The 72,089-nt window shown below is 30.1% G+C and overlaps 3 protein-coding genes and 1 non-coding gene across 6 annotated transcripts; 1 reads left to right on the top strand and 3 right to left on the bottom strand.

The window, feature by feature from the left end:
* Positions 1-20,594: 20,594 nt before the first annotated feature.
* On the top strand, positions 20,595-28,253 carry LOC137809572 (protein REDUCED WALL ACETYLATION 3). 2 transcript variants are annotated; one of them, XM_068610682.1, is made up of 17 exons: positions 20,595-21,085; positions 21,158-21,215; positions 21,812-21,903; positions 22,683-22,820; positions 22,912-22,968; positions 23,052-23,124; positions 23,857-24,015; positions 24,571-24,720; positions 24,840-25,095; positions 25,690-25,805; positions 25,909-25,995; positions 26,128-26,216; positions 26,387-26,449; positions 26,570-26,626; positions 27,030-27,126; positions 27,242-27,400; positions 27,649-28,253. In XM_068610682.1, the coding sequence occupies exons 2-17, from the start codon at positions 21,183-21,185 to the stop codon at positions 27,652-27,654; spliced, it is 1,632 nt and encodes a 543-aa protein (XP_068466783.1). In that variant the 5' UTR covers positions 20,595-21,085; positions 21,158-21,182; the 3' UTR covers positions 27,655-28,253. The 2 variants fall into 2 exon arrangements, with proteins under 2 accessions (XP_068466783.1, XP_068466784.1); XM_068610683.1 differs by having other exon boundaries at positions 20,598-21,056.
* Positions 28,254-30,905: 2,652 nt separating this feature from the next.
* On the bottom strand, positions 30,906-30,977 carry TRNAK-UUU (transfer RNA lysine (anticodon UUU)). The gene has a single exon. It is a non-coding gene; the product is annotated as a tRNA-Lys (tRNA).
* A 415-nt stretch (positions 30,978-31,392) lies between these two features.
* Positions 31,393-33,510, bottom strand: LOC137809571 (Pentatricopeptide repeat (PPR) superfamily protein). The gene has a single exon (XM_068610681.2). It carries the CDS (start codon positions 33,369-33,371, stop codon positions 31,467-31,469), a length of 1,905 nt encoding a protein of 634 aa, XP_068466782.1. The 5' UTR covers positions 33,372-33,510; the 3' UTR covers positions 31,393-31,466.
* An 8,916-nt stretch (positions 33,511-42,426) lies between these two features.
* Positions 42,427-45,105, bottom strand: LOC137809573 (WRKY transcription factor 28). 2 transcript variants are annotated; one of them, XR_011080782.2, is made up of 4 exons: positions 44,153-44,721; positions 43,891-44,034; positions 42,804-43,554; positions 42,427-42,582 (listed from the first exon to the last, which is right to left on the bottom strand). XR_011080782.2 is itself a non-coding variant. In XM_068610685.2 (3 exons), exons 1-3 carry the CDS (start codon positions 44,620-44,622, stop codon positions 43,092-43,094), a joined length of 1,077 nt encoding a protein of 358 aa, XP_068466786.1. In that variant the 5' UTR covers positions 44,623-45,105; the 3' UTR covers positions 42,624-43,091. The 2 variants fall into 2 exon arrangements, 1 of the variants encoding a protein (XP_068466786.1); XM_068610685.2 differs by lacking the exon at positions 42,427-42,582 and having other exon boundaries at positions 42,624-43,554; positions 44,153-45,105.
* Between the last annotated feature and the right edge of the window lie 26,984 nt (positions 45,106-72,089).

Genomic DNA, 72,089 nt, shown 5'->3' on the forward strand with positions numbered 1-72,089 from the left:
TCTTTTTATTTAAAATTACGATTATATGCGTGACTCTACAGAGAAAAAGTTATCATGCATAATTTTTTTATTTGATTTTAAGTTTGAAAACTCATAAGTATAACAGGAAAATACGTCACACTATCTTAATTTTAGTTATTCTTAATTACCTTTACTTCTATTGTTTTTTTTATTATATTCAATTTGATTTAACTATTAATAAAATGTTGAACTAACTCTCATATTTTATAAATTCAGTAATTTGATCATTTTTCATCCAATTAGCAATAAAATCGTTAAAAATGAACATAAATGAATTTTATTTTTTGTAATTTATGATCAACACACGATGGTAATTCATAAAACAAAAAATGTCAATTTTAACAAATCAAAGGATTAAATTATTATATTTAGAGACTTAATTCAATACCAGAAAAATCGTATCATTACATTTTTAAAATTAAGCCTACATATTAAACTAACCGTGATTTATAAAATAATTCCTTCCTTAAACAAAATACCATAGAGATATAAAATATATTCTACAACTTAACTTTCAAACTAATTGATTAAATTTTTTTTGAACCGACATTATTTAATAATGACAAAAAAAAAGTTTAAAATAAGGCACAGTTTAAATTTCTTTCCTGTTTCTAACGTTTAAAAACTTTGAAGATGATTAGTTGAGAATCAAAGACGAAAAAGGAAAAAAAAATCTCAGTTGCAAGGAAGAAGAAATGGCCCACAGGGTCCTCTCTATTATTAAATCAAATGTGAGATCATAATTAAACCCAATATGAATCAAAGTGGGTTCCATGCTAATGTAAAACAGAATTCATCATTGTCTACTCAATATTGTTTAAATTCAAATAGTAGTTACTCAAGACACAATTAATGTTTTGTACTATTTACTCTCTATGAAATTGGGTTTATTATATATGTGATTTTTTTATGTGCCAACTCTTTTATAAATGTATGATGTCTATCATATATTTATGATTACAATCATTATATCATGTATAAGTGACTATATTAGGCTTGAACTATTAGTATAAATAAGAGCTTTTAAAGTTTACTAATTTAGTCATGTAAATTAAGAAAGTAAGTGATAAGAAATATAATTAGATTTATTTATTAAATTTATAATGATGCATAAACCGTTAAATAAGATATATTAAACTTTATTATGACATACTTAATACAAATGTCTTGTTTTTTTTTAAAAAAATTATGTTTGATTGAGATGTGACTAAACATTCTTAAATTTTGTTGATAATATGCTTAGTTTAAATTATATTAATTTACCCTAATGTGGTTGTATATATGATGACTATAATAACTATAGTTAATGTATAGTTGGTGATACTATAAATAATATAGTTAATGCAATAGTAGGTGATACTATGAGTAATGAGTAGAGGTAATAAAACATGGAAAATTTATATATACACTTAATTTTATGTATGTATTCTTTTGAAAAAATTAATATCTCATATATACGTAATACATAACCCATCATTAGAGTACCCATATAGAATTTAATTAATCTAAAGTAAAGAAACCAAGCAAATTATTATAATTATTTGATAAATTGAAATTTTGCTAATTAAATAGTGCTTTAAGACACGCATGATACTTTCTTCTTCTATTTTCCATGAAATAGCTTTATTCCAATTGGTGTAAAATAAAAAAGCTTTATTCCAATTAACAAGTAAACTAACTAACAATTAATATTTATAGCATGATGAGAGGTTAGTATGGAGACATAAATAATTTATGGGATATAAAAATAAATAAAAAAATTAATTCATTAGATATATTAATTTTTAAAAAAAATGGTTGGAATTATTTTTTTTTAATTTTTTATTGTTTTTGTTCTGACCTTAAGTCCGAGAGATAGTATAGTTAGAGTCAATTATCGCATCTGATGTTCCGGTATGCCAATATAGTCTCACATCGTTCAGGAGCTGAGACGAATGACAGTTTAAATACACCTTCCTCCCTCAATCGTCTGAGACGCCTTTTAAGGAAAAAAACTATGACGGAACACCGACCTTCAAAGCGGACAATACCTCGGATGCAATGATTGATCCTAACGATGATACCTCTCGGACTTGAGGTCCAAACATTGGTCTTGCCTGTGAGAACGAAAATGTATCCCAAGCTCTTCAGTTAGGGGGAAACCACTCCCCTTAGACCTTGACTGAAAGACTTATTCTGGTATTGCTAATATAGTCTCACATTACTCAGGAGTCGAGACCAATGACAGTTTAAATACACCTTCCTCCTTCAATCCTTTGAGATGTCTTTTAAAGACAAAACCGTAATGGAATACTAACATTAAAAAAGAACTATACCTTAAATGCAGTGATTGACCCTAACAATATTATATCTTGAAGTTGAGCTTAAAATAATTTTAAACTTTTTTTTTTTTCTGCCCACACCTTTTATTATTTAAACTTATGATAAGTTTCAATCACCATATTTTTTTCTGGACTCTCTCCCTTTACTCTATGTTTATTTGCCTCCACATTTATTTTTAAATTCTCCCCTTTTTTAAACATCTTAAAACATTATATTTTGTATTATCAAAACTTGATATGTAATTATTAATATGACCCAATTGAAGAACATATGTCACAAAAAAATAAAATTACTACAAGAGTTAAAAAGAAAAGCTTACAAGACATTAGAAAACATATGTCACAAAAAGATAGAATTACTACAAGAATTAAAAAAAAAAGGAGTTTACAAGACATTAAAAGAAGATATTACAAACATTTACCTTAATATCTATTATAATTTCAAATAAATAAAAATATAGAAAAATATTTTCTTTCTTATTGTCTTTAATAACACGTTTTTTATTGTCTTTAATTACTTCAAATCACAAATTTTTTATTATCTAAACTTAACGATCAATTTCAATCACAATCATTTTTGTCTCAACCCTCTTCCTTTTCTTTTCATCTTATGTTGCCCCCACATTTAATCTTAAATTCCTTCTTTTTTTTTAAACATCTTAAAATATAATTTGTATTATCAAAGCTTGTCATATAGTTATCGATGTGATACCAGAAGAACATTTCATAAAAAGGTAGAGGTTGTACAAAAGATAAAAATAAATAAATAAATAAAGATAATTTAAAAAAAATTAAAAAAATATATTAAAAACATTTAACTTAACTTAATATCTCTTTTAATTTCTTTATAAAACACAAAAATCTTAATTGGATAAATATGTGTGTTAACCAAACAAGGACTGGTATCTTTATATTCCATACAAGAGCCTTTAAAAAGTTATAGAAAGTATTAATCCAATAAGCCTTAACTTTTTTATCTTTTTGTTTTCTTTACTTGATTTTATAATCAACTCTTCACACTTGAATATTCATTTAATTAATCTCATGTTCATTTAAAAGGTTGAATTATACTTGATTTTCTCCAACCTTAAAATGCATATTAATCATGAATGTCCTTCACTTTTCTTCCATGATTTTATTTGAGTTCTTCTTAGGTTTTTGGGTTATCCTTCATATTTTTTTTATTTCAAAATTGATTAAATTCATATAAACATCATAAATATGAATCTGTTCAAAATTGTTTCAAAAGAATATGAATTCTATCTTTCTTAATTCATATTCCATAGATCTAAGTCTTAATTCACATTATTGAATCTTATCCGTAATTATTGGGTCACATTACAATAAAAAAAAAATAGAGATGTGCTCAGAAAAAATAACTTAAACCCAAGAATTTAATATGCTAAATTAATTAAGCATTACAAAAAAATAAAATTAAAGTAACACGTTCTTCTAAATAAATATGTAAATAGATAGACTCCAACTCTCGTAATAATTATAATAATTAATAAAGTCATTAAGTTCTCTACGAATTCATTATTGATAGAAGGATTAAACATACTTTGAGATTGGTTTCACATCAAGATTTTTTGTAGACTTAATTTATATTTCTATTCTCTTTTTTTTTTGTCCATTCTATCTTTGAAAATGAATAAATATAAAGTAATGTATGTTCTCTCCCACCAATATGCATCCATCTGAATTGACTCTTATGTGATAGTTACATTCAATTAAAATCATTAAATAGTTCTTGGCCAAATGATTATTCCACAGATTAAATCTACTCCTCATTTAAAAGATAAGTTCAAGTGGTGTTCAAAACTTAACCAAATAATCCAAAATTGTAATAGAAAACCAATATAAAAATCGAAAATCGACCATGAATTTTCTTCATGTTTTTTTTTTTAATCTAGATTTTTCTCAACCGAGCATTTTTCTCTGAATTTCGCATTGAAAATAAGACTAAAACCAAACCGTTTATTGTATTTAAATATAATATTAAACATTTAAAATTAATTAACAATTATTACACATAATATGTGTATGAATAATCTTATTTAATCCGAAAATGTCTGTATACATATATGAAGGGCTAAAAAACACGTAATTTTAAATCATTGTTTTTGACAATAAAAAATCTGTATCAATATTTGATTTGATTAAAAATACTAAAAATATTAAACTAAAACCATTATTTGTTGGAGATTCCCCATCGACTAGATATTAGAGCTTTTCATTGTATATAAGTGGGTGCAAACCTCAACCCTATGAGTCGGTTTTATGAGGTTGAATTAGGCTTAAAGTCCACTTTGTAATCATAAAGTTGTATATAATATTTTCCTAAAATCTTTTACACTATTTCATGAGTTCCAATTTTTTAGCTTAATAAAATACTAAGCTAAACACTTTTGCTTAGTGATATTTTTTTTTATATTACAATGTGATTCTAATTCAAATTTCAATTGTAGGAATAATATCTCCAAATATTAAACATAAAAAAAAACTAAATGTAATAATTTAGTTTCTGTACTATCTCGAATCGGGTAGGTATTTGACCAAGCTTACAAAGAGTCTATCTGGAGAAGGTGATAGCGTGAGAATTTAGCATAGACCACGAATCAACCTAACATGTCCAAAAACACGACCTGTTTTGGCTTTGGCCCAATATCGTGCAATGCCAGCAATGGACGAATTTCACTAAAGTAAAGTATAATGTTTTTCCTGCACACATATATTCTCGATAGCGTAATAAATATAAATGTCATATTCCCGATAACATAATAAATATAAATGTTATATCCCCGATAACGCAATAAATATTATCCCCAGTATCCTTATTACACTGTTTAACTATTTCGATTTATATACTTTATATCCAAATTTAATAGAGAGTTACTGTGAAATGACACATTAATGCCTGGAAAGACCTGAGTTAGAAATCCAAGCCCATGAACTTTTATAAATAGACAACCACCCACAGTAAGTATTTCAACTTGCATCTTTGCAGTATATTTTACCATACACATTATATTTTGTGCTCTCACTGACTTGAGCATCAGTCGCAGGTGGAGCCTCTCTCATCCCCAGAAGATCGATTTGTTGAAGCCTGAAAACCAATCACCAAACACCTCATCCATTAGTTGACAGACCAATAGAAGGAAATTCAAGGAGAGCTCATCCTTACTCCGATCGACATTGAGCCGGCGAGAACAATTTTTTTATTTATTATTAATGTGAGTTTACTAATCACATGCTTTAGGTATAAGTGAAATTTTAAAACAATTATAAATTTATGATACTTGGAAGACAAAAATATAATCAAGTCAAATATTATTGCCCTTTAAAAGTTCTTTTAGATATTTTATACATTTTTGTCCAGTGTACTGTGCTGTCTTATGTACTTTATTTAAATTAAATGGGCAGCAACTACATATAATATGTATATATTAATAAAAGAAACTGTTCCAAAAATAATATATATGTAATTTATATTGGCATTTTTCACAGATCCTAGTAAGTGGAGGAAGATTCGTAAGAAGGTGTGAAATTATTTAATAGCAAGTGATGCATGTGACTAAATAAAAACTATAGAAAGATATATTATTTTGAAGGGTGAGCTTCTGTAAATCTTTGCTTCATTAAAATATGTCTTAAAATTTGATACTTTCCGTCCTATATAATGGGATGGTCACTGTGCAAATACAAAGCACGACCCTTTATTTTAGGGTAGGCTTCTAATCTATATAGTGTGCATGTCTTAATCTAGAACTTGAACTTTTCTATCACTAGAAGATAGCATTGTAATTTGTTAATCATAACCATAATAATAATAATAATAATAAGATTTGAATAATTTGATAAATAATTATGTTGTATAATTAGTATTGGAGGCAAATACATGAGTAGTATTACCGGACAAAATCATTATACGTCTAAAACAATTGTAACTCCTTCACCAAATTCAAGTGTCTAAAACAATATTTCATTCAACAAGGTATCCTTCACCAAACTTCCTGTGTCGGGACCCCGCAACAAAATGGACGCGTCGAACGCAAGCATCGACATATTCTGAATGTTGCTCGGTCATTACGGTTTCAAGGCAATCTTCCCATTAAATTTTGGGGGGAATGCGTTTTGACTGCAGGCTACTTAATCAATCTCACACCATCCTCCATTCTAAAAGGAAAAACCCCTTATGAAGTGATCCATGGATGTGTACCCAGTTATGCGCACTTACGAGTATTTGGTTCATTATGTTATGCTCATAATCAAAATAGACAGCGGGATAAATTTGATAGTCGTAGCCGAAAATGTGTGTTTGTCGGGTATCCATATGGCCAAAAAGGATGGAAATTATTTGATTTGGAAACAGAAACTTTCTTTGTCTCTCGTGATGTACATTTTTTCGAAAATAAATTTCCATATTTTGAAGCCAAAAAGATGGACACTGCACCACCATTGCAAAACCCAATTATTGCCAACTCTTTAGAAACTGGAACGGACCCACATTTTCTTCATGAAGTTGCCTCCTCAAACCTAGATGAATGCATCGTCAACCAACCCATTGCATCTCCCATCCCAGCCAAGGAGGATGCTACCCTCACAGATGACTTCGACCACACTATCAACGACTCTGATCCGTGCATAGAAGCCTCGACGCTACCCGCGGATCCACCGCCGCGTCCGACGGAGATGGCGCCGTCGGTTTCTTCACCACCGCTGACGGCCGCGGTTCCCCTTGGGCGAGGGCATCGCGCGAAGCTGCCTTCTGTACGGTTACGCGATTTTGTCGCAGCCACCACGATACCGTCAAGCCCCTCTGTTCCGTCACCTCCTTCAACAGAATTCTCAGGTGTTTCGTATCCTATACATGATTTTGTGAATTGTGATTCCTTTTCTAAACATCATCAAAGTTTTCTTGCCTCTTTACACACCGAGCAGGAACCCCTGTTCTTTTCTCAAGCGGTCCGAGAACCCCGGTGGCGTGATGCTATGGCACAGGAGATTCATGCTCTCGAACTCAATGACACCTGGAAACTCACCGCTCTCCCTCCTGGAAAGAAGGCACTTGGGTGTAAATGGATCTACAAAATCAAATACAACTCGGATGGAACAATTGAAAGATTCAAGGCTCGATTGGTAATTCTTGGCAATCATCAAGTGGAGGGTTTGGATTACAATGAGACGTTTTCTTCTGTCGTAAAGACGGTAACCATTCGCACAACTCTAGCAGTAGCAGCCGCAAAAGATTGGGAGCTTCATCAGATGGACGTTCACAATGCGTTTCTCCATGGTGATCTTGATGATGAGGTTTATATGAAACTCCCTCCTGGCTTCCAAGAATCTCAACCAGGGGCAGTGTGCAAGCTTCAAAAGTCTCTATATGGCCTCCGACAGGCCCCTAGGTGTTGGTTTGCTAAACTATCTTCTTCTCTCACTCGTTACGGCTTCCAACAATCCCTGAAGGATCATTCCCTGTTTACTCTCAATAATAATGACATACAGTTGGTTGTGCTAGTCTACGTTGATGATCTTGTGATTGCAGGGAATAATGGTACTGCCATCCAATGTTTTAAAGGCTACTTAAATCAATGCTTTCATATGAAAGATTTAGGCCGCCTCAAGTACTTCCTGGGGGTTGAAGTTGCTCGCTCCCCAACGGAATCTTCCTTTGTCAGAGGAAATATGCCTTAGATATCATTACGGAAGTCGGATTGTTGGGTGCGAAGCCCGCCACTACACCATGTGAAGAAAATCACAAATTGAGCTCCGCTACTGGTTCTTTTCTTTCTGACCCGGCTACTTATCGTAGACTTGTTGGGAGGTTAATTTATCTGTGTTTCACTCGACCTGACCTTGCCTACAGTGTCCAAGCTTTATCTCAATTTATGCAAAATTCACGCTCCGAGCATTGGCAAGCTGCTCTTCGTGTTGTTCGATATTTAAAGGGGCATCCTGGACAAGGAATACTCCTACCTCGAGAGAACAACTTACAACTCTTTGGGTGGTGTGATTCTGATTGGGCAAGTTGTCCACTGACACGGAAATCTCTCACCGGATGGTTTATTCAACTCGGCACTTCCCCAATCTCTTGGAAAACCCAGAAACAACAAACGGTTTCTGCCTCCTCTGCTGAGGCTGAATATCGATCAATGGCTAAGACCACCCGAGAATTAAAGTGGATTAAAGACATTCTCGCTTCTCTACATGTTCCTCATCCTGACCCAATTCGTCTTTATTGTGATAGTCAAGCAGCACTTCACATTGCTAAAATCCCGGTCTTCCACGAACGCACCAAACACATTGAAGTTGACTGCCACCTTGTTCGAGATGAAATCATTCACAAGCGCCTTCTTCCATCCTATGTGCCCACACATACACAACTAGCTGACCTTTTCACCAAAGCTCTCGGTGCTAAAAAGTTTGGAGCCATCTTGGTCAAGTTGGGCATTCAAGACTTACATGCTCCAACTTGAGGGGATATTACCGGACAAAATCATTATTAGACTTAATTAGACTTAATTACATCACTATTAATGAGTCTATAATTAGACTTAATTATAGGAATATAATCACTATTAATGGGTCTATAATTAGTCTTAATTATAGATGTTATGTTAGAAAAAGAATCTGTACGGTTTTGTTTTGTATGGTTCTAATGCTATGGTTATATATATGTATCATTGCTATAGATGAAAGACAGATTGAATAAAACATAAAATATTCTTTCAAGTAGTTTTTCAAAAGTAGGAGATTGGAAATTAGTTGGATTGGATGAGTACAATCTCATCTTTTGTGTCATCATTTGGTACAAGTCTGGGATATGTGGTGTTAATTGTTGGTGCATCATTCTCATAAAGGTTTATTTTCCATAGTTCTGCAATCTCTTTTCCTGTTACAATCATGCTGCTGCTGCATCACATGTCTGGCTGCACAATTCTGTAACAAGGGTTGTTTGAACTGCTCTTGGATACACCAAAAATTAAGCACATTCTCTAATTCTATCTATTTTTACTTCTTTATTTTAATTTAACTACTAGAAAATTATTAAATAAAAATTAATTTTAAAGATAAAAAATAATTAATTACTATATTAACTAAATTAAATATTATTTTAGAGACTAAAAAAATTATTGATTTCTAAATTAGTTTCTATTATTGATAAGTAGTTTATAAATTGGTATCTAATTAAATACCAAGGATTTTACTATCAAATTTAGAATCTAAATAATTGATAGTTATAACATAGGTAGCTAATTAGATACTAATTTAAAAACTATTTTATCAATAATAAAAATAGTATTTGTTTATCAGTAAAGAATAAATAAAATAAATAAGGCATTTCAGGAATGTCTCCACTTATACAAATAATTTCAACACAAGTTTCTTATCTCCCAATTAGTTGGGAATCCCACAGACATTACAACACAACAACCACATTAACATACCATAACAAGAGTACATCAATATACAATTACACAACCCTTCCAAAGAACACATTCTTAAGACAAGACACAAAAATCCAACAATTAAACTCAGTCTTTGCTGGCAAACAAAAGTAAATTAAACACCCAAGTGTCAAATCCATCAAACCGACCTTGTGATGAGGATATAGAAGTCAAAAAAATCTGCACAAAACACAGCACGTCTTCCAAATCTGGACAAATCATTAAACAAGAATCACCAAACATCAGTCTCTCAAATATTTCATATAACATTCTTAAAGGTTTTAAATACCAATCTCCGAGTATGATAAATCAACAAATCTTTCTTACCATAACCCAAGACCAAAATCTTCAAACCGAAGAAACAAAAACCAAGAAATCCTGCACACAACACACTACAACAGTAAAATAATATCTAATTTAGTCAATATAACAACTAATTATTTTTAGTCTCTAAAATTAGTTTCTATTTAATAATTTTCTAATAATTAGTAGTAATGATAATAAACTTGCGTTCCTGAATTATAATCTTTCATTTCATTTCTTCTCTAACTAACAAAACGTAAGTATTTTTTTTTATCAGCAATAAAATAAATAAATAAATAGGAACCACTTCAGGGATGGTCCAACCCTTATACATAAATACCTGACAATAACTCTTATTAGAACGTCTGTCTACCAGTTTGTCAAAAGGGCTACCAGACCAACACTACCCAACATTACATAATCAACCTCATACAATTCAAAGAATTTAAAATCCAACTAGAATACGGGAGATAAGAAAAACGTAAGTATTGAATCAATTACCATGCAAGTATTTCAATCTTTGATATTTTGTTACTTTGCTTATATATTGCGTAATCAAAGAGTATCTTAAGCTTGTATTTACTTCTAATCACAAACTCTATGTTAAACTTATTACATATACTCAATTCCATTTTCAAAATTCATTTCCATCTTAGACACGTGATTTTTTCTTTTAAATTTCAGTTATTTTTTTAACGATGATGGTAAACTGTTCGTAACAGCTGTAGTTATTATTATTATTATTATTATTATTATTATTATTATTATTATTATTATTATTATTATTATTATTGATATAATTAAAAAAATCAATAGCGACAAATGCTAGTGGCCAAATCTTTGTTCTTTTTATTGAATAGGTGTAATAGTAATAATACCAATAATACAATAGTGTGATTCAACTCTTCTTTTTACCAAGGTACAATTTTCTTTTAAGATACAATTTTTTTTTCTCATGGAACTATAATAACGACATGATAGTGATGACTTAAACTTTCTTCTTCTTCTTTTTCTTTTTTCTTTTCTTCTGAAGGAGGTACAATAGTAACGGCTCAACGAAGAGAGTAAGTGGTGGTAACACATTGGATTCTAGAGAGTTTCAAAACGTGCAAGCAGAAGAATCCAGAAAAAGAAGTGAAAAAAAATATTATGTAGGAGATTTATATAAATATTATACGTTTTTTTATATTATAATTTTATTTTATTATTTTCATTATTTATATTATATATTGTTATTAATAGTATAATTAAATATTTTTAAAATTGTTAAATAAAAATTTATGTAATATTTAATTTTGTATATTGTATACCCTAATAAAATATCACATAAGAGTATTTGAGTAAAATACCAGAATCTCTCGCTCTCAAAATCACTGAAACACAAGAAATACCCCCTCCCCATTACACATATCTAAAAACAAACACAATATTAATTTTATTATTGACTATAATTATCTATATAATTATCGTTGAGAGTGGAAAAACAATCTAGAATCATCGTAAAATAAGTACCACTATCATTTTTTATACAACAATTATAAAAGTATCTATAACTATTTTTTCTCACTTTTAATAATGATTGACCTAAAACCATCATAAAAAATTGATATTTTAAAATTAAATTAATTATAAAATTATCAACGTCACTTTTTATGACAATTCTTCTTATAATTGTCGTCTTTTATTTTGACAAATGATGACAAAAATATTAACTTCAAAATTTCAAAATTGCTATCCAATTTTTTTTAGATAATAAGAAATCATCATTGAAAATATGTTATAAATAACTATATTTATACTAATATAATTTTAACAAAATTTAAAATTTATTGGATAAATTAAAGTTCAAACCACTTGGTCATAAGATTCCATAAGGATATAAAATTTTAACAAAAACATAATTGAAATATTAATTTATAATTTTTTATTTTGTACTTAATTAGGTGCAAATTATATATCATTAAAAAGATTTTTTGACCATGATGGGGTTATTTTATTTTTTTTGTTTTTACCAAAATGGAGTCCGTTTAAAAAAAATTACAAATTTAGGCAAGTCGTGCCAATTCGGCACGACTTCATATACAGAAGTCGTCCCAATTAGGCACGATTTCTGTCATGTCATACTAAAGTCGTGCCAACTTGGCACGACTTCTGCCTTGTCATACTGCCCTGTCATATTGAAGTCGTGCCAACTTGGCACGACTTCTGCCTTGTCATACTCAAGTCGTGTCAACTTGGCACGACTTCTGCCACGTCATAATTTTTTAATTTTTTTTAATTTTATTGTTTATATATTGGGTAGTAAGTTATGTAATGTTAAAAATTAATTTGATACATAATTTTCTAAGAGTGTTAGTTTTAAGGAACAAAAAATTGGATAATTGTGTATGGATCATGTTTGAATTGAATGAATAAATAAATAATTTACTTCTAGTTCAACTTTATAGTTTTATTTTATATATTGTAATGAATCTTACTAATTTGTTTAGTTCTAATTAATCTCTTCTCATCATTACGTGTTCTATAAAATCATTACTTCTCAAGCTATTTATTTTGCAAATTCACAACAATAATTTTCTATTTATTTTCCAAATACAATAAATTTTCATTTATGTATTTATTTCCAAATTCAATAACAATTTTATTCATTTTTTAATTAATCAAATAATCAAGTTATTGTATTACATTACCGTCAAACATGATCCATACACAATTATCCAATTTTTTATTCCTTAAAACTAACACTCTTTTAGAAAATTATGTATCAAATTAATTTTTAACATTACATAACTTACTAAAAAAATAAAAAAAATTATGACGTGGCAGAAGTCGTGCCAAGTTGGCACGACTTGAGTATGACAGGGCAGAAGTCGTGCCAAGTTGGCACGACTTCAATATGACAGGACAGAAGTCGTGCTAAGTTGACACGACTTCAGTATGACAAGGCAGAAGTCGTGCCAAGTTGGCACAACTTTAGTATGACATGACAGAAGTCGTGCCAAGTTGGCACGACTTTAGTATGACATGACAGAAGTCGTGCCTAATTGGCACGACTTGCCTAAATTTGTAATTTTTTTTAAACGGACTCCATTTCGGTAAAAACAAAAAAAAATAACCCCATCATGCTCAAAAAAACCCATTAAAAAACGTTTAAGGAAAGATACAACAAGTTTTGTTTATTTAAATAATGTGGTAAAATAGAACCAATAACACGAAGACAATATCTTCTTAAGATATGTTTAACCGTATATTTAAGAATTTAACTACAATATATATTGTAAGCTATGTAGCACAGACACTGACACGAACACCGATACGACACAAACATGGATATGAAGATACGTAAAATCTCTAAAATGTAGGACACGAGGACACGAATTTATATATTATATAAATATAAATTATATAAATTGACAATAAAGATTTATGTGCACAAGTATGTTCCAGATTATTTTTTGGAGTAGAAAGATGTTTTTTCATGACTGGTTCACAAAGATTTGTTTCTTATTTTTATAATCATAATAATAATTTTTGAACTTTGAGAAAATTAATATATTTTTCTTTTTTAAAATTGTGTTAGAACTGTCCTAGAATTGTCAGAAATCTAACAAATACTTTTTGAATTGGACACTTCACGGATACGTGTCCTACAGGTGTCATACGAGTATCGACACTAACATGTCATTTAAGATAAATGTCCGAACTTCATAGAATGTAAGTCTTCTAAAATACGATAGAAATTTCTTATAATATCATGAAATACAAAAAGTTAAGATATAACAAAAATTAGATGAAAAAGAAAATATTAATAAAACTTATGATACAAGAAAGTTTGAATTAAGACATTCTTAAAAGTAAAAGAAATACAATCTCAACTTTATACTTTTTAAGTTCCATTATTCTCCAAACTCAACTTAAGTTATACAAAAACATCAAATATTTGAAATGTAAGTGAATTAGACAACACAAGACTTTTTTTCATTTTGGATATAACATATAAAATACGACAAACATATCTTAAGGAGAATGTAATTGTGAATCACTCAAAAAGTTAGATAAGGATTTTCATGGCTTTTTAATACTAGTTTGCTTTGTTTGTTTTGGTTTCTTACTAATAAAAAGAACAAAGACTAGATAACATTCACCATAAATAATTTGGCATAATCAAATGGTTCTGAATCGTTTGAAAGCAAGGAACTATATCCCAAAACTTAACATGCAAATCAAAGTTTCAAAACTTAATATAAGTTGCTAAATGCTAAAGGCTAAATGAAGAAAGTGTGGGAGAAGAATCTCAGTTTTGGAAAGAATGGGAAACACATGGGAACTGAAAAATGAGTGAGATTACATTTTGAAAAGAGTAAAAAAAAATGCTTTACCTCATCAACATAACACACTACAAGACAACAACACTTTATTGCATTGTCTTTGTCAAATGCCAACAAAATCCAGGACATGGATCACCTTTTCCTTTCTTGTTTATTTGCTTCGACGAAATGGTTGAAACAAGAAAACTTTAAAAAAAGAACTATATGCATCCAAAGTAATTATCACTTAAAGGTTTTGCACAATAATTTAAAACAAATTATTAAATTGTTTTACTTTATATATATATATATATATATATATATATGTGATTATGATTATAGTCAAATTAAATTGTTTTTTACTCAATTAAAATTTTCTCTAATTTAAAGAGAAACCAAGAAATATTTTTTTATCCACTTCAGTTCACAAAGTGGTAAGAGTGTGGATAGAATATATAGGAGGTCATAAATTTTAAATAAGTTTTTTTTTTCTTATTTGAGTGTAAGTCATTTCTATAATCACTTTATTTTTAATATATTACTATTATTATTATTATTATTATCAATATATTTTATACAAAAAAAAGTTATTTAGATATAATTTTAAAGTAGTTATTACAAAACTCACAAATTTTTTAATACATGGTACTTATATATAGCTAGATGCCATTGTAAAAATATATAATACTTATTACTTTAATAAATTTTACGTAGACTTGTCAAATAATAAATGACACTTAAATAATAATAAAAAAAACAAGAGTGTACCTTCTACAAACATTCTTGCTTTGAGAGAAGCTAATACACATTAGAAACATTAATAATTTGCCTAGCTTAAAGCATTGTCTGACATTATTTTTAATTATATATATATATATATATATTATAATTACATAAAATTAAATTTTTAAATATATATAAAAATTGTCAATTTACATGTAAAATTTTGAATATATGCAAAAAATTGTCAATTGTTATATAGAAATAAATAATTTAAATATTTATAAATTTAAAAACTGTAATTAGAAAATTGTTTAATATTGAATGTAAATAGTATTATTATAATTATAATAATTATTATTATATCATTTTTTACTATAAATAAGTATATATTTTTGTATTAAATTTTTATTTTTGTATTAATTATTATTATTTTATTAAAATATTTGTGTTAGTTAAATTTATTTAATAAGGGTAAATTTGGAAATAACCTCATATATTGACGTATTTTCTCCTTGTTTTTCTTTGTTTTAAGGGAGATAATATTTACTGTTCATACTTATATCATCTGTTTCTCTTCTTCACGAAGAGGTCCTAATACACAAATATCAAAATATCTTCTCTTTTTTTATCGTATCACATCACTATTGTTTTAATTATTGTTGTCATCCTCGTTTCACCTTGCTTCTTTACTACAGTAATGCTTTGTGTTGGATTAGATGATGAATTTGGATTTGAGGGAGTGAAAAAAGATAGATTTGAAAGAAAAGTGAGGTTGTTTGGATTAAGGGAAAAAAAGTGGAAAGTGAAGAGAAAATTTATGAAAATTTGTTAATGATGTGATAGATGTAATTGAATTGTAAATTTTGAATATTTAAATTAATATTAAAAAATTAAATTAAATTAAAAAATATTATAAAACCTTAATGAATAAGTAAAATAATATTTCAAATAAGGTATAGTAAATAAATTATCAAAATTTAATTTAATTTAATTTACTTTTTATTTTCAATTTTTTATTTTAACATTAAATATATCAATAAAATATTAAATGTATTTTATTATGAATTTAATATTTATTATTTTAAAATAAAAGAATAAATATTATTCTATTTATTCAATGTAAGTGTTACGTTATGATTTAACCGTGTTAAAAATCAAGTTTTTTCGCACAAAATCAAGTTTCTTCACATTTTTCAAATTTTTTCCAACTTTTTTCACTCTCTAACTTTTCGTCATCGGAAACAAATAGATCCTGAGAAAGAAGAACGGAAAGTTCGTAAAAAAAAAAAACTCATTCAAGAACTTATTATTTATGTTGTGAAAAGTTCGTTCGAAATTTATTTGAGGATGTATTTGGTATCTTGTGAAAAACTTGTTTTGAAAATTCTATATTCTATTCTCAAAATCCTGTTTCAAAAATCATATTTTAAAAAATTGTTTAAAAATTTATAGAAAAAATTAAGAAAGATAAAATGATCATTTTAAAATTGATGGGAATGGAGAAAGTAAAAGACAAAAGATGTTCTCTACACTTAACTCCTAATTGTTAATACATTGAAGATAATGCATTATTTAAGTATGGGATAAAATCTCATATTTTTGTTTTGTGGAAGATATTTAAGTAGAGAGATTTTACAATATTAGTAGATTTCTTTTATTTATTTAATTGTAGTTTTATTTTCCCAATATTTGGAATTATTTTTTTATTCAAATAATATGTTACCTGTGTGTTAACACTAGTGAGTGGAGAAAATGAATGAATTGATGAAGTAGTTAGATGGTCCCATTAGTTGTGAATAATTGGGTGAGGAAATAAAGATTTTGGTTTGAAAGAGAAAAGACAGAGAGACAGAGAAATAGAATTAACTAATTATGGATGGTGTATTATTATCCACTAATGGTAAACGTCTTCATAAAAAGTACGAAATATATTGAATTGAACTCAATAGTTCCTCCCTGTTATTCTGGTCATATACGCAACAAAAATTCAGCTGCTACATCACTTTCACCTAAACTCAATCATTAATACTTTCAGTTATCCTCTCTAATTAGAATTCTGTGATATATAATGATCGAAAAATCTATCAAATAAAATAAAGATATTTTATAATATATATAAATTATTATAAATCTTATTTAATCAAATAGTTTTATAAATTTAAGTTAAATTTAAAGTTAAAAAATTATGTTAGTAATTTTATTTTTCATTAATTTTCTTTTTGTTTAAAATTTTGGCCTTCTATAATTACCATGTCAATTTTTATTTAATTATGCATTGCTAATAACTATTAGGAATAGTGTAATTTACAATAAATGTTTTACTATTGTAACAAATTCAAAATTAAAATGTATAAAAAAATGTCACCTAATTTATAAATACTCACACAACTTTGATTAGTGAGAGATAAACAAACTTTTTCCATTTCATTTTAAAATATAATTAATATCTAAAACTTAAATAACTTTTCATCTTTCATAAATTTCTGAATTTTTTTATCTGATATTTTTTATTTATTTATTAATATTCATTGAATACATGTCAATACTTGAAAATGATCAACATACGTATTTTTTTTTATATATTAGCTAATGGTCTTAATAGTTTAGATAAAATTATATATATATATATATTAAATTAATTTGTTTGAAGGAAAAATATAATTGATATGATTCAAAGTTTATGGTTTCTTTCAATCAAAGATTATAATTTCTTCTTTCCTTCAACATTCTTTGTATCTAATAAAATTAGAAGAAGATCAATCATTGAAAAATAAATTCTATATTTATTGATTTTCATTTAGGGATGTAGGTTATCTCCTTGCATTTGGTTTGCAATATATAGATCATGTTGAGATTTTTTGACCATGATGGGTTAATTTTTTTGGTTTTTACCAAAATGAGGTCCGTTTAAAAAAATTACAAATTTCGGCAAGTCGTGCCAATTCGGCACGACTTCATATGCAGAAGTCGTCCCAATTAGGCACGACTTTTGCCATATCATACTAAAGTCGTGCCAACTTGGCACGACTTCTGCCCTGTCACTTCATTCTCCACACCATCAGATTCCTTACACATATAACTTTTTACCTTCTCCTTCAGGTACTTTTTCCACTCCACCAAATATATTTGGAATTTCGGCATTCACCCCTCTTTCTGCATATAATCCAACATCATCCATGCACTATCGACCCACAATGCCCTCACCAGCATCTCATAATGAAGTCAATAACAACGATGGTGAACATGTCGTTGATGATCCTCTTCCACGAAGACCTCGACGACAAATACGAAGACCACATTGTGTCACGTCTTCCCATAAATAATTTACTTCTAGTTTTATTTTATATCTTGTAATGAATCTTACTAATTTGTTTAGTTCTAATTAATCTCTTCTCATTATTACGTGTTATGTAAAATCATTACTTCTCAAGCTATTTATTTTGCAAATTCACAACAATAATTCTCTATTTATTTTCCAAATACAATAAATTTTCATTTATGTATTTATTTCCAAATTCAATAACAATTTTATTTATTTTTTAATTAATCAAATAATCAAGTTATTGTATTACATTACCGTCAAACATGATTCATACACGATTATCCAAGTTTTTGTTCCTTAAAACTAACACTCTTAGAAAATTATCTGTCAATTTAATTTTTAACATTACATAACTTACTATCCAATATATAAACAATAAAATTAAAAAAAAGTTTATGATGTGGCAGAAGTCGTGCCAAGTTGGCACGACTTTAGTATGACATGGCAGAAGTCGTGCCTAATTGGGACGACTTCTGCATATGAAGTTGTACCGAATTGACACAACTTGTCTAAATTTGTAATTTTTTTAAACGGACCCCATTTTGGTAAAAACAAATAAAAAAACCCCATCATGGTAAAAAAAACCTCATGTTGATCTATTGTGTACAAGAAATGTGAATTGATTTTGTTGATCAACTCCGTACACATGTTAGCTAGTCTGCATATGAAAAACTTTTTTGGAAAAATTACGAATAAAGGTGTATCTTAATGAAATTTTATTAATCATAACAAAAAACTTGCTCTGAACATTGAATTATTTTTACTAGTTTTTTGAAGAATCCATGTAGCAACTATTATAGTTGTGGAGGTATGAGTTAAACATAGGAGGTAGAATGACATTTAGGATGCACTGACTTTACTCTGTATTATTTTTAGGAAAAGAAATTAAATCTTAAAGTATAAGGGTTATGCGACTGACCTGTCCTATCTCATACCTAGCCCGTATAGACCACAAATGATGTGAAGCGAGTCTAAGCGGACTAATATGTTAAAATAATCAATCTACTTCACATTTTTTTTGTTAGATTGATCCATACGATCTGCTCTGCATTACCGTCCTTATCTTTATTTATTTTTGCTTGATCATTAAATATAAATCATTTTATAAAAAATACAAATTTTATTTTAATTAGCATCTTCAACTGTGATTTAATAGATTTATGGGAAGAAGGTCAATAGACTAAAACAAAAATAAATAAATTATGGGGACTAAACTAAATAAAAATATCAAAAATAGGAATAAAATGTAAGAATATAGTAGAGACTAAAAGTTAAAGAAAAATAATAATACATAAGTCTAACTTACTTAAATACTAATGTGCCAGTTAATGTACAAATCAAGAATTAATGTAAATGTTTCAATGTACAAAAAATAATTTGTTTGCAAAAATATTTTATGATGTAATTTTATTTAAATTACATTTTAATAAAAAATTATTTAATTTTATAATTTTAAAAACAATTTTAATATTCTTTTTTAAAAATAAAATTAGAGATTGTGGATGACATTTGGTGTTCTCCTGTTGCATCCTCTCCTTTGCTACGACGCGACATTGTATTCAATTCAACCCTTTTATCTTAAAAATCAGTATAATTTTAAGATTAATACTAGCCGTTCATTTTCCAAGATGCATTATCAACGGCTACGCTCAATGCACCACCGACAGAGAATTCCTATTGTATGCCAGAGTGTAAGTCATTTCTATAATCACTTTATTTTTAATATATTATTATTATTAATATATTTTATAAAAAAAAGGTTTTTTAGATATAATTGTAAAGTAGGTATTACAAAACTCACAAAATTTTTAATACATGGTACTTATATATAGCTAAATGCCATTGTAAAAATATATAATACGTATTACTATTAATAAATTTTACGTAAACTTATCAAATAATAAATGACACTTAAATAAATAAAAAAAACCAAGAGTGTTCCTTCTACAAACATTCTTGCTTTGAGAGAAGCTAATACACATTAGAAACATTAATAATTTGCTTAGCTTAAAGATTTGTCTGACATTATTTTTAATTATATATATATATATATATTATAATTACATAAAATTAAACTTTTTTACTCTTTAAGTTAAAGAGTGGAAATAAGGTATGGTATTAATAGCATTGATTTAGCCCTTATTTGGTTAATAAGTAATATGGTAATAGTTGTGTGTTAGAGTGAAATTTGAGAGCATTTAATTTGATGAGAAAAAGAAAGAAAGAAAGAAAGAAAGAAAGAAAGAAACAGAAGTAAAGAGTAAGGAGAAGGAAATGAAAGATTAGTAGTTGGTTGGGTTGGAAAAATGTATAGTGTGCATTTTATTTGAAGCAAGAGAAAGAAAAGGAAGTGGCAACGAACATAAATCACAAAAGAAATTTCTGATTCATTCTAATTTGTTTCTTCATCTGTCTCATTTGAAAGGGAAAATAAAAAAGGTGTTCTTCTTAGTTCCAAATCTTCAACCACTGAGAGAGGGACACCCCCTCCGACATTTTCTCTATTCTTCAAGCAAACTCCTCGTCTCAGATCTCTTGCTCTCTCTAGGGTTTCCCTTTCTCTCTCTGCTATTTATGATCACTCTCTGACGCGCTTCTCTTATCAAATCAGGTGCTTCTGTCTCTTCTCCTTCGTCTCTGGTACGCTTCCGCGATTTCGAATCTTCGATTCCAATGCGCCTGCACCCTCGCTGATTCAGATCTTTTTTGCAGATTGGAAGGATTCCTGTGATTGGAGATGGTGGTTTCGGGGACAATCACGCCGGGGCAGGTGCGTTTCTGCCTCGTTACTACTCTCATTCTTTGATTCGCTTCTTCAAATCTCCAAACTGCCACTGCTCAATGCCTTTCACTTCTGTCTCGTAGTTCTGAGTTGCCATTTCTGTGATCTGCTTGCGTGTTGTGTTGTTTGCAATTTGCATCTGATCGTTAACAAGTAGCGGGTTGTTCAATTTGATGGAGTGAAAAGTTGAGGGAATTCGTTTTTTGAGTTGGAATGAGCGCAATTGTGAGAGTTTGGTTGCTGAACCCGTTTTTTGTGATCTGAAGCAGTGTGTGATAAAATAAGGGTGCACATGTTTTGGGGAAAACCTTTGATCACTTTAACTTGAATGACAGTTTGTTTACGTGCAAGCCAACTGTCATGCTGCTCTCTCAAGTTTGAGAATGTTGACGTGGAGTTTAAAGAAAATATAAATATAGTTTTTTGTTTGATGAAGAATACGTTTGTGATTAGTGACTCAATTTTGCTATATTGTACTGGGACGGACCTCTTTTCCAGCTTCTGATCAATGTCGAGAATTAAAATATTTATGCTAATATTTTGGGATGTCACTTTTTTAATCGAGCTTGGCTTTATGTCCTCAGGTGTCTTTCTTGCTGGGGGTTATTCCAGTTTTTGTTTCATGGATGTACTCAGAATACTTGGACTACAAGAAACCCTCTTCTCCTCCCAAAGTGTAAGTTCCTTCGCTGTCACAATAAAGCAAATTATGTTGACTTTACTAGTTTGGGGTGTTAAAGTTCATTGCTGGAATATATACATATACAACTTCCCCTCTTCTATTTGACCATTTCTTTCCGCAACTGGATGGACGTTGTTGTGGAGGGAGATCACGATGAAGAAGATAAAAGTAGATAACTATGATCTCATATGTAGTGATGTAATCTGCATTGGTAAAGGGAAAATATTTTGAAGTAGGTAGTATAGGTTTTGGGGATAGATGATGGTTCAGAAATCAATTAGCAGCATTAATCATCAAATTTTCAAATTTACAACACCCCTCTTTACTTGCAGATCAGAAACTACACGGGATCTTTATTGTAAATATGTGATTATACAAAATCAGTGAACAGATACTTCATAGTTATATATTTAATAAATAGATAGATGATGGTACCTACACGAATTAATGTCTCCTGTGGACATTGATTAAAGTTTTTGTGTCATTCAAACCAAACTGCTATTGAGAATTTGACATTAGAAAGTTGCTTTTTGAACATATACTCCAACTAAGGTGGATGATGGTATCTTTCCATCTGATTTTGATATATTCTAAATTTTTATTTAAACAAATAAACTTTATATATCACTTTTTTTTGGTCAAAGACGTACTTATTTTATTGTGCTACTTTAAAAACTGAACTTCCTACACTAAAGTTTTTTACTCATGGAAAATGTAGTGTTATTTATCCGCAAACATTTTCTGATTCTTAATTTATTTTTTGTGGAGTCCAGTCATTCAGATACTAGTCTTGAAGAGTTGGGGAAGGATGCAATTAAGGAAGATGATCGAGCAATTTTGCTGGAATCAGGGCTTACAAGATCAGCATCAGCAAAATTCCATCCGTCATCTGTCAAATTGAATTTGATTCGGTCATTTTCTATGATAAGAAATTTCATGTGGTTCTTTCTGTTTTCTACCTTTATCTTTAAAGATCCTTACCATTTTACTTGTCATGTGTAGGTTTTTGACCATGGATGATTCTTTCTTGTTAGATAATCGAGCAACTTTGAGGGCAATGTATGTCATGTTTTTGTAAATGACCAAATATAATCTGTTCCACACTTTCTGAATTCTGAAAACGTATTTACAACATTTTTTAGGTCCGAATTTGGGCTGATTCTGTTTTATTTCTACATATGTGATCGGACCAACATACTTGGAGATTCCAACAAGGTACTTTTATACCAGTTATTATGTTTCCACTAGGTTTTCTGTGAGCTACAACTTGAAATATTGTTTTGAAGAGTATGCATAAAGGAACCTTTTCTTCTTCCAAGACATATTCAGTTTTTGTATGCCTTATAATTATTTGCTTTTTAGTTTTCACACTTTTTTGTTATTAATTTTTCTTTTTAATATTTATAATTAATTCATATCCCTTTTGACATGTGGCCATGATTGCTCGCAAACTAAATTGAAAACCATGTTATCTTTAAAAAGTTTCACCTTCAGTGTAATTTTTTTCTTTGGTAGTTTTTACACTATTCTTATTTCATGATTTATGATTTCATAGCTCAATACACTTTTATTTGTCAATGTTTTTTGCTTTATCATTGCTTTTCACCTGGTTTGTTATGATTTATTCCATGATCGAGGGAGGCTTGACTTGGGAAAACATATCTTGTAACATGTTTTACTTGTACTGTTTTACACTTAGCTTAATTCACAATTCATAACTTCATAGCCCAACGAACTTTTATGCAATATTTTTTGTTCAACCATCGCAATCTTCCTTGGTTAGATATATACTGTGCACTGTCATGATTTGGGAATGCTTAATATGTTATCTAAAGATACATGTTTAAATCTGCACTAGTGATCTATATATTAAATCATTATATATTTATATGATTTAAAACTAATAATTTTCTTTACTTGCTTGACAATTTTTTTTTCTCTGGACAGAACTATAGTCGGGATCTTTTCATCTTCCTCTACCTTCTTCTGATTATAGTTTCAGCTTTGAGTTCATTGAAGAAACATAATGACACAACATCGTTTTCTGGAAAAAACATACTTTACCTTAATCGGCATCAAACAGAGGAGTGGAAAGGATGGATGCAGGTAAGCTCACCTTTTTGTTTGAAGTCAAAAACTTGTAAACAAAGATGCTATATTTTATTCTTACCTCTAAAAAATATTATTTAAAGTATTTGCTTAATCCTTTCTTTTGTTTGATGTGTTATACTGGAATAATCATTGTTATACCTTGTGCAATTTCCTACTTCTAGAAAAAAATGTTGCAACAAAGTTATTATCCCAGTAGGTGAGATTGACTGACTGATTGACTAGATGAATTTGTAGATCTTTTTGGCATAAAACCAAACTGACTTTCCACAATGCTAGTATCTTATATTAATCTTGCTCATTCACCTTTTCCAGTTAATTCATAGTGCGAATTTATGGCCAATGCCGAGAAGCCACTGTGAAAATTGGAGCTATTTGATTATGTGTGATTTTGATGGAAATTAAGGCTTTTGTAGTTATTGAAATGAAATTAAAGTTGATGTATATTGTATATTGCTTTCAAAAATGCCATAATTCATTAGAAACTACTTTTTAAATTGTCTGTCAGTTCTATGTACTGATTCTGTTCAAGCTTTTGTTCCATTTGTTCAGGTCCTCTTTTTAATGTATCATTATTTTGCTGCAACGGAGATATACAATGCAATACGTGTTTTCATTGCTGCATATGTTTGGATGACTGGATTTGGCAACTTCTCCTATTATTATGTCAGAAAAGATTTTAGTCTTGCACGTTTTGCTCAGGTAAATGAGTTCTTGACCTTGATTACAATTTTTATTATACTTGATGTGCCAGTGTCTATCCTTTTCCCGTCACTCTTTTTGCATAAACAATGTACCTAACTCATTAAAATTCCATGCAGATGATGTGGCGGCTTAATTTTTTTGTGGCCTTCTGCTGTATTGTGCTTAACAATGACTATATGCTCTACTATATATGTCCAATGCACACTCTTTTCACTTTGATGGTGTATGGAGCATTGGGTATATATAACAAGTATAATGAAGTTCCCTCTGTGATAGCTGCAAAGATTCTGGCATGCTTTCTTGTGGTGATCTTGATTTGGGAAATCCCTGGATTCTTTGAGATATTTTGGAGCCCATTTGCTTTCTTTTTGGGTGAGTAATGTTATACGAAACTTGTACTTCTCTTTTATTGGTTCAACTTTTGGTTTTGCTCATTTTGCTGTGACTCTTATTTAGTACTCACATTTCTGAGCTTGCCATCTGGATCAACTAGACCAACTCAATAGCCTCAAACTTGCTCTTTTTCACCCCTAGACCCTAAAAATTTGTGGGCCTTGAATTGAATGGTTATACTGTGCTTAAAATTGTAGAAGCTTGCCTTTTGTTAACTGTAATTGCAATCAACGTGATAAAATAATTCTTAGATTTTGGGTCCAACTCATCCCTACAAAATTGGCTTGTAAATTGACGAGTGCATAAACTTCGTTAGTTCTTGTTATGGCTCTATTTGTAGTCAATGTGGGACTTGGGTTTTTCAAAATAATAATGTCATTTCCAAAATGATAGTAATATATATTTATGTCAAAGGCACTCTATTTTATAAAAATAATCTATTGATATGGTTGTTCTCTCTCCCTTAGGTGGATGCTTATGTATGTAGTCTGTTTACACTTTTCTAGTCGATTTGCAAATTTGATCTTACATGATGTTTACTGGAAATGCATAACTTTAACTTTTGTGTGGCAGGTTATACCGATCCTGCAAAGCCAGATCTCCCTCGAATGCACGAGTGGCATTTTAGATCTGGGCTTGATCGCTACATCTGGATAATTGGAATGATTTATGCGTACTTTCACCCTAATGTAATCTCGAAAACTAGCTTGTGTGGGGGCCATTGCTCTTTTTTTTTTCTTTTTATAATATTTGGTCCAGTTATTTTAAGTATTAAATATTTCACCATCTCAGGTTGAGAAATGGATGGAAAAATTGGAAGAGAGTGAAGTCAAGAGGAGAGTTACCATCAAAACTGGCATTGTTTCTGCTGCACTATTTGTGAGTTACATTTCATACAATAAATTGATAAGATTCATGGTTTTCTATTTTCTTATTTTATTACTTCAATATTCTTTGATGTAGACCAAGAATGGTAAACAATAACATCTCTTTTTCATTTATCTTTTCTAGGTTGGGTACTTATGGTATGAATACATATACAAGCTGGACAAGGTCTCATACAACAAACTCCACCCTTACACCTCATGGATTCCAATTACGTTAGTGTTATCTTTTTCTTTTATTCCTTTTGTTGTTCTCTATGTTTTCTTTGTTTCCTTACTTTATGCTTGGAAGATAGGAATCCTAGAGTAACATATGAGATGTGATTATATTTTTGTTTTCATCTCCTTCTATTGATTCTTCTATTTATTATTTTTATTATGTTCAGTGTATACATTTGCCTGAGGAATTTCAGTCAGCGGCTTCGAAATTTCTCTTTGACCCTCTTTGCGTAAGTGTTCTTTACCTTAGTTATTGAAATTTCATGTTGATTGGTTTTAGCACATTTTTTTTTATTTGGTGACAGCTATCAGTTTTTTTTGGTTCTTAATTTCCTCTATTTTTGTATCAGGTGGCTTGGCAAGGTTACTTTGGAGACATACATTTCCCAGTTTCATATTTGGTTAAGGTGTGTATGCATACTGAATCCTTCTCCCTATGTTATGATGAATCAAATAACATTTATTTGCTTCATATTTTCATTGCTGAATATCCTTTAATTGGAACTATTATTTTATGTTTAGCGATGGCCCAGCTCAATAGCAATAGTGCTTAGCTAATTTCATTAGATTTTTTATCACGTTTTAGTTTCAGTAGTGCCTGCAGTTAGTCATGCTTTGAGAGACTGGAATTCGCATGTATAGATGAATTTTTCAGCATGGATATTGTTATTTTATTGTTCTTTTTGTTGCATCTTTATAACTTAGTATATTGGATGAAAAATACATAGGAAAATATTATATTGGACATAAACTTGTGAACAAACTTCACCTCAGTAAGAGCGTACTTCATAACTTCCTCTTTTCATGCAGATCTAACATGCCAAATGGACAGCCCAAATGGCTTCTTTGTCTTATACCGGAGTATCCTATGCTCAATTTCATGCTTACAACTGCTATATACGTTTTTGTATGGATCTTTCTTCTTTCCTTCCATATGTTTATTTTTCTTATTTGTATTTAAGTCTCATGAAAGACATCATACTAATTACTAAGTTGCACTGCTATTTTGACATGATTTGCAGGTATCTCATCGACTTTTTGAATTAACAAATACACTTAAGTCGGTGTTCGTACCTACAAAAGACAATCGGCGGCTGCTGCATAATTTTATTACTGGAATTGTCATTTGCCTTTCTCTGTATTGCATCTCACTTATTCTGCTTCTGATTCCTCATTCAACGGTAAGCCTCTATTTTGCTTTATAAAGGGATATTTCTTTGATACTTTATCGGGAATCTTAGGAAAGGATATTACATTATGTAATATCTCGGTGCTTGGGTGCTTGTTCATGTTAAAGCTTCAAAATTGAATATCAAGTATGAAGTTTGCTAATGATTTTTCAAAACAGAAGTGGGGGAGGGTGGATCAAAGATGCTTTCTCAATTTCTTAAATTTATATAATAATTGGAAATTTCTTTGATACTGACAGGTTTGAAATTCAAGACACCAAAGAGAGATTCCACAGACAGTTTCCATTTGGATTGGCCATGGTGAAAAAATGTGGATTAAAATTAGGGTACTGGGAAACGTGGAATCTCTTTTTTGGAGCAATGTTTCTGTAGTTGTGGGGGAAGTAGTGTCAAAGAAGGCATCAAATATGAACGTTGAGTGTTGGTTTGCATCGGAGGTTGGCAGACGAAAGGGGAGATTAACCCCGAAGGAATTTGAACCAATTTTCTATAAATTCATTTGTGCTCACACATAAAAGGTAGGATCGTGATACAAATCCCGTCTTGGCTTCGAAGAAATTCAAGATTCATTTCAGTACCTGTTCCTGTTTAATTTTCATTGCCATTTTTTGACTTGTTCGTCTTTGAAGGATAAGGAAATATATGTATATTCTTTTTTACAATCTTACCAGAAACGCGTTGTCCTACCCATGTAACAATAGTTTTGTTTAATGGCTATAAGTGCAAGTATAGTGTTCCCATTTTTTTTTGGTTCATTGGGGTAGGAGTTGTGGGAATATTCTCAAGCATTACCGATTCCCTTGAATATTCTTTTAATTAATAAAACTACCCTAGTATCTCTCAAGTATTAAATATCATCAATTTAGTTTCTCATTTGAAGTGTTTTTTAAAATTTGAGATGTTGTTTAGGACGATTTTTAATACTTGGAAGGAGTAATAGTGCAGTAATGAATGTCATCGCCCTTCCATAAGTAAAGAACGTCTACTGAAGTGTTCTTAATTTGCTCTTGAAACTATAGATCATGAAACCAGTGTTTATGCATTCGAATTTGAATGACACGAGCCATTTCTAATGGTTTAGTTTGATGTTTGGAGTTTCATATTCAAATTTTGAATGTAAAAATAAAAAAAATTAAAAAATGAGTTGTTCAAAGTAATTTAGCTTAGTTATGAATTCGTTTTTTTATTTGATCTAATAAGAAATCACATGTTCGGACACATCCATATATAGTATTAATTATAATTAAAAAAAATTGTTAAACTCAACTTATCTGTTAAACTTATATTTTCTGTTTTATTTCAATTTATTTTAATTTTTGTAATCTTATTCTTTCTTTTGCGGTGTTACATAACTGCTATATTTAGGTAAATTATGTGTTGTATCTATGCAAAGTTTCAAATAAACTAAATAAGTCATTTAACAAATTCGTATTATTATTATTTTTATAGGTTTTGTTAGTAATAGGAATAAATGGAAAGTTGACATAGATGAAGGTATTAACTTATGAATTCTACTATCAAAATTTATTTTAGTTAAATGTATAGTTAATACTATATTTAAACCGTCATTTATTTAAAATTTTTTATATTGTTATTATAAAGACTTAAAACCACGTGTAAAATTTTTAGGGAGACATAATAAAATCTATATTTAAATTTTAAAGTGACAAAAATAATACAATATTTTTAGCATAATATTACAGCGACTCAAAACATATTTTAGCCTTATATTTATATTGAATAAACTAAAAAATATATAAATTTACTATTTTTATACTACTTTTTAAAAGATAGTTGGTTTTTAAAATAAATATAAATATAAAAGGTTTTTTTGACCATCATGGGGTTATTTTTTTTGCTTTTTACTAAAATGGGATCCGTTTAAAAAAAATTACAAATTTAGGCAAGTCGTGTCAATTTGGGACGACTTCATATGCACAAATCGTCCTAATTAGGCACGATTTTTGTCTTGTCATACTGAAGTTGTGTCAACTTGGCACGACTTCTGCCCTGTCATACTGAAGTCGTGCCAACTTGGCAAGACTTCTGCCACGTCATAATTTTTTTTTTTATTGTTTATATATTGGGTAGTAAGTTATGTAATGTTAAAAATTAATTTGATACATAATTTTATAAGAGTGTTAGTTTTAAGGAACACAAAATTAGAATAATTTACTTCTAGTTCAACTTTATATTTTTATTTTATATCTTGTAATGAATCTTACTAATTTGTTTAGTTATAATTAATCTCTTCTCATCATTACGTGTTTTGTAAAATCATTACTTCTCAATTTATTTATTTTGCAAATTCACAACAATAATTATCTATTTATTTTCCAAATATAATAAATTTTCATTTATCTATTTATTTCCAAATTTAACAATTTTCTTTATTTTTTAATTAATCAAGTTATTGTATTACATTACTGTCAAACATGATCCATACACGATTATCCAAATTTTTGTTCCTTAAAACTAACACTCTTAGAAAATTATGTATCAAATTAATTTTTAACATTACATAACTTATTACCCAATATATAAATAATAAAATAAAATAAAAATATAACGTGACAAAAGTCGTGCCAAGTTGGCATGACTTCAGTATGACAAGGCAGAAGTCGTGCCTAATTGAGACGATTTGTGCATAGAAGTCGTGTCAAATTGGCACGACTTGCCCAAATTTATAATTTTTTTAATCGGACCACATTTTGGTAAAAAGAAAAATTTGTTCAATAAAGAAGATTTGATGTGAATAATGTAAAATAAATGGAATGATAAGTAATATAAATAATTCAACAACTTAAAAAGAAATTCCGAATATAAAAATAAAAGAGATAAATTACCAAGAAAACATCAATAACTTGTATATTGAATTATGAAGATACATACAGTAAAAATAACAGAATCAAAAGTTCAAACAGGGAATCAAAATATCATTAACAACTCTAAAATTAAGTTATACCTATTTACAACACTAATTAAGTTAGTACAATTATTGGAAGTGGGTTTAATAGAAATGTATTGGTCTACATTTGTTTTTTAAGTGTTTGTATTATGATTATGATTACTGGATATTACAAATTCTACAAGTTATCAATATCAACACATTTGAACTCACACTTCAACAAACTTTAAATATTTCAAAACTAGTCAAATAATATGGTTTCATAACAATTTAAAACACAATCTCAATGAATGTGCTAACTTGTTTATAATAAAATTTTGTATAGGAATGTAAATAAGAAAATGTCATTAAAAAGAAAATCATGGATTCTTTTTTTTTTAAGTCGCAACTTATGAAAAGTTTTGAATTTCAAAAAGGTAAAGAAGCAAACCAAATATTTTATAAACGTTTTAAATGAGTATAGAATAAATAAATTTTAAGATAAAATAGTAAATTGGTATTTAATTATTACAATTTGGTGATGAAATTATGTCCTAAAATTAAACAAAAAAACGTTTTTAAATAAGAAAAAACTTAACATTTTCAATTCGCCGTCTGTGGGGATCGAACCCACGACCACGTGGTTAAAAGCCACGCGCTCTACCACTGAGCTAAGACGGCTTGATGTTTATTAATTATTTATTTACTATATAATATATACTCTCATACATTTGATGATTTGTTTTATATATTAATTACCTTTTCAATCCTACTACTTATTTATTTTGTCTCTCTTTTAATAAAACTTTCAACTAATTATACCAATTTAAAAATGTATCACTGTAACATTTTAAACTCCAATTAAGTGCTTCCATCTAAAAAAACAAAATAATGTAAATTAATTTTATAAACTGTAAATTTAAATAGTTAAAGTTTGTCTTATCTATGAATTAGATAATTGATATTTTTTTTATAAATGATTTTATCGCTATTAGATTAAAAGTGTAGGTTTTTAAAAACCGAGAAACTTAACTAAAATATTTTCCATTGGCACCTATACACTATCTTAACATTTTCAAAGTATGAAAACAAGGTCTGAAAAAAGATTATCTTAAAAGTTACTATCAGTTAAAAATGAGGAAGTTGATCTAGAATGTCATGGACTCATGCTTAACTTTCTCTGCAAACCAAATCACAGCCATGCTCTTGCAGAAGAGATGTCAATGAGTTTAAGGCAGCATAAATAGAGTGAGTGTGAGGATGAGTCCTATCACCCGTTATAAAAACGTGCACACCATTCACAAGTTCAATCCAGCTACAACCAGGTCTCTTCTTCACATTTTGTTGCTTCATCGTATGCCTCATCTCTGACACTTCCTCGTATTGACCAACCACTCCATAAACATTTGACATCAGCACATAGTTTCCACAATGGCCTGGTTCAAGTTCAATCACCTTACTAGCAGCAATCTCAGCCAAGTCCTTGTCCTTGTGGAGACGGCATGCTGCTAGCAGAGATCGCCATCCTACAGGATCAGCCTTGAATGGCATTCTCAGCACTAAATCGTAAGCTTCCATGAGCCTCCCTGCCCTACAAAGCATGTCAATCACACAAGTGTAGTGTTCAATGGTTGGAGAAACACCATATTTTGACTCCATTTCTGATAGAAACTCAAGCCCCTCCTTCACCATGCCAGCATGGCTGCACGCAGATAGCAATCCCACAAAACTGATTTCATTAGGTACCATTTGAGCTTGACACATGAGGGAAAAAACATCTAATGCCTCATCACCATAACCGTGCATTGCATAACCTGTGATCATGATGTTCCACGAGGCCATATCCTTCTCCCTCATACTGTCAAAAACGATGCATGCATCTCTCATGTTTCCACATTTTGCATACATGTCCATCAAAGCGTTGTTCAACAAAACATAATCAAAATCATTGTGACTTTCTTCCTTCCCCAACCCATTTACAACCATATACCTATGTATCTCTCTACCATGCATCAACGCTGCAAGATGAGTACAAGCCGGAAGTACTGTTGTAACAGTAACCAAATCAGGCTGAACCCCTTTTACCAGCATTTTATCAAAAAGCCTCAGAGTTCCGTAATGATCACCGCAGTGTTCATGAACTGATATGATAGAATTCCATGAAAAAACATCTCTCTCGAGCATCACCTCAAACACACTCAACGCATCACCAACACATTTACATTTCCCATACATATCAATCAACGCATTAGAAACAACAACACTTGATTCATAACCCCTTTTTGTGACAAACCCATGAACAACACGTCCACTGTCAAAATCCCCTGTCACAGAAAATATCGACAAGACCCCAGTAACAGTGTATCTACAAGGAACTACCCCATTTAGCTCCATCCTCCTAAACACCACCAAAGCCTCCTCAAACCTCCCAATCTGCGCGTACCCATTAACCATTGCATTCCAAAGCACCACATCTCTCACAGGCAACGCCTCAAACACCTCATGTGCATCCCCCACCAACCCAAATTTCAAGTATGTAATAACCAACGCACTGCCAACAAACACATCCAACTCCAGCCCAAGTTTGAACAACAACCCATGAATCTTCCTAATCTCCAAATCCTCCATAATATCGCCACAAGCTCTGATGACACACGGAAAACTGAATTTGTCAGGAACGATACCCAGATGCCTCATTTGCTTAAATAGAGCAAACCCACGTTGGGGAAGGGCATTTGCAAGGAAACCGGCAATGAGAGCGTTGTAGGCAAATACATTTTTGTCAAGATGGGTGGGGTAATTGAAGACTCTGAGGGAGTGGTTGATGAGGGTGCACTTGGAGTACATGTTGATGAGGCTTGTGATGGCGAGTGGGGATCCAAAGAAGGAGTTTTTGAGCAAGTGGGAGTGCAGTTCCTTGCCCTTGGAGAGGTTTGCATTGTGGGCACATGATTGGAGGGTGGCAATGCATGTTTGTACGTTGCAGGAGGGTGAGGTCGAGAAACAGAGCAACCTGCGACAATGTTGTTCTTGTGGGGGTATGTTGAGGGCTCTTATGATTGTTCTTCCATTCATTTAAGTTCCCTTTCCCTCTTTGCAACATCAAACTTCCATGATTTTCTTCAGTAAGCTGCTCTTTTACTCTCTCAAAAATCTATAGTGGACGTTCTTCAAAGGCAACATTTTTTTGTCCTATGATCACCACTGCTTTTGAAACAATAGAATATGCCACATTTGGAAACATTTTTTATCATAATTTTACGCAACAATTTTTAAGTGTTACATTTACGTTTAGGTTATAATTATTTAACCGTGACCACTGCATTTGGATAATTATGTCTTATTCCTTCATACTGTATTTATATTATGTTATTTTTTATTATCTTCATTACTAACAATTTATTGTTAGAGAAAATTAAACTCCGGTTTTCATTAATAAACATAAAATCTATAACCGTTGCACTAGAAAAAAATTCTTTATAATATTACAATTATTATCATTATGATTATTATTATGATTATAATTATTAATAATATTATTAATATGGTTAATGATAATAAAAATAATGTTTATAATAATAATCATAATAATAATATTAACATTATTATTATTATTAATTTTATTAACAACATAATTATTATTATTAATATTAATATCATTAAAGTTATTATTAATGTTATTTTGTATTATCAATATTTTTATTTTTATTATTAATAATAATATTAATAATTTGGATATTGATTTTAGAACTGGGTTTGATTTGGATTTCAAAAAATAGTATAAACTTGTGATTTGGTAATGTGTTAGATAATAAAAAAAGAAGAAGCAAAACATAAGAATTTTTTATTTTTTTAAAATTCCAATGAATTAATTAAATGTAGTTAATATCTATAATTTAAAAAATATGGGATAAAGTAAACACATTTTAAAATGTCCACAATTAAAGATCACATTTTTATTATTTTAGGCCACACTTTTGTAATGTGATTTATTCTTTTTTAAAGGTTATTTTCACAAAATTGTGACTTAAACATCTATATCTATATCTAGAAAAAATGTTGTCTATTGTAATTCATAAGCTACATTTATAAAAATGTTGCATTTTCTATTTTTAGGCCACATTTATATGTATATGACCACTTTTAGACAATGATTTTATTGTTAAGCTCACACATTTAAAAAAAAACTTAAAAATGTATAAGTAATTAACGATTTTATGAACGTGATCTTTAGTAGTTCTTAAACTATATTTGTAAAACCGTTCGTCTTTTCTATATTTAGACAATAATTATATAAGTGTAGTATAATTTTGTATTTTCTAAAATAAAAAATAATGTAATGTACATATTAGACTTTAAAAATAATTTTATACAATGTAACAACTAACTAAGTAATATTTTACTATAAAATCTAGTTTATCTATTTTCATCTCTATTTCATGCTTTGAATGATACTATAATTTTAGTTTTTATAATTTATAGTTTGTTTTAGTTAGAGTTTTTTCTCACTAAGTTTCTTAGCTTACTAAATTAGACATGTATAAAAGATTTTATAGAAAATATTATTTGTGCTAACTTATTTCTCTCCGTAGTGAACTTCAACTATAACATTTCTGATAATATCATGAGCAATTTATGTGTACATTCGTTAGAGGGATATACCAAATATTATAGTTGGAAGTCAAAACTACTTGCAATAAACAAATATATTATGAATCACATGTCATAAGTATAAAGTGTACTCATGCATATCTAATTTTTGATTCGTTTATTAGATCGATTAATAAATTGATAAAAAAGACAAGCTACTTGTTCTTATAGACGTTGGCTAGCTATGATCTTCACCATCATTACCTTATTAAAGGAAAAGATCCCTATTATATATCATTTAAATGTTATACCTAAAGTGATTGCGTGTGTCAAATTATGGGAGTAGTTGATAGTTCAATATCTATAATAATTGGACAAATAGACTTATAAAAGATAAGAAAAATGTTCACTGTATATGCTACTTTTTGACACGATTTCTGTAAGAAATTGTTCGAAGAAAGAGAAATATAAGTATTAAAATGAGTACATTACATATAAAGTATTAAAACGAGACAATGAGATTTAGCTATTTTTATAGATATTGAAATATAAGGTCTTTTAGTGTTAATTTTTTTTATTTGACTCTTTTTTAAAGTATGGGAATGCATTTAAAAATAAATAAAAGTGTAGTTATAATAGTTTATTAGAGAGTTATTAATTTAAAAGCATAGTAGAATAAAGTATATTTAATAAAATCTATAACATGATTATAACACAATTATTAATTTTTTAATTTATGGTTATTTTCATTTTTTAAGTGAATTCTCCTCATAAGAACCATATTCTATACATTTAATATTATACTTTTTATTAAAGTTACCTATAATGTCAAATTTATGAAAGAAGATAAAATCCTATATCGATTAAAAATAAAATTAATTTATTGAATTTTCATATACAATAAGCTTATTCAAGTAAGGACTCTCATATCTCTTGATGGGTGCAAACCTTACAAAGGTTGAGTTAGACTTAAAGTCTACTTATTAAGATGATACTAGTCATCTAGACTTTATCCTAATGAGAGTTAGTTGAAACTATAGTAATCACGTGTCCACTCATAAATATATAATCCCAAGCACGAGTTGAGAAGTCTCGTCGTGAGGAAAATGTGTTAAAAATCGTACAACTAAAAATAAAATCAATTCATAATATATATAAGGGGGGTACCAACCCAACATTTTTTTATCAACAAAGAATAAAATATATTAAATTGGAATATTTAAGGGATGTCCCAACCCATATACAAAAGAAAGATCTAAGGTAGTGTATCCATCCTATTCAAGTATTATTAAAACTCATTCTATGCATCATATACACCAAATAATCATACCTCACTGAATCATATGTCTTTTAAAAGTCTACTTTTAGAATGAGACCTTTCCTTTTCTTTTTGTTTCACCTCATCTACATTTTCATTAGCCACAATTACACTATTCAACATAGAAAAGAAAATTGCGAAAAATCAATGAAACTTAGAAGAACTTTTTTTAATCTATTGGCTATGATTTTTGACAAAATTTTGTAAAAGTAACCAATAAGAGAAATCGGTCTAAATTCTTCTAAAGCTTGAGGTTGTCCGACTTTGGAATGAGAGTAACAAAAGATACATTGCATCCAAGTGGAATTTCCCCTTTCTCCTGGAATTCCTTTATGGGCTCAATCAAAACTTATTTAATTGTACTTCATTAACTCTTTATAAAACTAAAATTGAAGTCATCTAGTCCGGGACTCTTGTTGCTCTCACATTTCCATATCGCTTCTTTTATTTCTAATTCTATAATTTCAATAGTTAAGTGTTGTCTCTTCTAGGATTTTCTATCACCTTCTATTCTCCCAATGATGTCTAAGATTGGCCTCATGCCTCATATTTAACCTAGTTGGGCTTAGGCTAAGTGACTTCTCGATTGAGCGAGTTGGACGAGAAAAAACCCAACTTCTCTATAGTGATCTTGCTTGGGCGAGATTGGGCTCGCTTGGGTGAGTTTCTCTAGAATGCTTCTGGCTTAGGCAAGTTTTTGGGTAAGTTTTGAGCATTCCAACCTTCCATTTCCATTTTGTATATTCTCCTTTAACCCTTTCATCTCCATTTTCTCCAAGAATCCTGAAATTAACATAATTTTGGGAATAAATAGTTCTTATTCATAATATAATCACAAAATACAAAATATTTAAAAAGACTTAAATTCATAAATTAGGAATTAAATTATAATTATTTTATCAATAAATATCCATAAATGTCTGTATTTTAATATGAAATATTATTGAAATATGACACTTATCACTAGTCTTGGTTTTCTTCTCTAATATTTATCACTTGACCCCTCCATTCTTTCTCTAAACCCATTGTCGTTTGATTTCCTCATTAAGCATCATGCCTGACTCTTTCCTTTTCCATACTTGAATTACCTTGGGCTCCCATACTATTGATTATTGTCGTGGATGTCATTCATATCTTCTATACTAGGTCTATTGACATGTAACTTCATATTACTAATTCATATGGTATCTAGACTTTTTTCCATTGCAACAAAAATTTTTATTCCAAAGAATTTGACGAAATAGAAACCTTCACCTCTTTAATTAAGTCTTCTAGCAATGAAAACCTCCTGGAGACTCTCCAATCTTCTAAAAGATTTGCTTATCTCATTCTCCCCAAAGTTCACCAAAAGTGAGAAGAAAAAAAGTGCTATGATCGTTCATCCTCCTTGTCAGATAGGGTCTATATTTAGCCGGTCTAATCTAATACATTGTCATCAATTTGATGAAATAAGATAATTATTTTTGATACCAATTTCACCTAATTTTTATAAAATTAAGTTAAACTTAATGTTTATTTTTTAAAATAAAATTGAATAATTTTAATTAATTTATTGTTACACAATTTTTTTCATCATTATGAGTAATATTAGTAAATATCAATCAATTATTAGATAAGAATATACAAATATAAAGTTTATTTATACCTTTTTATTTCACGTACCTTTTTCTTGATATATGTAAAGGAATCACTACAAGAAAATTATGAAATAGAAACTAATTTTTAGTGGCAAAAAATAATTAGTTGTTATAGTAATTAAATTAGAGACCATTTTAGAGACTAAAAAATTTTTGGTTTCTAAATTAGTTTTTGTTAAATGGTTTCTAAATTGGTAAACAGTTAACAATCAAAGTTTTTACTACCAAATTTAGAAACTAAATAATTGGTAGTTTGGTTGCTAATTAGATACCAGTTTATAAACCATTTAAGAAACTAATTTAGAAACCATTTTTTTTTTAGTTTCTAAAATGATCTCTAATTTAGTTACTATAGTAACTAATTTTTTTTATCTCTAAAATTAATTTTTATTTCATGTTTTTCTTGTAGTGAATACGAATTTCAATAACTAAATTTGTGTGCACATTATTATAATTATTTTTAATATTTTGACAACCCTTATTTTCACGGTTTTTATCAAATAAATAGTATTCAATATTATTTCCACTAGATAGAAAAATGGGCATACTTATTTATCCAATAAATACAGTTAATGACTGTATGTCTTGTGAGGACCATATTAGACAGAGTTGTCGAAAACGAGAAGGAAAATGGCTGCTAACTTTATAATTTGAAAACAAAAACAGTTCCATGATGAAAAAGAAAGTAGTTATTTTTTTTAAAAAAAAAGAAACCTTTAATAGCTCTATTATTGTGTTATTGTTAAATTTGTACCAATTAGGAAATTAACTTTGGGAGAAAAAATTATAATGTTAAATGTCCTTTATCGAATATCTTTGATTCAACTTTTTTTCCCCGTTCAATTTAAAAAGGTGTGAGGTAGGTGGGGCAAAGATATTCCAATGCTTAAGTCAACTAGAGTGTCAATATGAATTTGTGTATTTGTGTATTTTAAACTAAAAAAGTCATTACCTTTTATTTGTAGGGTCCTCCTTTATTTATAGTTTTTTTTGACATTCTTTCCTAATAACCTTGTACTAAACTCAATAAACCATTAATGAGATTTTGTAATTCCTAATTTAAATTAGTCTAATTAATTGATAAAATTTCCGTTTCTTACATTTCTTGGCCGAGTGACCTTTCGTCCTTGTTGAGCATTCGACCTATTAAACCCGAGGAGGATATATAACATTAGTATTATACATGTAAAACTATAATATAAATAATAGCATTAGTATTATACATGAAAAACTGTAATATAAATAATACAATGTAGATGCAATGTAAACTTTTTAAAGAATTAGAACCTGGAAAAAGTGTTATATATGTCAAGATTAGCATCTTAAAAGTGTTTAAAAAGTTGATAACTATCCAAACTTCACTGTACTATTAATCTTTCCAACACCATACCCCGTTCTCCACGAGTATATGTTCACAATATCGTTATCATTGTGTTTTTTTCCCTTTGTATTCTTTCTTAATTTATCTTTTGTGTGGGTTTAACCAATACTATATCGTCCTTTCGGAATAGACAAGAAAAAGGAAAGCAAAATTGGTTGTTTTGTTTTGGTCAAAAAGGAAAAAAAATTGTTTAGTTCCAAGAGAAAAAAAGATGATCATGTACACACGTACGCCCCTCTTAGAAGACCAAATTTGTTAGACTCATGAAAAGGGTTCAAAAACCATGGAATGCATGCTCACTATAAAGGAGTCAATGTTTAAAAAGGGTTACTTATTTAATAACACATTATCCTTTAAATTAGGAACCGCATTTAACATTTCCATTATAAAATTAGCAATATATATATATATATATATATATATATATATATATATGTGAATAGAGATGTTCAAATGAGCCAATTTAAGAGTCGGGATAATAATGAAAGAACTAAAAAAAAGCTGACTTCTTAATGAGCTAGAAATTTTGTAACCATGCTTAATTCAATATAAATTTGACTTATTTTAAATATATTTTGTCCTCACAACTTCTTTTATATATTTATTGTAGTACAATCAAAAGTATACTGATTGGATTTACTTATTTATATTTAATCTATCTAACTAAACATTAACTATAATTAAAAATAATAATATTATATAAATAAAAATAAATATGAAAATGTTAACTTACATAATTTGCAAATAAATATGTTGAAGATTCAAACTATTCAAAAATTATATTGAACAACATTTCAATCTTAAAAAAATAAAAGTATCAATCTAAATAATTAAAAATAATAAATAATTATAATGAAAAAACTGTAAAGAGTTGTTATTAGTAAATTATGGATAAACCATCTTCAACTCGACTCAAATCTGTTTAATTCGTAAAGTTTCAATTTAATACACATTTTAAACAAATATTTTTCCAATGCAACTCAACTTAGAATCCATGATAAATTAAATTGTCTCTTGTTTTAACTTATTTTAATACTCCTTTATCAAAATAGAAATGTGAATCTCTTTTACGAAAAGGAAGGAAGGAGGTAACATAAGAGATAATCAAACTATAAAATAAGATTTTTTTTTTAAAATTTAATAGTAAAATTGTAAAGATATGTATATGTATAAGAGTTCAATCACAACATATTTAATTTATTATTTATTGTTAATAAAAAAATATTTATATAAGCTATTCCAAGTATTATGTTTATGTAGACCCCTAATTATTGTTAGTGTCTTTACTCTCGAGTCATTCTCTCAAATTACTGTCATAAACCAATATATAAAATGTTTTAGGCTTTGTTTGCAAAAGTACATGAATTATTCTATATTAAATATTTGACACCCACCCTCATGAATTATTCTACATGAACTCTAATACTAGGCCAAGGATTCCAATATCATGCCATGGACTCATATCAATATATAAATAATTTTCAATTAGGTCTCTAACAAATAAATAACTCATATAGCTTCAATAGAATCACAGCTCTTCTGCATATATAATTGTCCTACAAAATTGTAGCATTCAAAGTGTTTATTTGTAAAATAGAACACATTATTGAGATCAAAAGTATTGAACACTCTGTAAACAGTTTTTTTTTTAATTATTATCAAGAAACAATAATGGAATTAATTAATTAATAAAGGGAGTAACATTTTTTAAGTTAGAAGAAAAATGAATGATTTTAACAATTTCAGGAATTAATTAATGAGAGGTTTCTAACCAATCACTTGAATCGAGATAGGCTCCTTCTGCTTACAATATTAAGAATTAATATAATTTACTATAATATTATCTTTATTATTAGTCAAATATAAATATAAAAAAAATCAAAATTATGTAGAACCTAACTTTTTCTTTGATAAAAGAATACGAAAGCCTGATCTAATTAGAAAGTTTACTTCGGTACTGAAATTCTATTGAGGTTTTTTAAGTTTAAAAATAAGATTTAGTATTTAAATAGATGCAAGTTTTAGTCTAATAATGAATACATTGTGTACACAATATTTAACATGTGCTATGTTTATTTATAATTGTTTTAGTTGTATAAATATCATAAAACTTTAATTATGTATAAATACTATAAATAAGCTAATAAATACTGAATAAATTTTCTTTTAATTGTTTATTAAGTTGGTACTTGGTTAAACAACCATTTCTATAAACTCAAGCCTAACTAATTATTTTTGAAATAGGTTAGGCCATGGGTCTTTTAATGAATCATCTCACTTAATTTCATCCTTGCATATATATATGGCTTGTTCACACCTTCTTGGCTCTTTGTCAGCCACAAAGTTTTTCTCTGATCTCAAAGCAATTTTTTTTTTATTTCATGTCAGAAAGTAAATGAATTATCATGGATCATTAAAAAATCTGAGTCATTCATTTATAAAATAATATTACGAATAATGAATTAGGTAGATGTTGTGGAATACAATTCCATTTACATGAAGGCTTCTAAGCCATGATGATGTTAAATTTAGACAAATTCTAGCTTTATGAAGCTTTTAGTTAATCTTTCACACACACAAATATATATATATATATATATATATATATATATATATATACACACACACACATAACAGATCATGCTCTGTTGACCCCAAAAAGAAGAAAAAAAACGAAGGAAATTTCTATTTCACAATACTAAGCAGCTTTGTTTTACTTTGACCATTAAAGATATGTTAGGCAAACGTAAAAATCATTTTATGGTTTCCCTTTCTAAGAGTAAGCAAAGGCAATAATTTTCATTATTCAGAAAGCCAATATATTTTGGGTTTTGCTGCTATTCCTCAAATTTTCTTTGAGTCTGCTGGAGATTACTTGTCCTTTGGTTAAATAAATAAAAAACTATTTATATAAGTTTACCTGCCTCGGACATAATTTGAGAGTTCCTCTTTTTGTAGGTTAATTATATGATAATTATAAGGGTCTAGTTTGAAGATTTTGTTTTAGGAATACATTATAACACTATTAACAAATCTAATATATAGATGAAATTTATGAGTTGTAGATTTATTTTAAAAAGTTAGCAATATTCTCTAACTTTTTCTGACACATATTTTAATTAAATTTTTTTAAAAAAATCAGAAAATGGAGACATTAAACAAAAAAGTAAGAGAAAGACTCAAAAAAATTGCGATTAATAATAATTAAATAAAAGAAGTGAGAAGAAAAGCTTCATTGATTTATAATAATTTCATCTGATAGTGTTGACATTTCTCTTAAAAAAATCTCTCTCCACAAATAATGGAATACCTTTTCACCTGGTGCCTCAAGAATGGCTTTAAACAAATCTTGCACAAGTTCTTGAAGCCATCATAAGGAGGAAAAGAATGCAAAATGGAGAGAAACAATGTCCACCGACCCATGCATATATGAAGTAATATTTCAATCAGATCAATAACGTTACACCAGTCATTGGATATATGCGAAAATCTCAAATGAGCTGCATGCATACACATGACCAATACACATAAAAAAGATCTTGTTTCTAAGTACAAGTACTTATATGAGCCTAAACACGTACCCCAAGTTTTTTTCCTTCAAACCAGTCTCCACCCACTATAGCAGATCGATGTCAAGCCAACCCACTTCGAAACAAAGAATCTGAAGCAGGCTAGAGTTTGTGATGATGAGTCAGGATCACATAACTAAACAAAACTATCTCTTCAAATTAACTGTATATACAAAGTGGACCATGAACAAGGCCAAAAACTGATATATAGATATAGATATAGGTATAGATATAGGTATCACACATATATAAGAGGAAGATTAAGGGAAAAAAAGTGAGTAGATGCATGGTTGGTTTGAATTAATTCTGGGGGTGTGTCTTGTTGTGGAACATGGAAGGGACTATGTCTTGAAGGAGACCATATTCAGAAGGAAGATACTGGTTGTGAAGAAGAGAGTTGTTAATGTTATAGGAAGAGTAAATGGAGGGAGGAGTGGCAGCAGTTGTAACAGTGGTGGTGGTGGTAGTAACAGCGTTTGTTGATTGTGTGGAGAAGAGGGTGTTGTGAAAGTGATGGTGAGGGTGGTGGTGATGCATGTGAAGGAAGAGATCTTGAGGGAAGTTTGACCCGGCTGCAAGTGGAGTTGGTGTGGCGAGCAAAGAAGGTGTGAACATTCCTGCGGCCGCATTCCCTCTCAGCGATGTGGGGACCGGATGGTTGTGCTGACCTTCATACGTTGTTATCACAGTGGTTGGGTCCTGAAATGACCTCTCCACGCGTTTCTTCACTGTGCACTTCTGTGTAGTGCACCTGTAGTAGCTCCTGCAATATTCATTCACCACCATCATCATCCATCAAAATACCTCACTTCACACATTTGAAGCCATTGTGTGAAGTCTACGGACAAATAACCAATAATGAGGTCTAGTTTGATTTTCCTTTTGTTGGTTTTCGTTAGGATTCAATCGGGAGGAATAATAATGTCTCTATTAATAAGTCATATTAGAAACAGATTAATTATATTTATCTGAAATGTAAAGATCTAAGAGATTGATGGAACTATAATAACATCAGCGGCAAATGGAATTTGTGTGAAATCTAGCTAGGCTTGATTTTGATCTTATTTGGGTGCAAGGAAAGGGAAAAACGTGTTCATACCTTGGGTAAGGGCTATTCTTGACAGCTTTCTGTCCATATTTTCTCCATCTGTATCCATCTTCAAGGTGATCAACCTCACTCTTGGTCATGAAGGCAAACCTTGGCTCCTTCTGTTTCTTCTCTCCTTTCTTCTTATCCTTGTGCCTGTAATTTAAAAGCAACAGATTATAAGTTGCACCATTTAAACATAAACAAGAGAAATATATAAAAACGGGGGGTTGAGCTAGATCAGGTAAAGAAAATGAGAAAAAAAGTGACTCACCCTTTCTTAGAGTTTTCTCCTCCTCCTCCTTCTTCTTCTGGTTTCACCTGCCTATCCTTTTTGCTCTTTCCTGAATCTTCTTCAGCCCCAGCCTCAGAAGATGAAGAAGAGATAGACGAGTTAAGGGTCGCAAGGGTTTCACTTCCACCACTGCCAACACCTCCATCTCCTCCTTCTGCAGGCTTGTGGTTTCCTTCAACAGATGAGAAAACCTCCGATGAGGAAGGAGAAAGGCCAAAGGAAGTTGCAAGAGAATTGTAGTCCATGGCCCCTTGCAAACAGTCAGTGAAGGTCATGTAGGAGGGATCAAAGGGTTGTGAATCATATGGTGTTGAACCTGCAGGGATTAAGGAAGAGGAAAAGTGCTTTTCGTACATGTCAGATCCTCCTCCTCCTGCTCCTGTGCCCTGCTGATTGTTGTGGTCTAGGACAAGGTCCTGGTAGTAAAGTTCTTTAGGTTCAACAGACATGAAGAAGAAAGAGAAGAGAAGGGAAGAGAAGAGAAGAAAAGAGTAGTAGTGTGTGAGGTCGCGTATGCTTGGTGGGACTATGTAGCTTATCTCTTGAAGTTATTAATGCGTGTATTTATAAGATTAAAAAAAAAGGAAATAGAAAAAAGTCTTTGGGTTTGAATGGGGAGCTGCTATGGTCACTTTTAAAAGGAGGTTGACAAAATAGCTTCCAATCAGAAGACCAGAAAGTGCTTTCTCATACGGAAACATTTTCAGTCATGTTACTTCCATTAAGGAAACTCATCCATATTAGTTATGGAGACAGGGTGATTCTCACTGGAGCCTCCCTCTCCTATAAATAAATCAACTATCTATTGCTTCTAACTATCCAACAACAACAACAAATTATACCTATTAATCTAAACGTTTCTTATTAATTCCTTAACTAATCACACTCTCGGCTAAATATGCATTAAAATATAATATGAGAATTCCCTGGTCAAGACTAAATGTAGAGTTTTCTTATATAAAATTTAACCACTCTTATGTAATCTCAATTAATATTTGGCATAACCGAATCTTCAGCCTTTTGAAACTCAAAGAGTTGCAATAAAAATGTGGGTTCATTTTTTAAATTTCCTTGACTATTCAGTCCAATTGGGAGTCTTCTAAAAACCAATAGCTTTTCTTTTCAACCCAAAATTATAAAAAAATGAAGAAGAAGAAGAAAGTTTCTGTGTTCTCTCCACCTTGTTTGCCGAAATCCATGAAACCAGTAATTCCATGTGTAAAAAACAAAAATATAGACTAGAATCCGAGGTGGTCTCACCCAGTTAAAATCTGTAGCCGCTGCTCTTGTTTCCATTTTTTGGTTCAGTAGGAAAAGAATAGTCAAATGAAGCATGGTTGACTGTGATATTATTTTTACGTGATTCTCATCTCTTTTTCTAGACATATCCAAGTGGCTGTTCTAAACACTTTTCAATCCTCTAAAATTTCTGCACTCTTGCCAAGGAACATATCCATCCACACTGTTTCAACATTTTAAGGGATTCAAATCATTTTCATTCCATATATTACAGATTTGTTTCTGTTTCTCTAATTTTGAAATTAAACAATTTAATCTATCATTAATATATATTTAATCCATCATAACCACTGTTATCAAATCTATTATTAATATTTATGCAGATGGGTAATTAACAGTACTATTAATAAATTAAATGACATATTTAATAAAAAAAAATGGAAAGAATGAATAAAAATTATAATTCTTAAATTTAGTTAAATTTTGGAATCTTTTGTGAAATTAAAATGTTAGATGAAGAAGGTGTGAAGGTTAAACACAGATTAAATTAGGGTGCAACATTGCGAGTCCACAATTTATACATACATCACGTGTAAAAAACGGGGACGTTCCGTTTAGATTGGGCGCGTGTGGTGGAGGTGGTCGAGGAGCGCGTGGAGAGAGGGTGATTAGTGAGTGTTGAAGTCAATGATTCAAACTTTTGGACTTATAAATTAGAAAATACAAAATTTGGTTTGGGGATAATAGAAAGGTCACACGTGTCTGGGACTGGCACCGGCTTTTGACCGTAGCCGACACAGTGATAGGCACGTGGCGTAGACGGTGTGTGGGTTTGTTCTGCTGACGAGGTGCCTACGTCAGCATCTACAATCTACTATTGAGGTTTGGCCATGAACATTATTATTGCATGGCCATGCCATTCACACATCTTCTCCTTAATTTGGATTTCATCATCTCCTTTTTACTCCTTTCCCTTTCACTCCCTTTGTTTTTTCTTTTTCTTTTTCTTTTTCTAGCTACTACACATGCTTTACGTAAACCCAATCCAACACAATGCTTGCTCCAATAATAATAATAATAATCAAATCAAGCCAAACTTTGCCCTTGCTAAGAAGGGTACCTTTTATTTTGTACATAGAAAAAAAATTCAAAATTGAAACCAATCATGTTGATGTTGATGATGATTATGGTGTATATGTTTGCCATAGATGCCGGAGAAGATAGATAGAAATGATAGTGTAGTTTGCAGTAAGTTGGCACAGTCCAATAATGATGTTAATGGGAGAAAGTCCTATAAGGTCATAATCCAAGAATAACACTTCAAGCTTTTGTAACGAATACCAACCCTATTTTAATCTTATGTTTTCTCTCCTTTGTCCTCCCCCATGATTAATTAAACATTAATTTAATTAAAATTGACAACTCATTTGTGTTCAATGCACCTCATTAACTACATATTAAGAACCATATTAACCTTAACATGAATATTGTTGCACCTTCATTAATGGTTTTTCTTGTTGCCGCATCTTCCTGCACCTTTCTAGTTCTTCTTCATCTTCACTGACCCATAGAGTAAGAAAATTCAAGACTCAAGTGCTTCTGTTGACCCCATAAAATAAAATAAAGTGCTTTGCAACATGAAAATATGTACTAGGGGAGAATCTTCAACGACCAATAGAGACCCCCCTACAAGTATATTTATTAGTTTAGCATGATGTCTAAATATTAAAATGTCTCTTATTTTTTATTTTATTTTTAGGAATTCAACACATGTAAGAGAATATTATAACAGTTCACTTAGTGTTTTTCTTTATACTTTTGATTAAGTTTAAGTAATAAAACTTTTGTTTGCTTAATTGTATTTTTGTGTGTTTTAGTATGCTGTTTTAGTTCCACTAATTTTAATTGTGTCAATTAGGTTAGGTATAACAAATGTGGAATTGTAATATTTCATATTCAATTATGTTAATGCATATATTTGCATAATTTTAATTTTCCTTGCCATTCGAAATTTAGTGATTTGACAATGACTTATGATAATTTTAGAGAGTAAAACATATAACTCCAACTCTCCGTAGAACAGATTAATAAAATTAGATTAAAAAGGGATTAATGAGCATTAATTTGCCTATACATGTGGGGGGGAAAAACAAAGCACAACTCAGAAGAGAAGTACAAAGAAGATATATTACAGGAAAATGTTTCCCATTCAGGTTTTATAGAAGAAAAAAAAAACAAAGAGAATATGGAAAGAGATTTGCATGTTGTTTTGCTGTATATAGCCACATTTTGATACAATTCCAATATGAAAAAACTATAATTTGAGATGAAAAGTACAATTAAACTAAACCTAACCAATTAGCTATAGTTTAAGAGAAATAAATAAATGTAAAAAATGGTACATGCTAAATTGTGATATGCTTAATGTAATAAAAGTCAAACAGGTTATTTTAAAAAAGTAATTTAAAAAAAAAGTAAATTTTAAAATGATAGATACAATATGAACATTTTTCTCCATCTTCTCCCATGTGTTTGCACTATAAAACAAAATGAATACTGCAACTCAATTATTGACTCAACCAACAGTGAGTAGTTTAGTCATTCAATAAAATTAGGATTGTATGTGATACTACTTTTTTAATTACCAAGAAATATTCTCTATCGAATACTTCTATCATAAGTTTAAACAGATACTGAATAAGTGCATATGTAACCCATTTAGGTTTTTATATTATAATATAAATAAGAGTCTTTAGATACTGAATTGATTTCAATTGATCATAAAAGAAATCTCATGCAACTTAAATTTTCCCTATGTTAATAATAAATTATTTTATTCTAAAAATATGATTTGATTCACTAATATTATATTATTATGAAGAGAGTATATATAGAGTTATTTTGGTGTTGTATATACATATTGAAATGTTTGTTATTCTTATTATGGGTAAGTTTTTGTGATTCATGCATTGGATTATATATTCTTAGCTATAAGCATAAAATAATTCTTAATAAGTTGTTTAAAAATTCCTTACACACTTTTTTTTAATTTTTTAAAACTGAATAAGAATATATTAATCAATTATATACTAAAATATATATTTTTATCAAAATATCCTCACTTTTGAAAGATTACATATGGATTCGTAAATAGTTAATTATATTAATGGATGTTCAAAATACTATTTGCACAAATAATCAATTATTATTCAAAATAATCAATTAATTAGTTCATGATGGATGTCCATATTTACTCAAGAACACAATAATCTATCATCACTTGTAATAATTAATTAAATGTACTTTTCGAAAGAGTGTAAAGTTTTCTCTCAAATTTAAAAAAAAAATACATAGATTTAATTAAGTTGATTACTTTTACCTTATATGAAGAGATTTCAAGATTCTTAAAAGAAAAACAATATTTTTGAACAATATTTTGGATCTGATTGAATTGAATAGATTCAGATTGCTTGGTTGATTTTTAAGAACAGAAATACATCTCAAAATAGATCTGATTGAATTGAATAGATTCAGATTGCTTTTCTCAATATTTTATTATTATTAATTAGAAAAATTGAAAAATTAGAGGAAAAGTTGTTTGAGAAAAATATCTTTTGCACCAATTTACCCTTTTTTGTAATGTATAATCTCTTTATTTTTTTACATTTGTGTATTTTTTTAGTTATCCAAACTTGTTGATCCAAAAATGGTTGATACTCTCAAACCTTAATGAGGGTACTATGATAAATTGAGCTTATTTTTAGGATAAAAATTATTTTTTTAAAAAAATTAAAATGTTTTTTTTTCTTGAATTAATTGATAAAGATATTTGGGATGAAATGATTAATGGTCCTTGTGTAATTTCTTTTGCTTTTAAGCTTGATGAGTTTTATCATGTTTTAATGTGTTCAAATGCAAAGGAGCGATGAAGTATCCTTGAAGTCATTCATGAAGTAATCGAAAAAGAAAAACATTTAAAGAAGAACATTATCATTCAAGAGTATGAGATGTTTAAGATGCTTTAATTATTGCAAAGAGGTTCACATATAGTAAATCATCCACTAGCCCTTAGAAAGAAGTTTGCCAAAGAGAACTCAATATCAAGATTTTGAGGAGTTTGAATAGAAAATAACAACATAAGGTCACCATAATATATCTAACTTCTATGAATATAAGATCACTATTTGATAAGTTAAGAGAACACAAATTAGAGCTTGGAAGACTAAAGGAATAAGAGGAAGGTGAAAAGAAGAAACATAACCCTAAAAGTTGACGTGGTTAAATAAGATTCAATGGAAGAAGATAAATATTTAGATTAATTCAGATAGTGAGAACTTGTACTTATTGGATAAATAATTTTCAAAGTTCTTATAAATTAAAAACAAAAACAAGTTTTCTCAGTACAAAAATTGTCTTCAAGAAGGCTGAGAAAGAATTTGCATACACATGTTTTTTTAGTATGGTAAGTAGCGTCATATTAAACCTATTTGACACTCATTTATCATGAAACAACAATTTGAGGAAAAGATACTTTGAAGAACAAAAAATGCTACATAGCAAAGGAAGACAACGACTCTATGTCTTCTATAAACTCAAGTGAAAGTGATGAAGAAGCTAATTTGTTTCTCATGGCTAACTATGAAAAAAATTAGTAACAATGTAAGTAATTCTAACTTTGAATTCGAAAATAGTACCTTCATGATTTTCACATTGGATTCGAAAATAGTTTTGTGCTTAACATTGTTCTTAAATGTAATGAAAACAATATTGATCTTTGGCATTAGAGATTAGGTCATCCTGGTAGCAAAACTATTGAATAGATTTGTAGAATTTTTTCCTTTGTGCACTCTATTTCTAAAATTGCTTGTGATACTTGTCATTTTTCCAAACAAAATGAACTACCTTTTTGGCAAAGTAATACACATTCTTTAAATGTTTTTAATCTGATTCATGTTGATATTTAGGGACCTATTGGAATTGCTTCTATTCATGGGCATATGTATTTCTTAACTATTGTTGATGATCATATTAGACACACTTGAATATATCTTATGAAATCAAAAGCTAAGACTAGAAACCTTTTATCCAATTTTTTCATGTATGCTAAAAAACAGTTTAATCTTGATATCAAAATTATAAGGTTTGATTATTGTAAGGAGTTTGATTTCATTGAGTTATATGATAAGCTTGAGATCTTGCATAAAAAATCTTGTGTTGAAACTTCTCAACAAAAAAATTTTTGTTGAGAGAAAACATCAATATATCCTTAACATAACTCGCGGTCTTATTTTTCAATCTAGACTACCTAAATCTTATTGGTCGTATTCTGCTGCACATGTTGTTTACTTAATAAACAAATTCCCTTCGATTGTTTGAACCCAGATCTAGAAAGTATGTTTTTCTTGGATATAAATTAGGTATAAAAGGATATGTTTGACTGGATACTAAAAATAGGAAAATCTTTACCAACCAAAATGTTATCTTTTATGAAAATATATTTTCTTATAAAAATTCTGATGATACTTTTAATATTAACCAAAATTATGATACTCAAAACATTATTGATTTTTTACTAGAATTTCTAGTCAATGAAAATATCAATTTTGTTGGCATTGATAAAAGGTTAAATGATTCTGAAAATCGTATTTTTTCTGTAAATGAGAATCAAGACAACAACAACAAAAGGACATTAGAAATAATGAAGAGACACACAATCAAGAAAGTGAAGTTTAGGGATGGCAAAGCGGGCCAGCCCGCCCCGCATTGGCCCGTCCCGCGCTTGGCCCGCAAAAATGCGGGACGGGTTGACCCGCCCCTCATAGTTATTGCGGGCTAGAATTCCCGACCCGCCCCGTATAAGAGCTGGCCCGCAGGTTTGCGGGCCAGCCCGCGTTCTTTTTTTTAAAATTAAATATTTATTTTTTTACCTTTTGTTATTAAAAAATTGTCAAATTAAACCTATATATTTGTTATTATCAAACCTAATTTTTTTTCCTTCCTTTTCAAATATAGTCAAACATCAAAACATTAAAAATACCTAATTCCAAAACATTAAACATAAACATTAATTCAAAAACATTAAACATAAACATTATTGACATTATTCCATTTCAATAACATTGGATGCCACCTTAGTAGAACCTTCATCCATTTTTGCATAATTATAATCTTCCCCGTCATCTGCATATATTAAAACAATGACAATTAATTAATTAATTTTTCATAAAAATAATACAATTAAAATAAGATAACTTTTGGCTCAATTGATGGTTTGGTCATGGGTAACTTCTAAAATACCCTCTGCTTACTTCTCCTTCTCTAACTGGTGTCTTGCTCCTTTATCGTGTTTGAAATTGATTTAATTGGCATGACCCAGTTTAGGTTGCCCTGCTGCTACTAAGTGTCAATATTTTTTTCTTGTGGGTTTGCGGGCTAGCCTGCCCTGCCCCGCAACTGGCCCGCGCGGGTTGCGGGCTAATGCGGGGCGGGCTAATGCGGGTTAGCGGGTTGAAAAGGTCATCCCGCCCCGCGTTTTTTACCTGCGGGCCGTGGGCCGGCCCGCATGGCCCGCCCCGCTTTGCCATCCCTAGTGAAGTTCAAGAAGCAAGTCATGAGAAAACTACAAATACTGATTTGAGAAAATCCACCAAACAAGATACCTTCATTCCTAAAAGACTATCATCATCAGGTTAACACTTCCATAGTCAATTTATATGATAAAAACATTTTTAAAACCTCATATCCTTTATCATCAATTTTATTATATAAACATTTAAATTATACTATTAGTGTATCCTCTAATACTGAATCACACTAAACATAACTAACGATTTAAAATTGGTACTCTCAATAGAAATTGTTCAAAGATTAACCTATTTCTCTTCTTAAATAACAAAACAAGCAAAGGAATAAAAAAATAGAACATGCATGTTATGTAACACATACTTGGTAAGTTATTTTTTTTAGAAACGTTTATTTAAACTTTAAAGAGGATTTATAACATTTTAATATCATGAAAATCTCAGTCACAAGAATAAGAAAAAATATTGTGAAAGCCAACCACAACAATTAATAACTTCAATTAAAATCAATAACAAAATAAAATTAGTAAAGCATATTGCAAGCAAAAGGAAACAATTAACATAATGCGAAACTAACCAAAAAAATTGTAATAAACAAAAGCTTTCGGCTCCCACGATCCACTTCAACTGTTACCACGTCGAAACTGAATCCAAACCAGAGAGAAGAATTTTACGCATAAGAGAAGTAGCGATAAGAGTTTTGTCAAAGTGTGTGATTTGAGAGTTTTTTTTTTTTTTATAAACTTATTAATTCTGAAATTATATGAATTTCTGCTGGATTTAATCACACAATCATCAGTTATATTTATATGAAAAAAATGATTTCTAATCAACAGTATTGATGGCAAACACATGTTGCATTTTGAACCTCAATATTATACATACTTTTAATATAAATTTATGTCATGTATTAAAAACAAGATCTGAATATAAGAGCAAAACACTTCAAGGAAAAAGGAAAATCATAAGCAAATGAAGAAATGAGATAGAAGATTGTAGAAATACGTTGGAAATCAATTCCTTTAATTGTCATTATGTTGGAATGCTTTTATATAAGTGGATTTTACAAATGTATTATTCTAAAATTTAAAAATATAAACTTCCAATAATTTTTACTTGCTTATTCTTTTTATAAACAAAGAATGAATCTATATTTAAGAGTTACTCCAAATCCAAATGCACAAGGATCTAATATCACAAAAATCTTACTATAAATCTTCTCAAAATTATATTAGTACAGTACCTTTCACATAGCTTAGATCTAAGACTCCAAACAAAAATTAGTCATGATTTAAAAAAAAAACGTTTTGTAATAATTTATATATGACTCATTTTTCTAATAGTTGCTTCATTGATTTTTTTTAAAACTTTTTTCAAGTTAATTTTCTTTCAAATTTGTTGAGCTTTCTCGAGTATATCTTGGGATCGATTTCTTCAATGTTAAATATATTTTAAAAATTAATTTTCTTTTTATGTGTTATTTCTCACAATATCTCACTTATCATTAATTTTTTTTCGAGATATATGATATTATTCAAATGCTCTTGATTTTTTATATATCTCCAAATCACATAATTGGTCAAATCTATGAGTCCATTGTCCCTAGCTAACAGTATTCAAGATTTTTTATAATACTTTTAAAAAATTCTTTACTATTTCAAAAAGATTAAAACCATATTAAAATATTTTATAAAATTAATGAAAAATTCTATTAAAAATAAATGAATTTTATAGCTTAAAAATTACTAGCAATTTTTTAGTGGTTAAAAATTGGTTGCTAATAGTTGTAAATTCTTGTATAGTATAAAAATAGTTTTGCACTCTACCAAAATTTTTAATGCAAGATGTATTAACAATGAATGTATTACCAATGCAAGATGTTGAAATTTCGGCAATACTCGATTTTGTATAAGGCTTGGTATCACTAAAATATCTTTTTATTAATTTTATTATTTGGTGATAAAAAAATTAATAATGAATGGTAAGAGGAAAATGGACGTGGTCAGTTGATGACTGTGGATCATAGTGAACAAGATCTAGGAATCATTTTTTGCTAAATTAATAAATAAATATTCTTCTAAATTTGAGTCTGCATAAAGCATTTATTTAAAATTTGTTGGTATTCCCTTTGGCAGCTAAATGAATGTTGCTTGAAGGAATATGATTTGGGACCATGAGTCATTGAAGTGTGTTATGGCAACTCCTGTAAAATGTTGGTATTCTTCTTTGACTTGGTCTATTGCTATGCTGGCTGGGGTATCATGTTTTCAAAAACTGCAATCATCACTTCATTCACCACCATCGACTACTGCCAGGAAATAAGTTTTAAAAAAGTTTTTCTGGTAGCTGGGTTCGTTAGGACCCACATCAATGACATTTCAAGCACGTTATATTAAATGTTGTTCATGCTCTTGGATCATCTTTCAAATTTCAGCTCCTTCTTATAGGTTGTCAAATGAATCCATTGCCATCTATATTTTAACAAAAGGTTATCCTGCGAAGATTACCTTCATCATTGATCTGATTTTTACATGTTTAGTTTTTGCATTCATTTCCTAATCATTTATGTCGAAAACTATATATTTATATATTTATATATTTATATATTTATATATTTATATATTTATATATTTATATATTTATATATTTATATATTTATATATTTATATATTTATATATTTATGTATTTATATATTTATATATTTATATATTTATATATTTATGAGTAGTTCGATATAAGTTCATATAAGAAGTTTTCATTTAGTTTATTCTTAGAATTATTTATGAATATGTATAGTATACATATGTATTGTTTTTGTTAACATATAAGTTTTAGTTTAATCTTTTCATATTTTTGGATATTTTTAATAATACTTTTTTCATGTGATGACAGATGATTGTTGTTACTTGATGTATTAGTCTAACTAAAATGTCAAATTGCATAGTGATACATAATATGAAAGTTTTTATACAAAAAAAAAAGAAAAAGCTTATATCATGTAGTCTAATAAAATTAACAAACTCTCATTAGTGTAGGAACTAATTGAAGGAAATCTATGTATTTTTATTAATTAAGACTAAAATTAACAAACTCTCATCAATGATAAGATATTAATTAATTTGAATAATTGGTAGCAGGTAGCAGATAGCAGGTAGCAGGTTGCAGGTAGCAGGTAGCAGGTAACAGGTAGTAGATAGTAGATAGCAAGTAGTAGGTTGCAGGTAGAAGGTAGCAGGTTGTAGGTTGCAGGTTGCACGTAGCAGGTAACATGTGTCAGGTAGCATGTAGCAAATTGCTGGTTACAGGTTGTAGGTTGCAGGTAGTATGTAGTAGGTAGCAGGTAGCAAGTTATAGGTAGTAGGTAGCATGTAACATGTTGTAGGTAGCGGGTAGCAGGTAGTAGGTAGATGGTAGCAGCTAGCAGATAAATGATTAGGTTACAGGTAGCAGCTAGTAGGTAGATGATTAGGTTACAGGTAGCAGGTAGAAGGTTGCAGGAAATGGTAGCAGGTAACAGGTAGTAGGTTGGAGGTAACAGGTAGCAGGTTGCAAGTAACAGTTAGTAAGTTGTTGGTACCAAGTAACAGGTAGCAGATAGCAGGTAGATGGTAGCAAGTTGTAGGTAGCCGGTAGGAGGTAACAGGTAAGAGGTAGCAGGTAGAAGGTTGCAGTTAGATGGTAACAAGTAGGAGGTAGCAGGTTGTAGGTTGTAGGTTGGAGGTGCCAAGTTGCAGGTTGTAGGTTAGAGGTAGCAGGTAGCAAGTAACAGGTAGAAGGTTGCATGTAGATGGTAGCAAGTAGGAGGTTGTAGGTAGCAGGTAATAGGTAGCAGGTAACAAGTAACAGGTAACATGTTGCATGTAAAGGTAACATATGTCAGGTAGCAGGTATCAAGTTGTTTGTAACAGGTAGCAGGTTGCATGTTGCATGTAGCAGGTAGCAGGTTACATGTTGCAGATAGTAAGTTCCAAGTAGTAAGAAGCAGAAACTAGGTAGCAGATAGCAGGTTGCAGGTAATAAGTTTCAGGTTGTAGGTAGTAGGTAACAAATAGCATGTAGCAGGTTGCAGGTAGCATGTAGCATGTAACAAGTTGGAGGTAGCAGGTTGCAGGTAATAGGTAGAAAGTTATTGGTAGTAGATAACATGTAGCAGGTAGCAGGTTGTAAGTAAATAGTAGCAGGTAGGAGGTTGCAGGTACCAGGTAGGAAGTAATAGGTAGTATGTTGCAGGTAACAAGTAGTAGGTTGTAGGTAGCAAGTAGCAGGTAGCAGATTGCAGGTAGTAGGTTGCAGGGAGCAGGTAGCAGTTAACAGGTAAGAGGTTGCAGGTAGATGATAACAGGTAGTAGGTTGCAGGTAGATGGTAACAGGTAATAGGTAATAGGTATCAGGTACCAGGTTGCAGGTACCAGGTAGCAGGAAGTAGGTTGCAGGTTACAGGTAACATGTGTCAGGGAGCATATTGCAGGTTGCACGTAGCAAGTTGTTGGTTGCACGTTGCAGGTAGCAGGTAGCAAGTTGTTGCTTGCAAGTAGCAAGTAGCAAGTTGTTGCGTGCAAGTAGCAAGTAGCAAGTTGTTGGTTGCAAGTAGCAGGTAACAAGTTGTTGGTTGCAAGTAGCAGGTAGCAAGTTTCTGGTTGCAAGTTGCATGTTGCAGGTTGCAGGTTACAGGTTACAGGTTGCAGGTTGCGGGTTGCAGGTAGCAAGTTGCAGGTTGTAGGTAGCAAGTTGCAGGTTGCATGTAGCAGGTAATAGGTTGCAGGTAGCAGGTAGCAGGTAACAGGTTCCATGTAGCAGGTAACATGTATCAAGTTGCTAGTTGTAGGTTGTAGGGAGGAGGTAACATGTTGCAGGTATCAGGTAGCAAGTGGATGATTGCAAGTTGCAAGTTGAAGGTAGCAGGTAGCAGGTTGTAGGTAGTAGGTTGCAGGTTTTAGGTAGCAGGAAGCTGGTACTAGGTAGCAGATTGCGGGTTACATGTTTCAGGTTGCAATGTAGCAGGTTGCACGTAGCAGGTAGCATGTGTTAGGTAGCAGGTTGCAGGTATCAAGTTGCTGGTTGTAGGTAGCAGGTGACATGTTGCATGTTACAGGTACCAGGTAACAAATTATTGATTACAAGTTGCAGGTTGCAGGTTGGAGGTAGTAGGTAGTAGGTTGCATGTTGCAGGTAGCAAGTTGCATGTTGTAGGTAGCAGGTTCCATGTAGGAGGTACCAGGTAGCGGATAGAAGGTTGCAGGTTATAGGTTTCACGTTGCATGTAACAGGTAGCAGGTACCAGGTTGTAGGTAGTAGGGAGAAAATTGTAAGTTACAGGTAGATGAAAGCAGGTTGCAGGTAGCAAGTAGCAAGTTGTAAGTAACAAGTAGTAGGTAGCAGGTAATAGGTAGCATGTAACATGTAGTAGGTAGCTGCTAGTAGGTAGATAACTGTGGGCAACAGGTTGCAGGTAGCAGTTGTAGGTTGAAGGTAGCAAATAACAGGTTGCAGGTTGCAGGGTGGAGGTAGTAGGTAACAAATAGCAGGTACATGTAGTAGGTAGTAGGTTGCAGGTAGAAGGTCGAAGATAACATCTAGCAGATAGCAGGTAGAAGGTAGGAGGTTACAGTAGATGGTAGCAGATAGGAGGTTGCAGGTAGTAGGTACTAGGTACCAGGTAGGAGGTAGCAGGTTGCAGGTAGCAGGTAGCAGGTAGTAGGTTGCAGGTAGGAGGTTGCAAGTAGATAGCAGGTAGTAAGATTGAGTTTGTAGGTAGCCGGTTGCAAGTAACAAGTTGTTGGTTGTAGGTTGCACCTAGCAGGTTGCATGTAGCAGGTTGTAGGTTGCAGGTAGCACGCAGGTTGTGGGTAGCAGATTGTTAAAATCTTAAGTTCTTCAATAATATTACATTCGATTTATTGTGATAAAAATAATATTAAAATTGTTTAATTAAATAATTTAATTATTTAATCATTTTAAACCTATTTAATTAAAAATAATATAAATATAAGTAATAAAAGATTAATACAAATAGTAAGATATTATTTAATTTGATTAAATTTTGTATTTAATTTTTTCCAGATTTTAATATAATTAAATAATAAAATATAAGTAATAAAAGATCAACACAAACGAAATGATAAGATATTAATTAATTTGAATAATTTAATAATTGCAAAACTAATCTTATTCATTTTGATTTACTCAATCATATATATAATAAAATTACAATTACTGGAACCTATAAAATAGAAATAATAACAAGCCTACAAACTGACTATTAATGCAATATAACGGTAAAATAGTTTAAAGGTAATAAAATCAGAATTAATAACCAACATCCTCCCTTAATTCTGATTTGGAACAACCTTTCCAATTTGAGTCATGATATTGCTTTTCTCAATTGCCATCAATTCTTCATTCATAGCCTTTTGCCATTTGGGGTGTTGAATGGCATCGGCAAGTTTCACAGGTTCTGATTTTGCAAGAAAAGAAAAGTGAACCAAATCTCCATTGTCATCAACTTCATCATCAAGATTTACTTCGCAATCTTGAAGATGTACAGGTTGTCGTTGCTGCCTTCTTGGTCGCTCCATCATAGTTGCAATTGGAGTTGTAACTTCAGGTTGAATTACAACTTCAGGTTGAACTGCAACTTCAGGTTGAACTGCAAGTGCTTCAAGAGTGACTCCATCTTCCATATCATTGTTCAAAACATAAATATATCGTTTTTTCGAATCTATTTCAGTTGCTGCATTCCATTGCCATTCCTCATATTCGGCAAATGTAACATCACGACTAACAATCACCTTCTTTTTCATTGGATTGTACAGTTTGTATCCCCCATGCTTATATCCAATGAAAATGGTCTTCACTGCCTTATCATCAAACTTCGATCTTGCTGCCTTGGGGACATGAGCATAAGTAATTGACCCAAATACCTTCAAGTGTTGCACATTGGGTTTGAATCCACTCCATGCCTCAATCGGAGTTGTGTTAGGAACACTCCGAGTGGGTGATCTATTTATCAAATATACCGCACATGTTACGACCTCAGCCCAAAAATAATTTGGCATACCTTTCGCTTTAAGCATGCTCCTCGCCATGTCCATGATTGTTCTATTCTTTCTCTCAGCAACTTCGTTGTGTTGAGGTGCGTAGGGGCAAGTTATGTTATGTTGCAACCCAAGTTCTTCCCAGTGCCTCTTGAATTCATTAGACTTGTACTCACCTCCTCCATCACTACGCACCATCTTGATTTGTCTACCACTCTCTCTTTCAACAAATGCTTTAAATATTTTAAAGCAGTGGAATACCTCATCCTTGCTTTTCAATACATAAATCCAGGTTTTCCTTGAAAAATCATCAATAAAGGTTAAAAAATACTTATTACCTCCAACTGATGATATGTTCATCGAGCCACAAACATATGTATGAACAAGCTCCAAAGGAAATTTTGCACGCCAAGGCTCCTTAACAAATGGTATCTTGTGATTCTTTCCAAAAATGCAAGTCTCACACAATTGATCAGGGTGATGAATATGGGGTAAACCATTCACTAGATTTCTTTTGGAAAGATTTTCCAAACTCTGAAAATTTAAGTGCCCAAAGCATAAATGTCATACCCACGATTCATTATTCACTATTGCATTCAAGCACTTGAAATCACCCATATGAATATCTACTGGAAACATGCGATTTTTTGATAAAAAGGATTTAAGAATCAAACTACCTTTTTTTTTTATCAAAAATTAATAATTTATTTTCAACTATGTGCATCACATAACCCTTCTCGGCCAGCTGCCCCATACTCAACAAATTACTTTTCTTATCAGGTACATAGAAAACATCATAGATGTACCTGTGATCACCATTCTTCAATGTGATAAGAATTCGCCCTTTTCCAGTCACCGAAACGAACCTGCCATCATCGAATTTCACTTTTGTGCGAAATGAGTATCTGCAAACAACTCATTCTTACCACACATGTGATTTGTACAACCTGTATACAAATACCAAGTCTGATTGTTTGGAGTTTCATTTGATGTGGCTGCCATTAGTACTGCATGATCCTCTTCATCTTGTTCGTGATTACTGTCTTCTTGAGCACAATTGGCAGCATGATTATCACCTTTTGATCTGCACTCATTTGCATAATAGCCACGTTTATGGCAATTATAACACTCAACATTTGATTTATTATAAATGCCTCCTCGTCCTCCGCGTCCACGTTCACCACACCAAGAGTTATTTGAACTTGGATTGTGATTGGAACCAATGTTGTTTTGCTCAGCGCCTCCATGATTCTGGTCACCACGACCTCCTTTACTACAATAAGTACCATGTTTATGATAGGATCTAAAAATTGAGACTTGTGCTTGTAAAGCCTGTTCAATTGGTTTTTCAATCTTATTGTCATTCATCCTCTGCTCATGCGCTCGTAGGGAACCAGACAATAACCTTACTGTCATTTTTGAAATGTCATTGGCCTCTTCAATTGCGGCAACAACATGTTCAAATCTGGGAGTTAAAGACCTCAAGATCTTTTCCACCTTTGCCTGCTCTGAATGTGTTTCACCATTGCTCTTCATCTGATTTGTCAAAGCAAGAACTTTATTTATATAGACATCAATAGTCTCTGTGGTTTCCATCTGCAGCAATTCATATTGGCGTCTTAGGGTTTGAAGACGCACCCTCTTGATCTTATCATCACCTTTATAATTGGTTGAAAAAATTGTCCAAGCCTCACTGGCAGTTGTTGCTCCTTCTATCTGCTCAAACGTCTCGTCATTCATCCCTTGATGGATGAGATACAAAGCCTTATTGTTCTTCTTCTTCTGATCACGATGCGCTACTCGTTGCGCTTAAGTTGCATTAGCAGCTAATGCAGATACTCCACTCTCAACAACATCCCATAACTCATGATAATCAAACAAAACTCTCATTTGCACACACCACCGATTGTAATTTTTTCCATCAAGGATAGGGATTGATAATTGGGTAGAGTTCATGATAACAACCTAGCTCTTGATACCAGTTGTAGAGTTGTAGGAACTAATTGAAGAAAATAAGAAAAGGCAAAAGGTTATAGCAACTGATTAAACGTAATTGCACAAAATTGCAAAACTGATCTTATTCATTTTGATTTACTCAATCATATATATATATATATATATATATATATAATAAAATTACAATTACTGGAACCTATAAAATAATAGGAATAATAACAAGCCTATAAACTGATTATTAATGCAATATAATGGTAAAATAGTTTAAGAGTAATAAAATCAGAATTAATAATAATAAAATTAGAATTAATAACCAACAATTAGAATATGTTTTAAATAACTCTGATCATTTTAAAGAATGAACTTTAAGTTTAACTCAATCTTTCATAAGAGATTTGCACTCACTTTTTGTTTATTGACGTGGAATCTCGAACAATAAGACAGATATTATATAGAAAGAACATTTAAGAATTATAATTTTAGTTTTTTTAAATACATATAAATGTAATTTGTCAAAATATTAATTTTCAAAATAAATGTATGTAAATTACTGATTTTGTTAAGTTTAGATTATTTGTCTCTCAAAGGGGACAAAAAGTGGATATGTATAGTCGAGTTGTCGAGAGGGAATAAAATTAAGAGAGTGCGAAAAACTAAAAAAAAATTAAAAATTCGTTGTCAAAAACTTTTATGTATTTCACATGAAACTTTGATATTTGATTTTGACAAAATTAATTAAATAAAAAAGTTGTTGTATTTTTTCCTCTTTTTATTTACATATATTTAAGATATTATCTAGGAGAACTTTGAAACTTTAATAAATTAATATAGTAACTCATGCATCTACAGTATATGTATTAAATTTTGTACTTTTTGAACCAGGTATATTTATACAATGGTACAAGACTTTTGCCACATGTAGAAACTCCTACGTTCAACAAGTAAATATATATAACTACTATTATGGTATTTTTTTCATAAAATAGACAATAAAATTAATTTACAATATATAGTCCTTTTTCATATAAAAACATTTACAATGATTGTCATAGGATTACATTTCAATATATTTCTAAATATAATATAATAAAAGGATTATCTAGTTTTTATTTATTATATTAAAATAAATATATCAATAGAAATCATTATCACAGTATATTTTATTCATGAGCTTATTAAAAATAGAAAAATCAACCAAAAATATTTGTGGAGCAGTCGAAAAGGTTGACACCATATGATTATTACAAATATTACAATAGATTAGTGTTTCCCAAACACTTACTAAGAGGATCCCTGCCTAATTATAACTATATTTATATTTGATTCTTGTTGGATGAACATGAAGGTTTCAATAAGTTAGGCATAGTTTATGAATTAAATTATTACAATCATTGTTGGTCCCACCAATACTTTTTTTTCTTTTCAATTATTTTTTCTCATTCCAATTACACTATTTGTTGGAGAGATCTCACATTGATTAGAGATGAAAACATTTCATTGTATATAAGTGACTGCAAACCTTACCTTATAAGTCAGTTTTATAAAATTGAATTAGGCTTAAAATTCTCTTCTTAACATTATTCACTCTTACATACTTAACATCATGTTGGTATTTAGGTTAAAACTATTCACAATATATTCTTGGAAATGCATCAAATATTGAATGTTAGAGGTGAATTCTTAATCAATATATCATCTAAGAAAGTAGTTAAGTAAAGTTGAGATAAAAATAGTACAAGTACTATAACTAAACGTATGAAATTCCGTATACTACTTAAATTCGTCTACACCTAACCCAATTACAATACATAACTCATTTTGTAGACGTGTCTATAGGAGGACAAAGGAATTGAAAAGAATTGAAATGAAGATGGATGAATGGTAGAGAGAAAAACCATTATTTGGTTAACTATATATATAAAAATGATTGAACGTCATGCACATATTCCCTTAGATATTTAAATTTGTAAAATAAAATACATATCCAATGATTAAGCTATATGCATTGCAATCCTAGAACTGAAGAACATGCCCTATCAATTCATGCTTGAAAATTTTCATTTTAGTCTCTGATTCATTTGAATTTGTGTTATAAATGTAGAATTAGTTTGATTCATTTGAATTTGTGTTATATGTAGAAGTTTATTTCATGTAAACAACATGGACTGCACAACAACCTATACGTTGAATTTCAATGTTGCATATTATTGCTTCAAGAGAAATGACTCTTGCGCAAAATATGATACATATTTTTTTATTAGAAAAAAAATAAAAAAATAAGAATATTAGGAGTATCTTGATCCTTTTAAAAAAAATCTCAATAAAACTCTACCTATAAGTTAAAATATAGATTCACAAATCAAACTTAACTTAAAACATTCAAGAAAATCATAAATAGAAACTAATTTTACAGAAAAAAAAATAGTTGCTATAATGACTAAATTAGAGACTATTTTAAAAACTAAAAGAACTTTTGATTTTTAAATTAGTTTCTATTATTGTTAAATGATTTCTAAATTGATATCTAATTAGTTACAAAGATTTTTGCTACCAAAATTAGAATCTAAATAATTGGTAGTTAATATTTTGGTAGCTATTAGATACCAATTTAGAAACTATTTAATAATAATAGAAACTAATTTAAAAATTAATTTTCTTTAATCTTTACAATAGTATATAATTTAGTCAATATAACAACTAATTATTATTATTTTTTAAATTAATTTTTATTTTATGATTATCTTTTAGCAGTGATTGTCACTAACTAATACAACTGAGAGTTTCAAAAAATTATTAATCTGCCTAATAGAGTTAACATTGTGATACATGCTAATGGACCACATTCTATATACACAACATAAAAAATATAAAAAAAAAACTTCTGTGAATTTCTTGTAAAATGTTGCTTTAGCTTTTTTGGTTTACAGTTCTACTCAGTAGATGTTTTAGGTTGTTCTGCAAAGAACATATAGTCATCTAACTCTTTTACAAAAACCTATTAGTTTCTAGGATCAATTTAGAGAATGGTATCTTTGAACCACTCAAAAACAGAGAAACTAATGAACATGCTCTCAAAAGGTTTTGCAAAAAAGAACCCTCTTAATTGGACTTTAAATTTTAAGAAGTTTTATTTAAAAAGAAAATAACATAGTGTATAAACTCTACATGATGAGAGATTGTTAGTGGACACAAAAATAAATAGTGTTTGACTAGAAGATGTGTCAAAATTTTAGCCATCTTTAATTCATTTGAGTACTCCCCCAAATTAGCGGCAAGAAATTTGAGGGATTAAAGTAGTAGTTAGAGATCCTTATCTACCTTGATTAGGGTTTGAAATTGTTGTTGATATTTAGACAAATTAGTTCTCTTAAATGTACCTCACTATAGTTTTCTTTTAATTAACACATGTAACGGAAGGGGAAGCCTTGATTGCTAACTATATAGTTTCTCAAGTTTTAAATCATAACTTATATTTCTTTAGAAAAAGTCATAAGATATATTATATTTAATTAAATGGAAACACACATGTGTATATATATACATCATAGAATGAAATAGGTGTATTTTTTCTTTTAATTATGATTATTTGAATATAATCTAATAGTTTATATTTGTAGTTATATTTATTTTTATAACAAATTCTATATCTATAACATTATGAATATTGATATGCACAATCTCGGTTATAAAAAATGTTGAATGAAATAGCAATAGTTAAAATTATACACAACAACACATTTTTTTTCCATGTGATGGTATATCAGATTAAAGTGAAGGTGTATTGTTTGGGTAGTAGCTTTGGAATAAATTGGAGATGAGTAAGTCCTGATATCCTAGGTCGGACATAAGGCACTCGGTCCCTTAAATCGGATAAAGGGCAAACAGTTCCTTAGATTCGCTTTTTTGTGACCCATTTTCAATAGACCTATATTCATGGCAAATTTTCTACCAACTAATTAGCATATTCTGATATTCCTGGAAACATTTTTTTATTGTTCCACTTTATCATATAAATCTAGGTTATAAATACTCATTTCCGGGTCCTTGCTGTGATGGGCTGAATATCAATTGTCCACTGATGTGTATCGTGATCCTTGATTTACAGGAAGATATATTGGTATATAGGTATGTTGGTGTATCTAAAGAATATCTGAACCATCTTTCAGTTAATTAGTATTTAGCTGATTTGTTGGAGATATTTCTTGCATAATCTGGAACATGAATATGAATCATAAAGGGCTCTTGTAATTGTCGTTGTCACCATTTACTAAGTGCATTGAAATGTTCTTTGACATGGTCAGTCGATCACCAAGGTTTGTTGGGCGCATTTAATGTTGTCAGAGATATGATATGTGCTTTTTCGAAAAATCGTTTGGTGGGTATTGTTTGATCAAAAGATCTAATGGCTATTGATGTGTGTCGTTTCGCATGCCGAGCACCCTGAGCCTTAGGACGAAAGGAGACTTGACGGTGCCGAGCAATGAGTATCTTATTCTCTCTCCTCGTGGTTTTTCTATAAATAGAAGTGCTCACGAATGTTACCGGATTTGTTGTTCATCTTCTGTGCATAAGAATTCAACAAACGTGCTCTGATTGTCGATTCTAAAACCATATGCTTTCTTTCGCGTTTTTCATTGAAAATGTTAGTGATGTCTTCCTTTGTTGAGTCTTCTAATATTATTGTGAATATAGAGTCTTCTGATCCCACTCACTCTGCATCTGGCAATGTGAGAAATGATTCGAACCAATTGGTCGGCGTTGGGTCTGATATTCCTGACTACGAGTGGATTTGCCCATGCATATTGGACGTCACTACTTGTTTTAGAGGTCCTATCGCTTTATACGATTTTTTTTAAAGTATCCATTATAGAACCTGACGCTCCGTCGAATGCGGTTGCAGGTGATAGTTGTAGTCACTCTGGCCGAGTATGCCACGACCGAAAGAATGTCCCTCAAGAGGTTTTTTTATGTATATATTACCTTTTTCAATGACTTGCATGTCCCTCTTCCATCTGATTTGTTTACGATAGGAGTCCTTCGGATCCTCAACGTTGCCCCTACTAAGTCGCATCCCTATTCATGGGTTGCTCTTCAAGCCTTCAGGGTGATTTGTGATGTTTTTAGGTCGAGTCTGACTCATCAATCTTTCCTTTTCTAGTATAATTCCCGACCGACCACCCCTGTGACTTGGTTATCCTTGACTAGTCGTTCGGGTCGTATCTGTTTTGCTCCTTACACCTAATCCTATAAACACTTTAAGAAGAGGTATTTTAAAGTTTTTATCGAACAAGACGAAAAATCGTATTTTTATGACTCTAAAGGGAGGTCGAAATTCCCGTTTCATTGGACTCAGAATCCCAAACATTACGTGTATTGGTCGAGGTCCTTAATGACTCCCCAGGATAAAGCAATCTTTTCCGTTCTCGGCCAACTTCCTAACATGCTTCCAACTAGGAAGCTTGTTTCCTTGTTTGAGTTGTCGAAGAGGTGGACGGATCTGACCACATTCTATATTTCAATGTATGTAAAATTTTATTCGATATTTTGACTGGATGATTAATTCTTTTGTGTTTAGCAGAAATAATGGCTCAGGTCGACCCGGAATCAACAAAATACTTAAAGCAGTTGAAACGTCAAACACTCAAGCGCCAAAAAGTACCATTGGAGGTACTTGGTATGGGAACCTCATCCTTGACCGCTGATGTAACCTTGCCTCCTCCAAGTCAAAGGAAAAGAGGTCGTCCGGGTAAAATGTCCCATCCTCGAATGGATACCGAGTCGTCTTCCACACCCTCGATATTGGGCAGGTGTCTAGAGCTAGCCCAGGGTGTTCAAATCAGGATGACACCCGAAGAAGAAATCATTTTGGCTGGTATACCAACGGAAAACTTGGTAGAAGGGTTGACCGAGATGCTAAGTCGCTCCCTGGTGGTGACTCATACACTGGGCGATGAATTAAATAGGAACTCGATCATCATGGTGGCCAAGCTAAAAATAGAATTGGCTAAGGCATCTAACTCTCTGAAATCTACCCTGGAGACCATGGGTACATTGGAAGAAAAATGCCACCAAGTTAGTGTTGAGGCTGATGAGGCGAAGAGTAAAGTCTTAATGCTAGAAACCGAGTTACAAGTGGAGAAAGTCGGCTAAACAAAGGTTGAGGAAGAAAAGAGAATGTTGACCGCAAAGTTGGAGGAATCTTAGGCTTTCCTCCTGCGTATTAGCAAAAATTGTTTTTTCCAAGGCGTGCGCCAAGTTGCTTTTACCATGGTGTGCCAGTTGATGACGATCGGTACGACATTGACAAAGATGTAATGGGCCCAAAATGTAGCCATTGAACAATTTAACTTTTGCACTTTAATCCACATCTTTAACTTTTGATTATGATTGGGAATGACTGACTGAGCCTTTAATCCATGTTTGACTAAGGATTTTGAGTATTCCCCCTTAATTGTTGAAGATAATCTGATAAAGGTTGACCGATGTCATAATTAAGAATGAAATTTCATCTGATGACATGAACTTTAATAATTTGGACTGAGGAGTACTTATGCTCATGAGATAATAATTGGATTAATACTGTAAAATATCATAACTTCAGGTGACCAATCAACTGAGCTTAATAAATTTGGTCGAAGACTTCTTCTTGAGTAAGACCGCTCGAATACAACTAATATTGTTCTGATATGACCAATATTGTCCCACATCGCTTAGGAGTCAAGGTCAAGACAGTTTAAATACACTTTCCCTTAACCCACTAAGATGCCTTTTAAGGACAAAACCGTAACAGAGCTCAAAAACTCCAAAGCGAACAATACCTTGGATGCGATGATTGATCCTAGCGATGTTATCTCAATGGATTTGAGGTCGAAACATTAACATCGTCTGCGGGGATCGTAAACTTTTTCCCTTAACTCTTGATTCGGGGATTATTGTTATGATATGGCCAATATAATCTCACGTCGCTTACATATTATTTTGTTAAGAAAATTAGTATAAGTATATTTGTTTTTTTTATGTGTTTGTGTAATTGGTTTATTTTAAAGTAAACCGTTTCTATTTTTATAAAGAAGCAAATTATATCTACTTTTTAATTAAGTTTTTTTAAAATAAATTATCTCAAAAACATTTTAAATTTAAACGATATAATCGATGCTTAAATTAATTATTTTTGTGAAAATTTAATTGCCAAGTTGTACCGAAATTCAAAGTAGTGTACACTGCCACATTTATAGATAATATAATCTTCTTTTACAAAAGCTTAGATTAACGAATGCCTAAAATGATTAAATAATCTTCTCATTCTGTGATCAACTTTGACCCTTTTACGTTGAACCTTGCAAAAGTCATGACAATTTTAACTTTTGTGTTTTCAAAATAAAAATAATCTTAAAAACATTTATCTGAAATTTTAAGTGCGATTTTTACTAATCCATGGTATTATATCATATGCAAATTTGGTATTGGCTATTCTGCCACTCTCCAATTCCAAGTCCTATTTTCCACCTTTGTCTTCTCTTTTTTTTATGTTTTTTCATTTATCTATTTTTTGGAACAATGTAATATAAACAAAATTAGGTATTTTCAGTTTTTGTTAACGAAATATGTTAATAAAATTAAATAAAACAAATTTCATAGTATAATCTTTTCCCTTATTTTTGTAGATGCTAATCAAATTATTTTTTCATTTCTTTTCTATTATTATTTATTCATGTTATTAGAGCTACGTAGAAAATGAGTCACTTGATTAATCGGCAATCACATAAAAATAAATAAATAAATATGAAATATTTTAGAAATGTTTAAAAGAGTTGTAATAAATAAAAATATATATTTATTATTCCTATTTTAAGTAGTCTAAAATTTTGCAAATCACATCCCCAGAAAAACTCCTTCGGGTTAAATGGATTATACATCTACATTTTTAGCATTCATTATTCACTGCATAACAACAATTTATTCATTCGATTGATCAATGCACAACCAATTAAAGTAAAAGAAAATTGAATTTTGAATTGAATAATAGAAGAAAAAAGTATTAGATTTTGGGTTGAATTGAAATTTATGATAACCAATAAAAGTAAAAAATATTAGATTTTGGGATGAATTGAGGTTGGTGATGTGTGATGTGGTAACCCATTGCAAATTATGTAAGTGATGGGGAGACTTGTGCACAAATACCCATCTCTTCTTACTATCTAGTCTCCATTCAAATAATATCCAAAATGGTAGACTGAGAAAATTAGAATTTAAGAAAAAAACTTCCATGCATTTTTAAAAAAAAAATTGTATTTGACTCTTATATTTTTAAATTGATAGATTCAGTTTCTCCTTTTGAAAATATGTGATTTTGATCCTAAAATTTATCTATAATTAATTTAAATTAAATATCTTGTCAAATTAAATTACTTTCAATTAATAATAAATAATTTCATAGCGCTTCTTAATTTAAAGGAGTAATTAAATTCATATCATTAAGATTCTTTTAATTCATTTGACTCTGAAAAAGCATAAAAACTCGAGAAGACATAATGTGTGAAGGAGAAAATGGCAAAGAAAAGGCCATAAGTTATGAGTGGTTAACTAATTTTTTTGGTTTTGATTAGATTGGTCAAAAGACTCTAGATGCAGAAAATTCAAAAGGCAAACAGTCCCTTTAACATTAAAAGTTCAACTCTCTTTATGTTGTTCACTTTTGTTAAAATTAAAATTTATTTTTAATAATGAACTTTAATTTTTAATATCAACCTTGATATGAAAACTATTAAGATCAAATTTAGTTGAAAACAGAACTAAATTATTTATAATGTTTCATTTAAATATTGTTCTTTGTCTCATCTTACACTTCTAAACATATGTAAAAATAGTTTTGTTCTTTACAATAATTCTAACAAATATGAATAAGATTGTCACAAAAACAACAAAAATTACGTTTCTAAATATGATTTGAAGAAATGTTATGCATATAAGTTTTGAATAAAAAAATGACATTTTACATAATCTACATGTATGTATTACAATTGTTATTTTTTTCTTCTAGAAAATGAAAGTAAAATTTAAAATACCCTTAATATATGTTTTTACACTAGTTGTATTTAAAATTTAAGACCCGATTTTTATTTAAAATAAATTTTAAATACATAAAGATTTGAAAATCTATAAATACAAGAGCTAAATGGAAAACTTTGCCAGCAGCCACACTTCAATCCAGGTAATGTGAGTTAACGTTTACTTATATTAGATGTATTGATTGTTTAGATGGTGAAGTATGTAGTAATTTGCATTGTTATATGTATATAGGGGTAGATATAGATTTAACTTTGGTATAAACTTATCTTTTTTATAATAATCATTATATGATCAATAAAAATTTGGATTAAAATTACGGAAGACTTATTTTCATTATCATATCTCTATTATGATACAAAACTTAGACTAGAACCAAGGACTTTATCAAAACAACTATTATATCAAATAATATAAATATGATAAAGAAAAAATATTTTATTGTAAAAAATAGAAGTGAGTAATTAGACCTTATGCACACATATTTATTCCTAACAATTTTCCAATTGCACTAGAGTCAATTAGTCTCATGTAGCTCTTTTCTTTTTCCCACTGGAGCTTATCAAACTCCTTTATGAGAAACGCTTTGGTGAATGTATCTCATACTTTTTTCAATCTTAACGTCATTGTGTTCAATGATCTCTTGATAAAAATGATATATCTGCAAAAAAATTGTTTGGATCTTTGTTGTGATGATGATTCCTGTACATGAGCAATAACTCCATTATTTTCACGTAACAATGAAATTGTTTCATGAACTTTTCATCCAAACTGTGGCTTGCTTGGAACTTTTCCAACTTACTGCACCACTATTCATCCTAAAAACATATCATGATATAGATTTGTTTTCGTCTTTATTTGATGCAAATGAACACTTTCCAATGTTCTTCACTAGTGTTTGATTGATATCAGTCAACTACACTATATTTCAGGATATAGAGGATCTAAAGAGGATATTTGTGATGTGAAAAGGAATATAGATAATGGTATATTTAGTTGTTGTGTTATTTGTAAAGGAGACTTTTATAAGTTCTTCTATTTGTTGGATAAGGGTTAGTTGGTAACTTTTGTTGAGAGTTTGGAATAAGTTAAATTGTGATGTCCTATTTTTTTTTTATTATTATTTTGTATAAAGATTGAGTCACTCCTTAAATGATCTATATTTATTTATTATTTCTACTAAAAACATATAAGCAACTCAAGACGTGTACAAATCATTATATACATGATAGCTCTCTCTCTGATATCACATAAAAAAAATAAAAAAAAAACGACCACAAGAATAAGAACTAAAAAAAACATGGCAAGAAAATAACAAAAAAATACTTATATTTAATATTAATATTTTACCATCAATGACAATAAAAATGCAAAATTTTGAATTAAACCCATTTCCAAATTTTAAATGAGAAATTATAGTTTCCAAGGATAAATTTATCTTTATTCTAACATTCAAAAAATAAGGTTAGATTTATTTAATTTGCGAGAAAAAACGATTTCAAAGTTTTTAATTTAATTTAATTTAAATTCTCTTAATTCTAATCAAATTAATTTGATAAAAAAAAAGTAAGTGTGTTTAGTTTGATTCATCAATTTGAAAAATGAAAACATCACAAATTAAAATTTAATAATTTACATTTATCATCAATAAAATGTACAAAATTGTAGATTGATTTATCTGTCTAAGAACCACTACAAGAAAAAATGGTTTTAATGGGGTTTATTTTTACATTATCTAGGGTTAAAATCTCTATTAAGTCATTTATTCAGGATTGCAGTTTCTCCCGCTAAACCATTCTTGGAGAACTTGTTTCCCGGTAGTTTTTTAAACCTCAGGAAAAGTCTTTCAAAATCGCTATTAAAAATCATGGATTTAAGAACCTCCGTTAAAATACCATGGGTTTAAGAAACTTCGTAAAATACCATGGGTTTCAAAACCTCTATTAAATACAATGGGTTTAAAAACTTTCGTAAAATACCATGGGTTTAAGAACCTCCGTAAAATATCATGGGTTTTAAAATTTCCGTAAAATGACTTA

The sequence above is a fragment of the Phaseolus vulgaris genome, chromosome 2, assembly GCF_051622355.1.
Source record: "Phaseolus vulgaris cultivar YP4 chromosome 2, ASM5162235v1, whole genome shotgun sequence".
NCBI classification, from domain to species: Eukaryota; Viridiplantae; Streptophyta; class Magnoliopsida; order Fabales; family Fabaceae; genus Phaseolus; species Phaseolus vulgaris.

Excerpts from the sequence above, each read along its gene's own strand:
- LOC137809572 (XM_068610682.1), top strand. The coding sequence starts at position 21,183 with ATGGTGGTTTCGGGGACAATCACGCCGGGGCAG. Across the intron at positions 21,904-22,682 it reads CCCTCTTCTCCTCCCAAAGT|TCATTCAGATACTAGTCTTG; the intron begins GTAAGTTCCTTC and ends TGTGGAGTCCAG. Across the intron at positions 24,016-24,570 it reads AGTGGAAAGGATGGATGCAG|GTCCTCTTTTTAATGTATCA; the intron begins GTAAGCTCACCT and ends CCATTTGTTCAG.
- LOC137809571 (XM_068610681.2), bottom strand. The coding sequence starts at position 33,371 with ATGAATGGAAGAACAATCATAAGAGCCCTCAACATACCCCCACAAGAA.
- LOC137809573 (XM_068610685.2), bottom strand. The coding sequence starts at position 44,622 with ATGTCTGTTGAACCTAAAGAACTTTACTACCAGGACCTTGTCCTAGAC. Across the intron at positions 44,035-44,152 it reads GGAGAAAACTCTAAGAAAGG|GCACAAGGATAAGAAGAAAG; the intron begins GTGAGTCACTTT and ends TTTAAATTACAG. Across the intron at positions 43,555-43,890 it reads AAGAATAGCCCTTACCCAAG|GAGCTACTACAGGTGCACTA; the intron begins GTATGAACACGT and ends TGAATATTGCAG.